This window comes from Hordeum vulgare, chromosome 3H (assembly GCF_904849725.1).
Source record: "Hordeum vulgare subsp. vulgare chromosome 3H, MorexV3_pseudomolecules_assembly, whole genome shotgun sequence".
Taxonomy (NCBI): Eukaryota; Viridiplantae; Streptophyta; class Magnoliopsida; order Poales; family Poaceae; genus Hordeum; species Hordeum vulgare.
In genome coordinates this window covers 138,470,630-138,542,718 of record NC_058520.1, presented here as the reverse complement: position 1 = coordinate 138,542,718, position 72,089 = coordinate 138,470,630, and the positions used below count along the sequence as shown (strand labels likewise).

General features: G+C 43.4%; 1 protein-coding gene across 2 annotated transcripts; it reads right to left on the bottom strand.

Moving 5' to 3' along the window:
• Positions 1–32,171: 32,171 nt before the first annotated feature.
• Positions 32,172–48,444, bottom strand: LOC123443267 (tRNase Z TRZ3, mitochondrial-like). Of its 2 annotated transcripts, XM_045119593.1 has the most exons (16): positions 48,037–48,444; positions 47,102–47,191; positions 46,519–46,563; positions 46,388–46,442; positions 46,217–46,260; positions 45,713–46,102; positions 45,180–45,445; positions 44,709–44,847; positions 44,570–44,620; positions 43,276–43,784; positions 42,589–43,192; positions 41,864–42,151; positions 38,091–38,843; positions 36,964–37,119; positions 35,866–36,768; positions 32,172–32,618 (listed from the first exon to the last, which is right to left on the bottom strand). In XM_045119593.1, the coding sequence occupies exons 1-16, from the start codon at positions 48,409–48,411 to the stop codon at positions 32,583–32,585; spliced, it is 4,704 nt and encodes a 1,567-aa protein (XP_044975528.1). In that variant the 5' UTR covers positions 48,412–48,444; the 3' UTR covers positions 32,172–32,582. The 2 variants fall into 2 exon arrangements, with proteins under 2 accessions (XP_044975528.1, XP_044975526.1); XM_045119591.1 differs by lacking the exons at positions 41,864–42,151; positions 42,589–43,192; positions 43,276–43,784; ... (7 more) ...; positions 47,102–47,191; positions 48,037–48,444 and adding an exon at positions 40,867–41,318.
• Positions 48,445–72,089: the final 23,645 nt, after the last annotated feature.

Genomic DNA, 72,089 nt, shown 5'->3' with positions numbered 1-72,089 from the left:
AGAGTTCTATGTGGAGGTTAGGTGTGTTTCCATGGGCTTGCATTAAAGGGAAGATCTCATACAACCCATGGAGTATGACGTCAAGTTGTGATCGTCATCAAGATTGCGATGTGCAAGTTCAAGTGGATCAGCACGAAGATAGCATGCTTGAAGCTTGCCGTCCATTGTGGTGGCAATGGACTTGTGAAGATATGCTGAAGAGTGGCTCACCCATAGTGAGTATGGGGGAGCAATCAACTAGTCTTCATCAAGCCAACGCAATCAAGAAAGGTGGTCCATCTTGAGGAAGCCAAGATCATCATCATCTAGCTCAAGAGAACGAGGTGCAAGGTATAGGTTTGCCCTTGATAGGTTTTCTGGTTAGGATAGATTGCTGTACTATCAAGGGGGGCTCTCAAGTGAGTAGCTTGATCGTATCGTTCGTTGAGAGCTCAAACCATTTGCATCCTTGCATCATACTTCTTGGTTCTTGTTTGGTGTTTCTCTTTGTGAGTTTTAGAGCTTATGGTCATCTTCGTGACAAGCTCGAGTTCGTCGAAAACGGAGTCCATATGCATCTACTATGATGTTTTCGATGTTGGAGTTTTTGCCGGTTCTTCATTCATAGAGATCTCACATCTCTATATCATTGGCATTTTCATATCTGCATGGCCACAAGATTTCCAGGAGCTTAGTACCGCCTGTTTGGATAGCTCTTGTCGTCTTGAATCCAACAAGCTTGGGTTCACTCGATCTGGAGCTCGTATGCGAAAGTTATGGCTGTTTCAGTGGCGAGCGGTAGTACCGCTGGACCTAGCGGTAGTACCGCTAGAGTTGGCGGTAGTACCGCTGGCTGGCGGTAGTACCGCCCCTGGTCAGCGGTAGTACCGCTCCAGGAGCTTAGTACCGCCTGCCTAGTGGTTGTTCGTGGACGGACCTTTTTGCGAAGACTTTCTTGGCGGTGGTAGTGCCTTTGCACTACCAGGGGCCCAGCGGTAGTACCGCTGCAGCCAGCGATAGTACCGCTGGAGCTCGGGCAGAAAGTGGGGGTAACGGTCTAATTCCTTCGCCCACTATATAAAGGGGGTCTTCTTCCCCCTTGGTTTTATCCATCCGTTGAGCTCTTGTTCTACCTCCATTGTTGACATTCTTAGAGCTTGCTTACTCTCAATCCCTCCAATGATTCTTGCTTGTTCTTGAGGGAGAAGAGAGAGGAGATCTAGATCCACATCTCCACCAATCCTTTCTCCTCTATGTGAGGGGAACCCCTTGGATCTTGATCTTGGAGTTCTTTGTGAGCTCCTTGTTCTTCCTCTCATATTTATCCATAGCTTTTGTTGTTGTGGAGGGATTTGAGTGTGAGGGACTTGACCACTTCGTGTGTTCTTGCCATTGCATTAGTTGCATCGGTTTGAGTTCTCCACGGTGATACGTGGAAGTGAGAAGTTGAGAAGCTTACTACCTTTGGTACTTAGTACCCTAGATATTGTTCTTTGTGGATGCTTTGGCATCCTAGAAGCTTGGTGGTGTCTCGGAGCTCAATCATTGTGGTGTGAAGCTCCGGCAAGCGTCGGGGCCTCCAATTAGGTTGTGGAGATAGCCCCGAGCAATTTGTACGGGTACCGGTAACCGCCCCCAAGGGTTGCCACGTGTACGGGTTTCGCAACTGCCCTCAAGGGTCCCTTAGTGGAATCACGGCATCTTGCATTGTGCGAGGGCGTGAGGAGATTACGGTGGCCTTAGTGGCATCTTGGGGAGCATTGTGCCTCCACACCGCTCTAACGGAGATTAGCATCCGCAAGGGTGTGAACTTCGGGATACATCATCGTCTCCCCGTGCCTCGGTTATCTCTTACCCGAACCCTTTACTTATGCACTTTACTTTGTGATAGACATATTGTTTATTGTAATATATCTTGCTATCACTTAGTTGTTTATCTTGCTTAGCATAAGTTGTTGGTGCACATAGGTGAGCCTAGTTGTTTGTAGGTTTTGTGCTTGACATATTAAACGTTAGTTTTATTCCGCATTTGTTCAAGCCTAAACCTTAATTATTTTAAAGCGCCTATTCACCCCCCTCTAGGCGGCATCCACGTTCTTTCACATGATTTGAATGGAACTAACCTGGACTAACGTTGTTTTCAACAGAATTGCCTTGGTGTTGTTTTTGTGCAGAAATGAAAGTTCTCATGAAAATTCATGGAGAATATTTCTGGAAAATATGAAAAATACCTGCGCAAAGATCCACCGGAGGGGATGGGCCAGTGGGCCACAAGCCGTGTAGCCGCCGCCCCCTGGTGGCGGCTACCAAGCTTGTGGGGCCCACGTGGCTCTGCCGCACCCAAACTCAGCTCTATAAATTCACTTTCGTCCTAGAAAAAATCAAGAGAGAAGATTTCATCGCGTTTGCGATATGGAGGTGCCACCACATCTTGTTCTTCATCTGGAGGGCAGATCTGGAGTCCGTTTTGGGCTCCGGAGAGGGGAAATCGTCGCCATCGTCATCATCAACCTTCTTCCCTCTCCAATTCCATGAAGCTCTTCATCGTTCGTGAGTAATCTATTCATAGGCTCGCTGGGCGGTGATGAGTAGGATGAGATCTATCATGTAATCGAGTTAGTTTTGACGGGGATTGATCCCTAGTATCCACTATGTTCTGAGATTGATGTTGCTACTACTTTGCCATGCTTAATGCTTATCACTAGGGCCCGAGTGCCATGATTTCAGATCTGAAATTATTATGTTGTCACCAATATATGTGTGTTTTAGATCCGATCTTGCAAGTTGTAGTTACCTACTATGTGTTATCATCCGGCAACCCCGGAGTGACAATAACCGGAACCACTCCCGGTGATGACCATAGTTTGAGGAGTTCATGTGTTCACCAAGTGCTAATGCATTGTTCTGGTTCTTTATTAAAAGGAGAACCTTAATATCCCGTAGTATCCTTTTGGACCCCACTGCCACGGGAGGGATGGACAATAGATGTCATGCAAGTTCTTTTCCCTAAGCACATATGACGACACACGGAATGCATGTCTACATCACATTTACGAACGGGAGCTAGCCACATATCTCTCCGTGTTATAACTATTGCATGATGAATGTCACCCAAACAAATCACCGACCCATTGCCTACGAGTTTGTCCCACTACTGTTGTTACTTGTTTTGCTCTGTTGCTGTTACTACTGTTGCTGGTGCTGTTATTTGCTTTGCTCTGCTGCTACTTGCTACTGTTGCTACTTGCTATTGCTGTCACTACTGCTGTTCCTTGCCATTGTTGTTACTCGTTACACTGCTGCTACCTGCTACAATACTTTTTCGCGCGACGTTGACGGGAAAGAATATTTCCCATCCACGGGCAACTTCTGGTGCCATTGATACGACAGTTAGGAATAGTCTGCCGTCAACAGATCGTTTCTCGCACCGTTGCTATCATACTACTTTGCTACTGATACTTTGCTTGCAGATACTAATCTTTCAGGTGTGGTTGAATCTGACACATTCAGGTGCTAATACTTGAGAGTATCCTTTCACTTCCTGTCGGGCGAACGAACAAATTTGGGTTGAATACTCTACCCTCGAAAACTGTCGTGAACCCACGCGCTGGTGGGCCATTGCAAGACAATTGCTAATTGTTGAGAAACTGGGAACAATTCTGGCTCTGTTGCCGTGGAGGCATCAAGTCACGAACACGTCAACAACATTTCTCTAGTGTCGTTGCCGGGGACTGCTAGCAGGGCACCCCTGTCGGGGTCGTCTCCTACCTTTGGCCAGAGAGTAGGAGGAGCATGCCGGCGTGCCTACCGACGTCCTCAGGCCCTAACGACGATAGGAATGGGTTCGACTCATCGCCGCCTACCTGCTGGTGGTCGACTCGACAGCGGAGGTGCTCTGGTTCACCGGCGACGAGGTAGCCGCGGCGGAGAGGTTTCGGGCGAAGGTGGAGTTGGTAGCTAGGGGCACGGAATTGATCGGGGAAGAGGGGGAACAAATTTGGGTTGAATACTCTACCCTCGAAAACTGCCGTGAACCCACGCGCTGGTGGGCCATTGCAAGACAATTGCTAATTGTTGAGAAAATGGGAGCAGTTCTGGCTCTGTTGCCGTGGAGGCATCAAGTCAGGAACACGTCAACAACATTTCTCTAGTGTCGTTGCCGGGGACTGCTAGCAGCATTTTTTCTGGCGCCGTTGCCGGGGAAGGGATTGCTATATTCTCTGAGTCACTTGGGATTTATATCTGCTGATCACTATGAAGAATCTGAAAGATCCAAAAACCAAATTTTGCCCTCAACTACGAGGGGAGGTAAGGAACTGTCATCTAGCTCTGCACTTGATTCACCTTCAGTTATGAGTAAGTTTGCGACACCACCTCCTGCTAGAGATGCTATGCCTGATACTGCTAGAGATGATATGCCTGATACTGCTAAAGATGTTATGCCTGATGATGCTATGCTTGATACTGCTTTGCCTGATGATGCTAGAGATGCTATTTTGCCTGATGATGCTATGCTTGATACTGCTAGAGATACTACTTTGCCTGATATGCCACTAGGGGTATTCCTTGATGCTCATATTGCTAGAGTTACTGCCAATGCTCGTGATGCTTCTGAAACTACCGATACTATTGAGATAGAACCTGCTTTTGCTCCTGCTAGATCTAGCTCTCCTAGATATGAATTGCCTGATATACCTGAGGGTTATGTTATGGAGGGAGAGATAGCTGAGGATTTTCTTGCGTGTAAGGATGCCTATGACGCTGAGAAATTACTTCTCAAGTGGAAGGAAAAATCTCCGAAAGCTAGGATGAAATACGACCCGAAGTTTGTCACTTCACCTATCTTTATCACCGATAAGGATTATGAATTCTCCGTCGATCCTGAGATGATCTCTCTAGTCGAATCTGATCCTTTCCACGGTTATGAGTCTGAGCCGATCGTAGCCCATCTTACCAAACTACACGATATAGCCACCCTTTTCACTAGTGAGGAGAAGATCCGCTACTACTATATCCTTAAGCTGTTTCCTTTCTCTCTAAAGGATGACGCTAAAGCCTGGTTCACTTCTCTTGCTCTTGGATGTGTGAGTAGTCCCCAGGATATGGTCTATTACTTCTGTGAGAAATATTTCCCTGCCCATAAGAAGCAAGCTGCCTTGCACGAAATATACAACTTTGCTCAACTCAAAGAAGAGAGTCTCCCACAAGCTTGGGGGAGGCTCATCTAGCTACATAATGCTTTGCTTGATCACCCTCTTAAGAAGAACGAGATACTTGATATCTTCTATAACGGACTTACCGACGCTTCTAGAGACCACCTAGATAGTTGTGCCGGTTGTGTTTCTAGGGAACAAACTATAGAACAAGCTGAGATTCTACTGAATAACATCTTGATCAGCGATAATGCTTGGACTATTCCTGAACCACCTCCTAAGCCAACTCTGAAGAAAAGAGGTATTCTATTCCTCAGTCTCGAAGATATGCAAGAAGCCAAGAAATCTATGCAAGAGAAAGGCATTAGATCTGAAGATGTCAAAAATCTACCACCTATCAAAGAAATCCATGGTCTCGATAACCCGATACAGGTAGTGGAAGTAAATTCTCTGCGTAGGTTTGATGAGAGTGATATTCCTTTTGACAAACCTGCTAGCCTATGCTTTGATGAATTTGACAACTTTGTTGCCAAACAACAGAGTTTCAATGATTATGTTAGCAGACATTTGGAACAAAGTACTTGTATGCTTAGTCATTTAAGTGCTTGTGTAGACAGAAATGTCAATGATCTGAAGCTTCTGAGTAAACATGGCTCTATGATTACTACTCAGGTAGAACAAGTACTTAAAGCTCAGAATGACTTGCTCAATGAATTAAATGACAACTCTGTCAGAGTCATTACTAGGAGAGGCAAAATGACTCAGGAACCTTTGTATCCTGAAGGCCATCCTAAGAGAATTGATCAAGGTTCTCAAGGAATTAATGCTGATACACCCAGTCATCCTAAGAAGAAGAAGGATGATAGAAACCTACATATCAGTTCACCAAATACTGTCACACTTGAAGAACCAAATGATATTTCTGCGTTTGATGCACAAACACAATCTGGTGATGAACCTGAACCTGGTGACAATATGGACAGCGATGTTCATAATGATGCTCAACCTAGCAATGATAAGGATGTGGAGATTGAACCTACGGTTAATCCTGATGACCCACAACCTAAGAGATACGATAAGAATGACTTTGCTGCTAGGAAGCATGGTAAAGAAAGGGAGCCATGGGTTCAGAAACCCATGCCCTTTCCTCCTAAGCCATCCAAGAAAAAGGATGATGAGGATTTTGAGCCCTTCATTGAGTTGATAAGACCCGTCTTTCTGCAGATGCGGTTAATTGATATGCTCAAAATGTCTCCATATGCCAAGTACATGAAAGATATCGTGACCAATAAACGGAAGATACCAGATCTTGAGATCTCCACCATGCTTGCCAATTACACTTTTAAAGGTGGAACTCCTACAAAACTTGGTGATCCCAGACTGCCCACTATACCTTGCTCCATTAAAGGAAACTACGTAAGAACTGCCTTATGTGACCTTGGAGCCGGTGTTAGTGTTATGCCGCTCTCTCTTTATCGTAGACTTGAACTGGATAAGTTGACACCCACTGAAATTTCTATGCAAATGGCCGACAAATCAACTGCTTTCCCTATCGGGATTTGCGAGGATGTGCCTGTTGTGGTTGCTAACACCACCATCTTAACAGACTTTGTTATCTTGGATATTCCCGAGGACGATGCCAAGTCTGTCATCCTCGGAAGACCCTTTTTAAACACTACAGGGGCTGTTATAGATTGCAACAAAGGCAATGTCACTTTCCATGTCAACGGTAATGAGCATACAGTGCACTTTCCGAAGAAACGATATCAAGTACATTGCATCAATGTTATCGAAAAAACTTCATCGATTCTTATTGGGAGCTTTGAGTGCCCTATTCCTCGTGTCAAGATGAAGTATGATTTGCTTGTTGGGGACATACATATCCCCATTGAGGTGACTTAGTGGCTATTCGACAATTCTCAGTTTCCTCTTGCGATTCGAAAAGGTTTTGTCATGAGGATTTGATCAACCCCATTGATGGATTTCTTTCGATGACCATGAAATGGATGAATCAAAGAGTCACATACCTCTGTTTTAAGCTTTCACTTTTTGTCGCTTAGAAGAAAAATGATAGATTTAGTTTAGTTTTTCCTGCTTTCTGTTTTAGCATCCCGGGTTTTATGAAGACTTTTATTACTTGGTGGAGAACGCATGTCTTACCGCGTTCGTTGAAGATAAGTGCCCACAATACCTCCTCCTCACCAATATTTTCGTTCAAAGCTTCAACTTTTATCCGAGGAAGAATCATCCCATGGTTGAGTTCATGTTATACGACATCCCCTAGTGCATGACACTACAGGATTTCTGCAATGTATGCAAATTACATTATGTTGGGGATATTCATGACCCTCGTCCACGGGACTTGGAGGATTTCATAGGTATTATTGCTGTTGGAGAGGAGAGAGGAGTGTCTCGCGCTAGAATTGCTAGCATACATTTTCCTGTGCTTCGGTACTTCTCATTATTTGTGGGAAAATGTTTGATTGGCCGTGGGGAGGCTGGATCACTTAGTTCTCCAGACCTTGCGGTTTTGCGTGAAGGCCTTTATAACGATAAGACTTATAGCCTAGGTGCTATAGTAGCTCAGCGGTTGAACACAAACCGTTCAAAGGGTGTCGTCTATGGAGGTATCTATGCTACCCGTCTTGCGAGACACTTTGAGATACCCGTTAGACTGGGGGAGGAAGGAGAGATGCTTCTTCCTGAGAAATATCTAGATTATGACAGCATGGTTCGCCATGATTTTCTGGATAGAGATGCTAGTAGACGGATGATTTATAACCTGGTATTTAGTCAGGGTACTCGAGAGACTATTACTTTGCCTGCTCCTTCTTTGTTCGATCTTCATGCAGGCAGGTACACTATTATGCCCTCGGACATCTACGCATATTGGGGCTTGGCCCAACCACACGTGCCCGTGGCCGAGCCGCCAGTCGAGTACCAGACGCCAGTTTATCAGTGGGAGCCAGAGGAGCTCACAGAACAGTGGCATCCACGGTCCGCTCCGGAGTATCCCGGAGCTGGTTATTTCCCGCCTTGGGAGTAGACCAAGCTAGGCCAAAAGCCTAAGCTTGGGGGAGTACGTGTTCTCACCGACCTTACATTCATGCTTATGCTTTCACTTTGTTAGTCGGTGTTTACACTTTGCCACTGTATTATCCATGCTAGTTTATTTTTGTTTTCTTGTTTTCTTGTTTTGTGTCCTTTTGAGAAAACCCAAAAATATTTGCCCTTCTTCTTTTGCATGTTGGGAGTTTTCCCGTGTAAATAGTTTTCTTTTTCTTTGGGTCAAGGTAGAAGATATTGGTTACAATGTTTAGTGGCTCTTGCATGCATACCTGTTTAGCTTTCAAAGAGCCATATTACTTTGTCTTCTCCTTTCCGTTTGCATGCAGATTCAGCTTAGTCCAATGCACGAGCACTCTTATTATTGTTCACATCGTTCGATCGTGCAAGTGAAAGGCAATAATGATGATATATGATGAAGTGACTTAGACTGGAAAAGCTGGTACGAACTCTATCTATTTTGTTTTTGTAAATATGACTACCTTGTCGTCCCGGATTCAGCTTTCTTGTGAGAGAACCATGTTTGCGATGACAACTTAGAGATCATAGTTTCTGATGCCATGCTTAATTAGCTGAGAGCTTATAATGGTTTGTCTTGAATGCCAACATAGATTTTGAGATGACTATGATGTAGTATGATAGGATGGTATTCTCCTTTGAATGATTCAAGTGGCTTGACTTGGCGCATGTTCATGCATGTAGTTGAAACAAAATCAACATAGCCTCTATGATGTTCGTATTTGTGGTGATTTATATCCTGTTCATGCTTGCACTTAATGTTAGTCAAACTCATTGCATCTTGATGACTGTTGTCGCTCTCTAGTTGGTCGCTTCCCAGTCTTTTGCAAGCCTTCACTTGTACTAAGCGGAATACTGCTTGTGCATCCACTACCATAAACTCAAAAGTTTTTCCATGAGAGTCCACCATATCTACCTATTTGCGGTATCTACCTGCCGTTCCAAGTAAATTTGCATGTGCCACTCTCTAAACCTTCAAGAAATAATCTGTTTTGCATGCCTGAACCGCTCATGTGGTGACAGGGGGCTATTGGTATCTTCCATGTTAGGCGTGTTATCCTTGACATGTGTTTATTCACTGTCATTCACGAGAAAGGGGCCGGTAATTGGAATGCCCAGTTCCACGCTTAAATCGAAAACATAACTGTAAAACAAGACTCCCCCCGTATTGATGTTAGTATGGACGGTACCTGAGGATTCGACTAGCCGTGGAGTGTGATTGATTGGTGGTGGGGGAGTTAAAACTTTACTTTTTTGTTTGGGAACCTCCCTATAGCATGAGTAGCGTGGAATATATTGATAACTCTTGGTCATTGCGTTGACAATGAAAGCATGCCACCCAAAATTATTATCTCTGTTTTCAAAGCTTGAGCTCTGGCACCTCTGCAAATCAATGCTTCCCTCTGTGAAGGGCCTGTCTATTTATTTTCCTGTTGAGTCATCCTCTTGTATAAGCACCAATTAGAGAGCACCTCTGTCATTTTTATGCTTTGCTTTTGATTGATATTGAGTATGACTATGACAGGATCTTCGTTGCTATGAATTACAATGTTTAGCCAGCCCTTGATCTTTGAAAGTGCTCTGCATTTATGTTTTGCGTTCTTAGAAAGAGCTAGCGAGATACCACCTATTCATATTTCTTCATGCTTGTTTTGATTGAATTTTTGGTATCTGAAACTCATTATTATTTGGTCGCTAGCTGATTATGCCATTGATATTAGTTTACCGTGAGACCTTTGTGTCACTTGCTTATGTGGTTAACTTGTGATCTTGCTAAAATTCTGGTTATGAGTTAGACATAGTTGCAACAACAATATCAAACAGAGTTTGTCAAAGTTTTTCTTTCTCTTTCAGTTTGTCAACTGAGTTGCTTGAGAACAGCAAGGTTTTAAGCTTGGGGGAGTTGATACGTCTCCATCGCATCTACTTTTCCAAACTCTTTTGACCTTGTTTTGGACTCTAATTTGCATGATTTGAATGGAACTAACCTGGACTGACGCTGTTTTCAGTAGAATTTCATTGGTGTTGTTTTTGTGCACAAATAAAAGTTCTCAGAACATCCTGGAAATTTACAGAGAATATTTTTGGAAAATATGAAAAATACCTGCGCAAAGATCCACCGGAGGGGATGGTACAGTTGGCCACAAGCCCTGTAGCCGCCCCCCCCCCCCGGTGGCGGCTACCAAGCTTGTGGGGCCCACGTGGCTCTGCCGCCACAAAACTCAGCTCTATAAATTCAATTTCGTCCCAGAAAAAATCAAGAGAGAAGATTTCATCGCGTTTGCCTAGCGGTTGTTCGTGGACGGACCTTTTTGCGAAGACTTTCTTGGCGGTGGTAGTGCCTTTGCACTACCAGGGGCCCAGCGGTAGTACCGCTGGAGTGCCAACGGTAGTACCGCTGCAGCCAGCGATAGTACCGCTGGAGCTCGGGCAGAAAGTGGGGGTAACGATCTAATTCCTTCCCCCACTATATAAAGGGGGTCTTCTTCCCCCTTGGTTTTATCCATCCGTTGAGCTCTTGTTCTACCTCCATTGTGGACATTCTTAGAGCTTGCTTACGCTCAATCCCTCCAATGATTCTTGCTTGTTCTTGAGGGAGAAGAGAGAGGAGATCTAGATCCACATCTCCACCAATCCTTTCTCCTCTATGTGAGGGGAACCCCTTGGATCTTGATCTTGGAGTTCTTTGTGAGCTCCTTGTTCTTCCTCTCATATTTATCCATAGCTTTTGTTGTTGTGGAGGGATTTGAGTGTGAGGGACTTGACCACTTCGTGTGTTCTTGCCATTGCATTAGTTGCATCGGTTTGAGTTATCCACGGTGATACGTGGAAGTGAGAAGTTGAGAAGCTTACTACCTTTGGTACTTAGTACCCTAGATATTGTTCTTCGTGGATGCTTTGGCATCCTAGAAGCTTGGTGGTGTCTCGGAGCTCAATCATTGTGGTGTGAAGCTCCGGCAAGCGTCGGGGCCTCCAATTAGGTTGTGGAGATAGCCCCGAGCAATTTGTACGGGTACCGGTAACCGCCCCCAAGGGTTGCCACGTGTACGGGTTTCGTAACTGCCCTCAAGGGTCCCTTAGTGGAATCACGGCATCTTGCATTGTGCGAGGGCGTGAGGAGATTACGGTGGCCTTAGTGGCATCTTGGGGAGCATTGTGCCTCCACACCGCTCTAACGGAGATTAGCATCCGCAAGGGTGTGAACTTCGGGATACATCATCGTCTCCCCGTGCCTCGGTTATCTCTTACCCGAACCCTTTACTTATGCACTTTACTTTGTGATAGACATATTGTTTATTGTAATATATCTTGCTATCACTTAGTTGTTTATCTTGCTTAGCATAAGTTGTTGGTGCACATAGGTGAGCCTAGTTGTTTGTAGGTTTTGTGCTTGACATATTAAACGTTAGTTTTATTCCGCATTTGTTCAAGCCTAAACCTTAATTATTTTAAAGCGCCTATTCACCCCCCTCTAGGCGGCATCCACGTTCTTTCACATGATTTGAATGGAACTAACCTGGACTAACGTTGTTTTCAACAGAATTGCCTTGGTGTTGTTTTTGTGCAGAAATGAAAGTTCTCATGAAAATTCATGGAGAATATTTCTGGAAAATATGAAAAATACCTGCGCAAAGATCCACCGGAGGGGATGGGCCAGTGGGCCACAAGCCGTGTAGCCGCCGCCCCCTGGTGGCGGCTACCAAGCTTGTGGGGCCCACGTGGCTCTGCCGCACCCAAACTCAGCTCTATAAATTCACTTTCGTCCCAGAAAAAATCAAGAGAGAAGATTTCATCGCGTTTGCGATACGGAGGTGCCACCACATCTTGTTCTTCATCTGGAGGGCAGATCTGGAGTCCGTTTTGGGCTCCGGAGAGGGGAAATCGTCGCCATCGTCGTCATCAACCTTCTTCCCTCTCCAATTCCATGAAGCTCTTCATCGTTCGTGAGTAATCTATTCATAGGCTCGCTGGGCGGTGATGAGTAGGATGAGATCTATCATGTAATCGAGTTAGTTTTGACGGGGATTGATCCCTAGTATCCACTATGTTCTGAGATTGATGTTGCTACTACTTTGCCATGCTTAATGCTTATCACTAGGGCCCGAGTGCCATGATTTCAGATCTGAAATTATTATGTTGTCACCAATATATGTGTGTTTTAGATCCGATCTTGCAAGTTGTAGTTACCTACTATGTGTTATCATCCGGCAACCCCGGAGTGACAATAACCGGAACCACTCCCGGTGATGACCATAGTTTGAGGAGTTCATGTGTTCACCAAGTGCTAATGCATTGTTCCGGTTCTTTATTAAAAGGAGAACCTTAATATCCCGTAGTATCCTTTTGGACCCCGCTGCCACGGGAGGGATGGACAATAGATGTCATGCAAGTTCTTTTCCCTAAGTACATATGACGACACACGGAATGCATGTCTACATCACATTGACGAACGGGAGCTAGCCACATATCTCTCCGTGTTATAACTATTGCATGATGAATGTCATACAAACAAATCACCGACCCATTGCCTACGAGTTTGTCCCACTACTGTTGTTACTTGTTTTGCTCTGTTGTTGTTACTACTGTTGCTAGTGCTGTTATTTGCTTTGCTCTGCTGCTACTTGCTACTGTTGCTACTTGCTATTGCTGTCACTACTGCTGTTCCTTGCCATTGTTGTTACTCGTTACACTGCTGCTACCTGCTACAATACTTTTTCGCGCGACGTTGACGGGAAAGAATATTTCCCATCCACGGGCAACTTCTGGTGCCATTGATACGGCAGTTAGGAATAGTCTGCCGTCAACAGACCCTTTCTCGCACCGTTGCTATCATACTACTTTGCTACTGATACTTTGCTTGCAGATACTAATCTTTCAGGTGTGTTTGAATCTGACACATTCAGGTGCTAATACTTGAGAGTATCCTTTCACTTCCTGTCGGGCGAACGAACAAATTTGGGTTGAATACTCTACCCTCGAAAACTGTCGTGAACCCACGCGCTGGTGGGCCATTGCAAGACAATTGCTAATTGTTGAGAAACTGGGAACAATTCTGGCTCTGTTGCCGTGGAGGCATCAAGTCACGAACACGTCAACAACATTTCTCTAGTGTCGTTGCCGGGGACTGCTAGCAGGGCACCCCTGTCGGGGTCGTCTCCTACCTTTGGCCAGAGAGTAGGAGGAGCATGCCGGCGTGCCTACCGACGTCCTCAGGCCCTAACGACGATAGGAATGGGTTCGACTCGTCGCCGCCTACCTGCTGGTGGTCGACTCGACAGCGGAGGTGCTCTGGTTCACCGGCGACGAGGTAGCCGCGGCGGAGAGGTTTCGGGCGAAGGTGGAGTTGGTAGCTAGGGGCACGGAATCGATCGGGGAACAGGGGGAAAGATTCCTGGTGTCACGGGGAGTGGTTTGGGGGGCAGAGGGACGCAGGAGACGACGTTTAGCCGTAGATCGACCGGACCTCCGAGGCGGAGGGGCCTTGGTCGATCTCGAGCACCGGGGCTCTGCTGGCTTACTTGGGTGGCTAGGGAGGTGACTGAGGTTGCTGCGATGAGGTTTGAGGGGTGCTGGAGCGAGGGGGAGGCTATATATAGGACCCTGACGGTGAGCCGACTCGGGAGCGCCAGTGATTCACCGTGGCGCGCATGGGGGTGCAGAGAGGAGTTGTGGTCGTAGCCATGGTCTCGGGACGTGGTTTTGGACTACCAGGACTCACTGTGGGGAAGGGAGAGAGAGGAGAGGCAAACACCCATGGCCGCACATCTCTGTCCGGTTCTGGTGCGTGCGGGCACACATCGCACCAGCTCTTAGCGCGGGAGAGGAGGGGCCCTCATGGTCGCCTGATGTAGAGGGGCTGTCGGGGAAGAGGTTAGACACTTCGGGGGAGGTTGGAACTGGCCGAGAGCATCGCCCCCACCTCGGTGGTTCTCTGTAGCGTGCCCAGAGCGTAGCTTTGGCATGCCACGGCATGCTGGCGCGTTGTGGGGTGCCTTGGACGTGTCTAGCATGTCCTGGGCACTGGCTGAGAGATGCCTAGCCATTGGAGGCCCGTGGGAGCTTCGGCTGGTCAAGGGGGACAAGGAAAACAGGTGTTGTCAGCCTTGAGCTGAAGCTTAGATTGGGTTTTTTGGCATTTCTACTTTGAACCAGAGAGGGGCGAGTTGACTGGGCTTGGCATTGATGCTGGCCACCTAATCTGAGAGTTTGGAAAAGGGTTGGGGTTTAGCTAAGGTTAGGAGGGGTTTTACTCATTTGTCAGAAGGTGTTCGATAGTGGTTTGGGGTGGTTGCACCCCACCACTGGCTCTGCAACTTAACAGGATTGAGTTTGGTGCTAAACCAAGGGGCTTCACCAAGTTTGAGCTCCATTGGACAAGTTTAGCTTTGTAAACTTGAAAACTTCAGCAAATGACCAGATTTGTTCCTTCCAAAGAGAGTGTGGGCAAATTAAGTCCCACAAATCCCATCTTTGGCATGAAGCCTTCATTTGAGGTATTAGGCACCGTTGCAAAGTTTCAAATCCATTGGACAAACTTTGCTATGTAGAGCTGCTCTAACTTTAATCTAGACAAAGGGGTTTTGGATTTATTTGGTGACCTTAACCACCTTGGATCAAGGTGAAACTTTATATTGGCACCAAATATGGCTTAGGGATACCACTGTAATTTTCTAGGAATTTATTGAGAATATTTCCTTTGGAAAGATTTCAAAAGGTCAAAACAGACAGAATGGGTTTTCAGGGTTTCACTCAATTAATAATAATATAAATAGGGGTTTAAAATCTTATATATGGAAAATATATGTCCTTCTGAGTTTCTCCGATTTTTCTCAGAATTTCCTAAGGCAGAAAAGTATTTTCCATATAGGAATATCATTCCTGGCCTTAGAAATGGACATGCAAATAAAATAGGAAAATAATTCAAAAATAATAATTATTTTATGATTTGGTGAACTAAAATAGTGTTAGAACCAAATCACCAACTTGGGGTGAGAACACTTCTTGCCATCAAGGACTTGTAGTGCAATCCCAAAGCAGGGTTTTACTTTAACCAAAAATAAAAAAAGGTTTTGAAAATAATTAAGTCATGAGGAATGTGGTTTGTGATATCACATGATCAAGCATACAAGCATACAATGGCATTCATGGCACTCACAACATTAGTTTTGAAAAAAAAAATAGTAAACTCAGATTTTTGAATTACAGAAAAAGTGGTAGTGAAAACAGGGTGTGACAGACTTATCCCCCTTACAAGAATCTCGTCCCCGAGATTCCTAAGCTAAGTGCTAAAAAGGTACGGAAACTCAGATCGGAGATAGTCTTCACGCTGCCATGTTGCTTCAGCTTCGGTGTGGTTGCTCCACTGAACCTTGAAATACTTGGTGGTGCGGCTTCTGGTGCAACGTTCTGCTTCATCCAGGATACGGATCAGCTTCTCACGGAAAGTGAGATCTGGCTGAAGGTCAATGGCTTGGTGGTCAATGTCCTTGTAAATATCGGGACGGTTTGGCGCTTGAAGACACTTCCGAAGTTGTGACACGTGGAAGATGTTGTGCACACACGAAAGTTTTGGAGGTTGCTCCAATTGGTAAGCAACTTCTCCACGCCTTGCCGTGCTCTTAAAAGGTCCAATGAACCTTGGACCAAGTTTTCCCTTTACATGGAAACACTTGGTTCCCTTGAGATGTGTGACGCAGAGGAACACTTAGTCTCCAGGAACGAACTCCACATCTCTGCGACGAGAATCCACATAGCTCTTCTGTCATGACTTGGATGCTTTTAGGTTTTCTCGAACAAGTTGCACCTTATCTTCTGCTTCTTGCAGAACTTCCGGCCCAAAAATCAATCCTTCACCGGTTTCGGACTAGTTGAGCGGGGTGCGGCACTTTCGTCCGTACAACACTTCAAATGGGGCCAGCTGGAGACTGGACTGGTAGCTGTTGTTGTATGAGAACTCAACGAACGACAGACAGTCTTCCCATTTGGCACCATGTGCCAAGACACAAGCACGGAGCATATCTTCGAGTATCTGGTTTACTCTCTCAGTTTGTCTGCCCGTTTGCGGGTGGAAAGCGGTGTTGAAAGAGAGTTTGGTTCTGAGGGCTTCTTGGAACTTCTTCTAGAATCTTGAGGTGAACTGCGTGCCTCAGTCAGATACAATCCCCTTGGGAACTCCGTGGAGACTTACTATACCATGGATGTAGATACTAGCCAATTGGCTTCCATCATAAGTGGTATTGACTCGAATGAAATGGCCCACCTTGGTCAGATGGTCGACAATGACCCATATGGAGTTATGCCCCTTGCTTGACCTGGGCAATCCAGTGATGAAGTCCATGCCGACCTTGTCCCACTTCCATTCTAGCACTTGAAGTGGTTGTAGCAATCCAGCAGGTCGTTGATGCTCAGCCTTGACTCACTGGCACACGTCGCACTTGGCGACATAAGATGCTATTTCCCTTTTCATGCCATGCCACCAGAATTTTTCTCGGAGATCTTGATACATCTTGGTACCACCGGGGTGAATAGAGTAGGGTGTATCATGTGCTTCCTGTAGGATCAAATCCTTGAGTTCTGCCTTGTTGGGTACGCATAAACGTTTCCCAAACCACACTACTCCTTGTCCATCCACTAAGAATTCTGGGGCCTTGGCTTCTTGGATCTTCTTCTTGATGCATTCAATCCTCTTGTGCCCCTTATGGGCTGCCTTGATATCGCCAGCCAGCGTTGGTTTGACTTCGAGGTTAGCCAGGAATCCTGATTTCACTAGCTCCAACCCGAAGTTCTCCATTTCCTCATATAGGGCGGGTAGCCTTTCCTTGAGCATGACGTTCAAGGTGCTGGTCTTCCTGCTTAAGGCATCAGCCACTACATTGGCCTTACCGGGATGATATTGAATGTTGAGGTCGTAGTCTCTGATTAACTCCAACCATCTTTGTTGCCTCATATTCAATTCCCTTTGAGTGAAGATATACTTCAGACTTTTGTGGTCGGTGTATATTTCACATCGCTTCCCTAGAAGGTAATGTCGCCATGTCCTTAGAGCATGCACTACAGCTGCTAATTCGAGATCATGGGTGGCATAATTCTCCTCATGCGGACGCAGTTCTGTGACAGATATGCCACGACTCTGCCGTCTTGCATTAGGACTCCATCGAGCCTGGTTCTGGAGGCATCACAATATACCACAAACTCCTTGCCGATATCTGGATTGGCCAATACCGGGGCGGTAGTCAATCTCTTCTTTAACTCCTGGAAGCTCGCTTCACACTCCGGCGTCCATTCAAACTTCTTGTCTTTCTTCAAGAGCCGAGTCATGGGTCGAGTGATGCGGGAGAATCCTTCTACGAACTTGCGGTAGTATCCCGGGAGCTCGAGGAAGCTCCTAACTTCCTTCACATCAATTGGTGACTCCCAGTTGGTTACCGTAGTAATCTTGGAGGGATCAATTGCCAATCCACTTGCTGTCATGGTACGACCCAAGAATCCAACTTCGTTCAGCTAGAATTGGCATTTGCTGAACTTGGCATACAGTTGGTGCTCTCGAAGCTTTTCCAACACTAACCTCAAGTGTTGCTCATGCTCTTCTTTGGACTTGGAGAAGATTAATATGTCATCAATAAATACGACGACAAACTTACGCAGGTATTCCATGAAGACCTTGTTCATGAGGTACATGAAGTAAGCTGGGGCTATAGTCAACCCGAAAGACATGACAATACACTCGTACAGACCGTACCGGGTCACGAATGCAGTCTTGGGTATGTCTTCAGGTCGGATCTTCAGTTGGTAATATCCAGATCGGAGATTGATCTTGGAGAATACCTTAGCTCCATTTAACTGGTCAAACAAGTCTTCAATCTTGGGGAGTGGATACTCATTCTTGATCGTGACTTCATTGAGAGAAGAGTAATCGACGCAGAGTCTGATAGTTCCATCCTTCTTAGACACGAACAGAATAGGTGATCCCCAAGGTGACACACTCGGACGAATGAACCCTTTCCTGAGTTGCTCATCCTGCTGGTTCTTCAGCTCTGCTAGCTCTTCGGATCCCATCCTGTAAGGTTTCTTATAGATAGGCCTTGACCCGGGCATGAGCTCAATGATGAACTCGATGTCTCGGTCGGAAGGCATCCCTGGTAGTTCATCAGGAAGGACGTCTGGGTACTCACAAACTATCGGCACTCGGTCCAGCTCTTCTCCTGACAGGCTGTTAACCTGCGGTACACGAGTGGTTACTGGCTCAGAGACATAGTTGACTTTGACCCCTTGGTCGCTTGTCATGGTAATATCCCTATTGGCACAGTCCAAGATGCTCTGGTGTTTGGCCAACCAATCCATGCCGAGAATTGCTTCTAGGCTTTGCGACTTAATGACAATGAGGTCTGCTGAGAAGCTTATCCCATTGATAACAATCCCGACTCCTCTACATCCTAGGTTGGTCCTTAACACTGCTCCCGGGGTTTGTATTGCCATCTGCCCGTTAAGCAGGGTAGGCTTCAAACCACATTTTCCGGAAAATCTTTGTGTAACAAAAGAATGTGAAGCACCACAATCAAACAATATTGTTGCTGGGGTGGAGTTGACGAGGAACGTACCCAGAATGCAATCCGGGTCTTCTTGTGCCTCTTCTGCGGATATATGGTTAATCCGCCCCCTGCTGTGATATTGTTGGTTGCGGGGAGCTTGGTTCCTGCCTGGTGCTCCTTGGCCTGGGTTTGGCGCATTGGGGCGCGGTGTGATACGTCCATTTTGCATCATGTTTTCATGTTGATATTTATCGCTTCTTTGGCTGTTATTTCACTTCACAGTACTATTCTTATGCCTTCTCTCTCTTATTTTGCAAGGTTTACATGAAGAGGGAGAATACCGGCAACTGGAATTCTGGCCTGAAAGTGGAGCAAAGTTGAGATACTTATTCTGCACAACTCCAAACGCCGTGAAAATAAACGGGGATTTTTTTCCCGATTTATCAAAAATACTGGGTCGAAGAAGTGCCAGAGGGGCACTAGGGGGTGCCCACAAGCCTACACAGCACGACCACCCCCAGGCCGCGCCATGGGGGCTTCTGGGCAGCCCACTGGCCCCCTCTTTTGCTATATGGAGAGTTTCGTCCAGGAAAAAAATCACAGAGGATCTTTTTCGTGGTTTCGCCACCGCCACGAGGCGGAACTTGAGCAGAACCAATCTAGAGCTCCGGCACGACGATCCTGTCGGGGAAACTTCCCTCCCAGAGGGGGAAATCGTCGCCATCGTCATCACCAACACTCCTCTCATTGGAGGGGACTCGTCACCATCAACATCTTCATCAGCACCATCTCATATCCAAACCCTAGTTCATCACGTATAACCAATCTCCGTCTCGCGACTCCGATTGGTACTTGTAAGGTTGCTAGTAGTGTTGATTACTCTTTGTAGTTGATGCTAGTTGGATTGTTTGGTGGAAGAGTTTATGTTCAGATCCTTGATGCTACTCATTACCTCTCTGGTCATGAATATTATTATGCTTTGTGAGTAGTTACTTTTGTTCCTGAGGACATGGGATAAGTCATGCTAATAGTAGTCATGTGAATTTGGTATTCGTTCGGTAATTTGATATGTTGTATGTTGTTTTTCCTCTAGTGGTGTTATTTGAATGTCGACTACATAACACTTCACCATTATTTGGGCCTAGAGGAAGGCATTGGGAAGTAGTAAGTAGATGATGGGTTGCTAGAGTGACAGAAGCTTAAACCCTAGTTTATGTGTTGCTTCATAAGGGGCTGATTTGGATCCACTAGTTTAATGCTATTATTAGACTTTGTCTTCATTCTTCTTTCGTAGTTGTGGATGCTTGCGAGAGGGGTTAATCATAAGTGGGATGCTTGTCCAAGTAAGGGCAGTACCCAAGCGCCGGTCCACCCACATATCAAACTATCAAAGTAACGAACGCGAATCGTATGAACATGATGAAACTAGCATGACAGAAATTCCCGTGTGTCCTCGGGAGCGTTTTTCCTCCTATAAGACTTTGTCCAGGCTTGTCCCTTGCTACAAAAGGGATTGGGCCACTTTTCTACACCGTTGCTACTTTTTTTACTTGTTGCTCGCTACGAATCATCTCACCACACAATCACTTGTTACCGACAATTTCAGTGCTTGCAGATATTTCCTTGCTGAAAACCACTTGTCAGATCCTTCTGCTCCTCGTTGGGTTCGACACTCTTACTTATCGAAAGGACTATGATTGATCCCCTATACTTGTGGCTCATCAAGACTCTTTTCTGGCGCCGTTACCGGGGAGTGAAGCGCCTTTGGTAAGTGGAACTTGGTAAGGAAACATTCATATAGTGTGCTGAAATTTATTGTCACTTGTCACTATGGATACTAATCCTTTGAGGTGCTTGTTTGGGGTATCTTCACCTCGAACGGAAGCACAAATAGTTGCTCCTCAACCTGCTGCACCTACTGCAAGTATTTTCTTTGAATTTCCTTCGGGTATGATTGAGAAACTGCTGGCTAATCCTTTTACAGGAGATGGAACATCACATCCAGACTTGCATCTAATCTATGTAGATGAAGTTTGTGGTTTATTTAAGCTTGCAGGTGTGCCCGAGGATGAGGTCAAGAAGAAGGTCTTTCCTTTATCTTTTAAGGATAAGGCATTGACATGGTATAGGCTATGTGATGATACTGGATCATGGGACTACAATCGGTTGAAATTGGAATTTCATCAAAAGTTTTATCCTATGCATTTAGTACATCGTGATCGAAATTATATTTACAATCTTTGGCCTCGTGACAGAAAAAGCATCGCTCAAGCTTGGGGGAGGCTTAAATCAATGCTATATTCATGCCCCAACCATGAGCTCTCGAGAGAAATTATCATTCAGAACTTCTATGCTCGGCTTTCTCGTGATGATCGCACCATGCTTGACACTTCTTGTACCGGTTCTTTTATGAAGAGATATATTGACTTCAAATGGAATTTATTGGAGAGAATTAAATGCAACTCTGAAGATTGGGAGCTTGAATAAGGTAAGGAGTCAGGTATGAATTTCAGATTTGATTGCGTTAAATCCTTTGTTGAGACAAATACCTTTAGTGATTTTAGCGCTAAGTATGGACTTGACCCTGAGATAGTAGCTTCATTGTGTGAATCCTTTGCTGCTCATATTGATCTCCCCAAAGAGAAGTGGTTTAAATATCATCCTCCTTTAGAAGTCAATGTAGTTAAACCCACTCCAGTTGAAGAGAAAGTCATTGCCTATAGTGATCCTGTTGTTCCCAATGCTTACATTGAGAAACCACCTTTCCATGTTAGGATAAAGGATCATTCTAAAGCTTCAACTGTGATACGTAGAGGCTATATTAGAACACCTACACCCCCTGAGCAAACTAGAGTTGAACCTAGCATTGCTATTATCAAAGATCTTCTGTCTGAAGAAGTTGAGGGACATAATATTCACTTCTGTGAAGATGCTGCTAGAATTGCTAAACCTCACGTTAGAGACAAACATAGGCCTGTTGTTGGCATGCCTGTGGTTTCTGTTAAGATAGGAGATCATTGTTACCATGGTTTATGTGACGTGGGTGCTAGTGTTAGTGCAATACCTCAATCCTTATATGATGAAATCAAAGATGAGATTGCACCTGTTGAGATAGAGCCTATTGATGTCACTATTCAGCTTGCCAATAGTGATACTATCTGCCATGTGGGAATTTTTAGGGATGTTGAAGTCTTGTGTGGTAAAACGAAGTATCCTGCTGATTTCCTCGTTCTTGCTACCGCACAAGATAGCTTTTGTCCCATCATATTTGGCAGCCCTTTTCTCAATACCGTCAATGCTCATATTGATTGTGAGAAGCAAACTGTCACTGTTGGCTTTGAAGGTGTGTCACATGAGTTCAATTTCTCTATGTTTGGTAGACGACCTCATGAAAAGGAGTTGCCTAGTAGGGATGAAACTATTGCCTTAGCCTCTATTGTCGTGCCTCCTACTTATCCCTTAGAGCAATACTTGCTTGAGCATGAAAATGATATGCATATGGATGAAAGGGATGAGATAGATAGAGTTGTCTTAGAACAATATCCTATCCTTAAGAATAACTTGCCTATTGAATTGCTTGGGGATCCACCCCCACCAAAGGGTGATCCTATGCTCGAGCTTAAACAGTTGCCTAATACTCTTAAGTATGCCTATCTTGATGAAAAGGAGATATATCCTGTTATAATTAGTGCTAGCCTCTCACAGCATGAAGAAAAGAAGTTACTAAAAACTCTGAGGAAGCACCGTGCTGCTATTGGATATACTCTTGATGATCTTAAGGGCATTAGTCCCACTCTATGTCAGCACAAGGTTAAAACTGATCCTGATTTCAAACCAGTTGCTGATCAGCAAAGGAGATTGAATCCGAAGATGAAAGAGGTAGTAAGAAAAGAGATACTAAAGCTCCTGGAAGCAGGTACCATCTATCCTGTTGCTCATAGCGATTGGGTGAGTCCGGTGCATTGCGTCCCTAAGAAGGGAGGCATCACCGTTGTCCCTAATGATAAGGATGAATTGATCCCATAGAGGATTATCACTGGCTATAGGATGGTGATCGATTTTAGGAAATTGAATAAAGCCACTAGGAAAGATCATTACCCTTTGCCTTTTATCGACCAAATGCTAGAAAGACTGTCTAAACACACACACTTCTGCTTTCTAGACGGTTATTCTGGTTTCTCCCAAATACCAGTTGCACAATCTGATCAGGAGAAGACCACTTTCACCTGCCCTTTCAGTACCTTTGCTTATAGATGTATGCCTTTTGGCTTATGTAATGCACCTGCCACTTTTCAAAGATGTATGATGGCTATATTCTCTGACTTTTGTGAAAATATTTTTGAGGTTTTCATGGATGACTTCTCTGTTTACGGGTCTTCCTTTGACAATTGCCTCAGCAACCTTGATCGAGTCTTACAGAGATGTAAAGACACCAATCTTGTCTTGAATTGGGAGAAGTGCCACTTTATGGTTAATGAAGGCATCGTCTTAGGACATAAAATTTCTGAAAGAGGTCTTGAAGTCGATAAGGCTAAGGTTGATGCAATCGAGAAAATGCCATACCCCACAGATATCAAAGGGATAAGAAGTTTCCTTGGGCATGCTGGTTTCTATAGAAGGTTCATCAAAGACTTCTCTAAGATTTCTAGGCCTCTTACCAATCTCTTGCAAAAGGATATTCCTTTTGTCTTTGATGATGATTGTGAGGAAGCCTTCGAAATACTTAAGAGGGCTTTGATAACTGCACCTATTGTTCAACCACCTGATTTGAACTTGCCTTTTGAGATCATGTGTGACGCTAGTGATTATGCTGTTGGTGTTGTTCTAGGGTAAAGAGTTGACAAGAAGTTGAATGTTATTCACTATGCTAGTAAAACTCTAGACAGTGCCCATAGAAACTACGCTACTACGGAGAAGGAATTTTTAGCTGTCGTGTTTGCATGTGAAAAGTTCAGGTCTTACATAGTTGATTCCAAAGTCACTATTCACACTAATCATGCTGCTATTAAGTACCTCATGGAGAAGAAAGACGCTAAACCTAGACTTATCAAATGGGTTCTCTTGCTACAAGAATTTGATTTGCACGTTGTCGACAGAAAGGGTGCTGATAAACCAGTAGCAGATAACTTGTCTAGGTTGGAGAACGTTCTTGATGACCCACAACCTATTGATGATAGCTTTCCCGATGAGCAATTGAATGTCATCAATGCTTCACGTAGTGCACCGTGGTATGTTGATAATGCAAACTATATCGTTGCCAAATATATATACCACCTAGTTTCACGTACCAGCAAAAGAAGAAATTCTTCTTTGACTTGAGACACTATTTCTGGGATGATCCTCACCTTTATAAGGAAGGAGTAGATGGTGTTATTAGATGTTGCATACATGAACATGAACAGGGACAGATCCTACAGAAGTGTCACTCCGAGGCCTACGGAGGACACCATGCGGGAGATAGAACTGCACACAATGTATTGCAATCAGGTTTCTATTGGCCCACTCTCTTCAAGGATGCCCGTAAGTTTGTCTTGTCTTGTGACGAATGTCAAAGAATATGTAATATTAGCAAACGTCAGGAAATGCCTATGAACTATTCACTTGTCATTGAACCATTTGATGTTTGGGGCTTTGATTATATGGAACTTTTCCAAAATCCAACGGGTATACTCACATCCTAGTTGTTGTTGATTACGTCACTAAGTGGGTAAAAGCTATCCCCACTAGTAGTGTTGATCACAACACCTCTATCAAGATGCTGAAAGAAGTTATCTTCCCTAGATTTGGAGTCCCTAGATATCTAATGACCGACGGTGGTTCACACTTCATTCATGGTGCTTTCTGTAAAACGCTTGCTAAGTACGATGTCAACCATATAGTTGTGTCTCCCTACCACCCTCAGTCCAGTGGTCAAGTAGAGCTAAGTAATAGAGAGATTAAACTGATTCTGCAAAAGACTGTCAACGGGTCTAGAAAGAATTGGTCTAAGAAGCTCGATGATGCACTGTGGGCTTATAGAACTGCCTATAAGAATTCCATGGGCATGTCTCCGTACAAAATGGTGTATGGGAAAGCATGTCACTTACCTCTTGAGCTTGGGCATAAAGCCTATTGGGCAATCAAAGAGCTCAACTTTGATTTCAAACTTGCCGGTGAGAAGAGGTTATTTGATATTAGTTCGCTTGATGAGTGGAGAACTCAGGCATATGAGAATGCCAAGCTGTTCAAAGAGAAGGTTAAGAGGTGGCATGATAAGAGGATACAAAAGCGTGAGTTCAATGTAGGTGATTATGTCTTGCTATATAACTCTCGTTTAAGATTCTTTGCAGGCAAGCTTCTCTCTAAATGGGAAGGTCCATATGTTGTTGAGGAAGTATATCGTTCCGGTGCTATCAAGATCAACAACACGGAAGGTAATTGTCCGAGAGTGGTAAATGGACAGAGAATCAAGCATTATATCTCACGTACTCCCATAAATGTTGAAAGCAATATCATCAATACCATAACTCCGGAAGAATACCTAAGGGATATTTATCAGCCTGTTTCAGACTCCGAAAATGAAGAGGTATGTGATTCGGTAAGAAAACAGAGTCCACAACTTTTAGAGTAGGAATTTTTCTTCGTTTTGGAATATTTGAAAAAATACAAAAATTGGAAGTAGTCCGAAAAGTGCGCGAGGAGGCGACAAGCCTGCACGGCGCGGGCCCACCCCCTGGCCACGCCGTGAGGGCTTGTGGCCACCTCGTGCGCCTCCCGAACTCCGTTTTCGTGCAGGGTACTCATTCTGGTCTGGAAAAAATCATTATATATACTTCCATTTGGTCTGACCCCTGCATCACGCAGATTTCCTCTGTTTTTCGTTTCGAGTCTGTTTTCTGCCGCAGATCTAGGTCAAGATGTCTTCTCAGGATTCATAGGGGGAGAGCTATGTGGTTGATTACCTTGCTAACCCCCAAGGTCTATGGGGACTTTGAACCATATGGCTGGACCATTGATGAGGAAGAAGACTATGATCCCAAGGGGAAGGAACAAACAAGTTCCGATGAAGAGGAGGCTCCTCTAACTCAACCTGTACGCACTCATGTGGAGTTCAAGAAGTCAAGCCTCCTTGGCTCAAGGAGGAAGCCTAAGACCTTGTTTATCCCTTCTCGTTTCTTGCAGGAGAGTAAGCAGGAATTATGCCAAAGGGTGTTGAAGCTTGAAGACGAAATTGATGATCTGAGGGAGCAGAATTTTATGCTCAAGTGGAAATTAAACAAGCTCAAGACCTCTTCAACAACTCCACCACCATCACCACCAAAGGAAGACAACTGAGCATTGGTATGGGCAATCCCCTTGGCTTTTGCCAAGCTTGGGGGAGTTGCCCCGGTATCGTATCACCATCACATCTTTTGCCTTTACCTTTGTTCTAGTTTTCCTTTTTAGTTTTCTCTTTCTCTAGTAGTTTAAAAGTCTTAGTGTTTTAGTTTTGAGTTTTGCTTTGTGTCACCCCCGTTGTATTCTTGCTCGTGAGCCATATAATGAAGAGTGTCTTAGTTGAAGTGCTTTGCCTCTTGCCATGATCATAAGAGTGAGAATAGAACAAAAGCATGAAAGATCATGTAATGATCTTATGGGAAGTGATGGCTTCACATATAAAAAGAATGAGGATTGAAACTTGTTGAGGGTAGGCAAACGTAGACCTTGGTCATTGTTGCAATTAATAGGAAGTGATAAAGAAGGAGAGGTTCACATATAAATATATCATCTCTGACACCATCTATGATTGTGAACACTCACTAAACTATTACATGCCTAGAAGTAGATGTTGGACAAGGAAGACAACGTAATGAATTGTGTTTGCTTGGCTCCGAACAGTGTTATATGTTTAGAGATCCCTTAGCATGTGACGGTTGCTTCCACCTCATATTAGCCAAAACCTCCCGCACTAAGTAGAGATACTACTTGTGCATCCATGAACCATCAAACCAGTTTTGCCATGAGTGTCCACCATACCTACCTATGGATTGAATAAGATCCCTCAAGTAAGTTGTCATCGGTGCAAGCAATAAAAATTGCTCTCTAATATGTATGATCTATTAGTGTGTGGAAAATAAGCTTTATATGAACCTGTGATGAGGAAGACATAAAGCGACAGACTGCATAATAAAGTTCTTTATCACAGGAGGCAATATAAAGTGACGTTCCTCCGCACTAAGAGGACACGCATCCAAACCTCAAAAGCGCATGACAACCTCTGCTTCCCTCTGCGAAGGGCCTATCTTGTACCTTTACTTTTGGTCCCTGGAAGAGTCATGGTGATCATCACCAATTCCTTATCTCGCCTTTATCTTGGCTAACATCATATGCTAGGGAAAGATCTATATTCATATGTCAACTTGGAGGTAGGCATTCATGAATTATTATTGTTGACATTACCCTTGAGGTAAGTAGTTGGGAGGCAAAACTATAAGCCCCTATCTTTCTCCGTGTCCAGCTGAAACTTTGATCTCATGAGTACCACGTGAGTTGTAGCAATTGTAGAGAACGAAAGAATATTGAGTATGTGGATTGGCTTTACAAGCTCTTATTTGACTCTTTCTGATGTTGTGATAAATTGCAATTGCTTCAATGACTAAAGTCTATCGGTTGTTACTTCTCGGTAAGGTTCTTGATCCATGCTTTACTTTGTGAAGGAATTATCAGTTTAGCATGAGAGATTATATGTTGGTATTGTTGTTCTGAGCTTGACCATGATGCATGCATGTTCGTATCTTCTTTTGTCGACACCTCTCTCCCTAAACATGTGGACATATTTATTGAGCTCGGCTTTCGCTTGACGACAAGCGAGGTCTAAGCTTGGGGGAGTTGATACGTCCATTTTGTATCATGTTTTCATGTTGATATTTATCGCTTCTTTGGCTGTTATTTCACTTCACGGTACTATTCTTATGCCTTTTCTCTCTTATTTTGCAAGGTTTACATGAAGAGGGAGAATACCGGCAACTGGAATTCTGGCCTGAAAGTGGAGCAAAGTTGAGATACCTATTCTGCGCAACTCCAAACGCCGTAAAAATGAACAACGAATTTTTTCCCGATTTATCAAAAATACTGGGCCGAAGAAGTGCCAGAGGGGCACCAGGGGGTGCCCACAAGCCTGCACGGCGCGGCCACCCCCCAGGCCACGCCATGGGGGCTTGTGGGCAGCCCACTGGCCCACTTGCTCCCCCCTTTTGCTATATGGAGGGTTTCTTCCAGGAAAAAATCAAGGAGGAGCTTTTTCGTGGTTTCGCCGCCGCCACGAGGCGGAAATTGAGCAGAACCAATCTAGAGCTCCGGTAGGACGATCCTGCCGGGGAAACTTCCCTCCCGGAGGGGGAAATCGTTGCCATCGTCATCACCAACACTCCTCTCATCGGAGGGGACTCGTCACCATCAACATATTCATCAGCACCATCTCATCTCCAAACCCTAGTTCATCACTTGTAACCAATCTCCGTCTCGCGACTCCGATTGGTACTTGTAAGGTTGCTAGTAGTGTTGATTACTCTTTGTAGTTGATGCTAGTTGGATTATTTGGTGGAAGAGTTTATGTTTAGATCCTTGATTCTACTCATTACCTCTCTGGTCATGAATATGATTATGCTTTGTGAGTAGTTACTTTTGTTCCTAAGGACATGGGATAAGTCATGCTAATAGTAGTCATGTGAATTTGGTATTCGTTCGGTAATTTGATATGTTGTATGTTGTTTTTCCTCTAGTGGTGTTATGTGAACGTCGACTACATAACACTTCACCATTATTTGGGCCTAGAGGAAGGCATTGGGAAGTAGTAAGTAGATGATGAGTTGCTAGAGTGACAGAATCTTAAACCCTAGTTTATGTGTTACTTCGTAAGGGGCTAATTTGGATCCAGTAGTTTAATGCTATGGTTAGACTTTGTCTTAATTCTTCTTTCGTAGTTGCGGATGCTTGCGAGAGGGGTTAATCATAAGTGGGATGCTTTTCCAAGTAAGGGCAGTACCCAAGCGTCGGTCCACCCACATATCAAACTATCAAAGTAATGAACGCAAATCATATGAACATGATGAAACTAGCATGACAGAAATTCCCGTGTGTCCTCGGGAGCGTTTTTCCTCCTATAAGACTTTGTCCAGGCTTGTCCCTTGCTACAAAAGGGATTGGGACACTTTGCTGCACCGTTGCTACTTTTGTTACTTATTGCTCGCTATGAATCGTCTCACCACACAATCACTTGTTACCGACAATTTCAGTGCTTACAGATATTTCCTTGCTGAAAACCACTTGTCAGATCCTTCTGCTCCTCGTTGGGTTCGACACTCTTACTTATCGAAAGGACTACGATTGATCCCCTATACTTGTGGGTCATCACTGGGCAGCAAAGACTCCACGTCGAGTCCCATATAGATGTTGGTGAGGAAGAACATGGCATACCCTCTGTATTGTGGCCGAATTTTGAGTCCCAAACAACGTGGTAAGGAGACTTTACCGTGAAAAATCCTGATTTTGTAAGACTCCATGCCAAGAAGTCTGACATTTCATAAACCAGGAGTGGAATTGCAAGGATTCTTTGAGCATCAATAGAGCAAAAAGTCTGATTCACCAGCGATGAGTCCGAGTATCCTGACACTCGATCAATGAGGACTGCAACCCAAGAGAGAAGATGATCCCCTCTACTAGAAATAACCTTTTGGGTTGGTGAAAGTGGGATCCATTGTTCCTCCAATATATTAATGTTATGACCATCGCCAACCCTCCAGATGTGACCGGGTTTCAGAGTTTCCACTCCTGCCATTATGCTTTGCTATGTAAGTGAAGCTTTCATTTTCACTCTTGTATTCATGAGATCATCATCGGGATAATATTTTTCTTTCAGAATCTTAGCACAAAGTGATTCGGGGTCATCGATAAGGCGCCAAGCTTGTTTTGCGAGTAAAGCCAGATTGAAGCAATGGATGTCTCTGAACCCCAATCCCCCTCTACTTTTCGGTATGCACATCTTCCACCAGGCAAACCAGTGCATTCTCTTATGCGATGCATCATCCCCCCACCAATAACTCGAGATCGCGTTTGTAATTCCTTTGCAGATTTTCTTAGGAATTTTGAAGATCGACATCGCGTAAGTTGGTATGGCTTGTGCAACCGCTTTGATAAGCACTTCTTTGCTTCCAGATGACAGATTTATTTCCTTCCATCCTGACAATCGCAAGATCAGTCAGTCAATTAAATATTGGAAGTTGTTCGATTTGTCCAGACCAAGGGTAGAGGGCAGTCCCAAGTACTTGTCACTCAGAGCCTCTGTCATGATATTTAGGATGGTACAGACGTGAGCCTTTGTGTTTACCTCCGTACTCGGACTGAAGAAGATACTAGATTTCTCCACACTCACTAGCTATCCAGAAGCGCCGCAATAAGCATCTAAAACAGCTTTCAAGCTGGACGCGTTGCATTTGCTTTTATAAAAATTAAAGAGTCATCAGCAAACAAGAGGTTTGAAACAGATGGGGTATTGCGGCAAACCTTGAACCCTTCTAGTTCACTTGATTGTTATGCATGGTGAAGGAGCGTTGTCAGTCCTTCAGTAACCAGTAGGAATAAATACGGAGATAAAGGATCCCCCTGGCGAAGACCTCGTGAAGGTTTGATAGTATCTGTTTCAGCTGAATTATACCTCACTCTGTATTCCACTGATGAAACACAACTCATGATCATTTTGATCCATTCAGACCTAAAGCCCAATTTGAGAAGTATAGCCTCCGTAAAAACCCATTCAACGCGATCATATGCTTTGTGCATGTCCAACTTTACCGCACACCATCCCTCCTTGCCTTGTTTCTTCGGTTTAATTGCATGCAGACACACGTAGGCTATCAGAACGTTATCGGTGATTAGCCTCCCAGGAACAAAGGCACTTTGTGTGGGGCTGATGATTTCTGGCAACCAGATTTCCAGTCTTGTGGCAATCATCTTGGAGATGACTTTATATACCACATTGCACAAGCAAATAGGCCTGAACTGTTTAATAGTCTCAGGCATGTTTATCTTGGGGATCATAACAATAGTAGTATCATTTCAAGCTGGTGGAATTGCTTGTGAGTTAATAGCCTCAAGCACTTCCCTAACCAGATCTTCCCCAGCATTGGCCAAAATCCCTTGTATAAAACTGCATGTAAACCGTCAGGTCCGGGTGCTTTGAAGTCACCAATTGAGAAAACGCTTTCTTAACCTCTTCTAAAGTCACCAAACGTTCACGTCCCTTGGTATTGTGTGCTTTCGACAATTCAGTTGTAGCAACAATTCAGTTATAGCAGAGCTTACATTCCTGTTAAGAGGAAGACGTCATTTGTACTCCCTCTATACCTAAATAATAGTACTACCTCCGTCCAAGTGTATAGGGCATGCGTGTAGTTCTAGGTTGTCAATTTAACTAGCTAAATATATATTATATATAATAAATAATATACCATTAGATTCATGTGGGAATGTAGTTTCTGAATATGTAATTTTTATCACATATAATATATATTTAGTTAGTTAAATTGACAATCTAGAACTACACGCATGCCCTATACACTTGGACGGAGGTAGTAGTTAGGAAGAACTAGTTTAGTTCAGAGAGAGTACATTCGTGGCTAGTAATAGTGAGTTTGCAATTTTGGACATGCAATGTATTTGTTGTACTACTCCATGGGATTGTAATATTTTTGAAATGTTTGTGGCCTCACTGGCAGAGCTAGGCAAGATACTTTGGGGGGGAGGAGGGCCGGACACAAAATATTGATGTTTAGAGGCAAAAGTCTATTTTTTTTCCTAATCAACCCTCTTTAGAAAAAGTTATTCATATACTTTTGCCAAGGCTGGGGTCGTAGCCCTTGCTGGACTCAATATAGCTCTATCCTCAAGATGAGCCATGGTCATCGCCCTCTGGGATCGGCATACACCTCCTTTAAGACATGTCGTTCCTCGACCGGATTGATGCAATGGTGCAATGTGCACTTTGTGCGATGTCGGCCATATCAAAGCTTACCTATGCAACATTGCCAAACAGCATAAGGCCTTGTTTGATGCGCAGGGTTTGAAAAGGTTTATAGGGGATCAAAAACCCCGCGATTCCCCGCATGTTCATTTGGTGGACAGGGTTTGTGATGAGCAAACTCCTTCAATCCTCTCTAATCCCCTCGATTTCTTGCTACCCACGCGCCTCAGAAACCTTGTCTCGTGGCTCAGGGATTTGGCAATTGAAGGAATTTAAAAGAATTGGGTGGAAGGAAAGGATTCACCCAATCCTTTGAAAACCCCCCTTCACAATCCTTCCCAACCCCTTCCTGCCAAACAAGGCCTAAGGAGGAACAGCGTAGCGAACTCAATAGCCTGGATTTTTGTAAGGGGAAATGGAAGAAGCTCCCACCTCTTCGAAAAATAAAGATTACTCTTCTAACATGAGACCTTTTTAAAATTAACAAACTTTACAGTTCCCATCAAAAGAACAAAAATGTATCCGTAAAGTAACAAAAGATAAAATCCCGCAGCATATTTGAATATACAATGTCTGACTCTTCAGAAGGACAAGAAATAGAAAGAAAAAAGGAAAACAAAATGGAGCTCACAATTTATTTTTAACTTAAACCAGCCTTCTCCTAAATACACAATACAACACAATACCCCATCTGTGAACCTTGTGCGAGAATCTTCAATCATTTGCTGAAGCATGCCAAACAAACCAGCCGTGTGACCCATGCAGCTAATCAGTCAATCATCGACGATATGTACGACAATTCCATGAAGCCTGACATTTCTGTTCTTGTCAAAATTCTGAACATGACATTCTTTTTAGGGTCTACTTCTTTGAACCACGAGCTGCTGCAAGGTGATCCTGAAAAACCAGCGAAACAACAACAGAGGGAGATGCTTTCAGCGTCACAACGGCAAATACGTTATTATGCAGTAATGTCAGGCAACAAATATTAAGGTGCCAAATTAGTCCATTAGATTTAACATGATGTACTGTATTTAGGTTTGAACTGGAGTATATCATTTAACATGGGCACTGGAATATGATGCAGCAAACATGCATGGGCAGAAGCTGCGAGCACCCTTATGATTGTGAACAGAATCAAACTGATCTACATAATGCACAATTCAACATTGGATACCCAAGACATATTCTTGTTGGCTCAACCAGCTGTTTCTTGTCACCTCATTAGCAACTTATGGTTCAACATGACAGTAAATATCTTATTTACTTGACTTATAAGATTATATATATGCCCGATTTTTTCCTGATCGACCATATTTTCATTCTTCTGTTCACATTTTTAACTCTGTACTTGCAATGTCCCAAGGCATAAGAGCTTCTGAAGGACAAACTTCAATATTTATTATTTATATATAGGCAAGGCTCAATCAAGTACTCCAATTCTGTAAAATGTTAAGGTGGTTTACTGAGAAACTAGCTGAGTGCAAAATGAGGGATATAAGAATGAACATCATCGTATCCTCTCTATACCATATTGCAATCCCACCAACATAAATGCAGGCATAAAAACACTCAAATCAATGATGCAATCTGGAGCATACTAAATTCCATTAAATTCATACAAGCTATAGAAACAACATACCAAAATTGCAAGTACATTTGCCATCCTAATTTTCAATACTATATTGCAAAAAGAGAAGAAATGTCTCAACAACGTGCAGGTTCAATTTAAGTTTACTACCAATTTACTACTTAGATAGAATGTGCAACAAAAACTAAATAGATATTGAATATTCTCTCTAATGGTAAAGGTAATATCCTAGAATGTGTCCAATGTATTACTTCAACTCAACTCAACAGTTAGATAAACCATTTGAAAATTATGTGAGTAGATGCATCATAAGATAATTGTGTTTGGTTTTATAAACATGTTATCCAAATCAATATATACCAATATAAAAACCTGAGTTGATTGGGATACTTTTGATCTAAGCCGCCCGAATATTTAATCCAATTTCATAAATTTCCATCCAACTGTTTTGCATATACCTTCCTTAATTGGTCCTGTAGTAATAGCTTCTTAATTGTACTTAGTGACTCATAATTAATTACTCCCTTGTATTAAAAATCTACGTTTTTATGCAATATTTCTTTAAGAAAAGTTTAGCTATTTTAGGGCTTGTTTAGGACTGCTCTGCTCTAGAAAATTCAGCTCCGCTCTAGAAAACGTAAGCCAAATGCGGTAGCTCCATGATATACCGCTCCACAAAAAACTAGAATCTGGGGTACAACTCCTTATTTTTTGTGAAGCTCTCTAGGAGGTGCTCCATAAAATTGTAGAAGCTGAAGTTGGAAGAAAATTACCCACCATTGCCACCAGTAAGTGGATACCCCTTCGTTTCTCCCCTCTCATCCAATCAAATAGATCCTTTCCACCAAATTTTCCATTCGTGAAGCTGGAGCTAGATGAAAGCCAAACATTCTTTTTGAAAAAGAGTTGCAACTTCTATATGAAACTGCTCCAAAGTGGATTTGATGGAGCGGAACTGATTTTGATGGAGCAGAGCGGTCCCAAACAGGCCCTTACTTTCTTCTACATCAATGATACTGAGGGGTAAATCATGCCACGAGAACTGTATTTTCTTGCATGTTCTAATTATGTTAGCGGAACATGGTTCGCAAATGCATATCCCTAGTTTTACTAACTGTTCGCAATTTAAGGCTGTGTTTGGTTGAGCTTTTGAAGCCAACTTCTAGCTTTTAGAAGCTAAAAGCTAACCAAAGGGTGAAAAGGAGAAGCTGCTTCTGCAAAAGTTACAGCTTCTCTGTAGTGTATTTCTCGCAGCCGGTGCACCCCCAACTCCAGCATGGTGTTTTTAGCTGTCCCCTTCAAACTGCAATGTATTTACCCACCATGCCACTCCCAAGTCATACCCCTTCTCTCTTTTTGTTCACATAGCATCAGAGGAAATGGACCAAACGCTCGCGTCTTGCTCGACCTGTGCGACTCGGGAGCCTACGGTTTGCCCGCCGGCCGCCGGCTGCCGCCGCTTCCGCCCCTGCTTCCGCAGCTCACTCCGTTCTCCCTCCTCCCTCTTCCCTCTGCCACCCTCATCCCGTGGCAGTGGCCGGCCAGTGGTCTGACGGCTTCAGCGGTGGCCGGCCGACGGTCCGACGGCTCCGGCGTCGGAGCACTGGTCCTCCTCCATACTCCTACCTCCCTCCTCCCTCCCTTTGCCCCCTATGGTGCAGGTCAGGCCGTCCCGTGCCTCCTGAATCTGGGGTCCATGAGGGACGGAGCAGGTCCGGCCGTCCGGCGACACCAGCGCTGGCGCCGGTGAACTGGGACTCCTTCCTCCTCTCCCCTCCCTCCACCCTCCATCACTCATCCCTATCCATCCTCTTCCAAAAATTTCTCTCCGTTCATGGATACTATTCACAGTAGGGTCAATATCTATTTATATGTAATATGCAACATGCAAGTATAATTGTTGAATTCATATGTGTTAGCTGTGAATCATCTAAATTGTCATATTTTTCCTTTGCAAAATGGTCATTCTATTGCCTATCAATGTTCTTCACACTATTTTACGGTCAAGTTGCACATAAAAATATTGACTCCCAGCTCAGGGTCATTACAGACAATTCAGTCAAATCTACAGTTTCACAGTTGTTTCAGCCAAACAGCTTCCAGCTTCCACAGCTAAAAGTTCACAGCAGTTTTTTCACAGCTCACAGCAGCTTTTACAGAATCTGTAGCCCAACCAAACACAACCTAAGTTGGATAAAATGATCACTTAATTATTCACACATGGCTTATTTAATTTCTACCGACTACCACTTCATTGCGTGCTAATGTCCAGCATGTTTTCCTTGAGGTAAGTTTGCGAGGGAAACACTTCTAACGAGTAAATTTGCATATATGCTTTTCCACATATATTGGTATATAAGTTCCTCATGCAATCAAGCAGCGTGCATTGCATGTGTAGTGATAAAAAAATGGTGGTCAAAGCTATGTTTGGGAGTTGGAACTCAGAAGACTGTCCATGTCCAAAGCATTGACTTTTCTTTACCACTGTAAATAGCAATTAATGTCTGCAAGAAATGAAGCGTGACAAATCAGGCACTAGATGGAAATGCATACCGAGACAAAATCAAAAGCTTTAGTTTCATCTTTCTTGGAATTGCTCATCACAGCCACTTGATGTGGAGGTTGATTACTTGAATTGAAAATATCTGGCATCCCAGATGCATTTCCGCCACTCATTGAATTGAAAGCCGGATGCCCAAGTCCAGCACTGAAATTTCCCAAGTTTTGTAGTAACTGCTGCTGCTGAGCAAGAAGAGCTTCCATAGCACCATAATTTAATTGTTGCCCAGGATATGATTGACCAAACATTTGTGGTGACAAGTTGTACTGCAAAGGAACCTGTTGATACAAGGAGCTTTGACCAAGGATACCGTTCAGTGCTGCACCACTTGCCACATGGCTAGTCTGACTGTTCATGTCAAAGAACTGTGAACCATTGAGATTACTGTTAGTTTCCGCTTTTACTCCAGGCTGAGCTTGAGCAGTGCCATTAAGGTTCAAACCAGCCATTAAATCATCTACAGTTCCTTTGTCATCAACCCTTTCTTGGAACAATGGCTCCGGGCTGCTGCCAAATATATCTTGCTCGATCAGAGAGTTATCATGCACAGAGGCTGAGGATTTTTCCTCTACTGTCATGCCTGAGAATAGGTCATTAGTCTCCTTAATCTCTTCCTCATGGAATGATACATCTGCAAATAGATCGCTTCCATTACCATTGCTAGCGGCACTGGTATTACCAATAGTTTCACCACCAAGCAAATCATCAACTGAAGAAACATAATTACTATTCCCCATTATCTGCTGGCTGCTTTCTTGAGCTGAACTGTGAGTTACTAGATCATCCTGATCCCCTGTATCAATCAAATCAGGCATCTGAACAGTAGTTGCTGCAGTTCTTGATTCTGGATGATGTTTGCTTCCGGTAGGTTGTTCGCCAACCAGCAGATTTAATACCTAAGACAATTGATACAACTTATTATATCTTTGGCAATGGCTGGTACAAAAAAAAGGCTTAGGTCATTCAAGATAAGAGAAAGATACACATACTGCAGATAGTGATTTACAGAAAACAGAGCATGAATATTTCCTTTCATTGATGGAATATGTACATTTTTTTATTAAGAGACTCAGCTTTGCAAGTTGACTCACTTTTGAAGCCTTTTCTCTGAGAGAAACTTGTGGCAGTTCACAACATCTGACAACAGAAGCACTGTTCTCACTGAAATATGAAGCAATGATGGAATAAGGATCAGTATCCTGTTTCCTTACCACCGCTTCCAGCACACAGATAGCCTTCATGCGAACCTGAGTAGTAAACAAATGTATTCAGTATTTATCAGAACTAGACGAAAAGCATCAAAATGCTGCGATCAATCAAGCTAAAAAATACACCCATGTGACCTAACCAATAGAATTAACAATGTGAATAAATGTTGTGCCAAATTTATTCAAATAAGATCAACAAACATCCAAAAACGAGAATGCTCGCTATCACTAACCCCTGCCAGATATAAATCCATTTTAATTCAACAAAAGTTGGTACATATTGACAAAGAAGTCCAAAAACGAGAATGCTCGCTATCACTAACCCCTGCCAGATATAAATCCATTTTAATTCAACAAAAGTTGGTACATATTGACAAAGAAGGCTAAACATCACAAATCCAGACACTTGAGAGACTGCTGCTAACTGCTTGACAGTAGTATCAGGACCAGTGTGGCCTGGTGGGTAAACACGCTCATGCATATCATGGACTGCAATATCACTGATACTTGTATGTGGTCCTTGGGCAAAGCCTTTTTTATGCAACTTATGTACAGCTTATGTGCATTTTTAATATACTGTATAGCTCTACATTATGGTAAGTACCATGGAAACTTCTAATTACATCTATCAATGTTGAGCAGTCTTTTTATAAATCAAACCTCCATATCATACAGTTCTGAACTTCTAATTATCTGCAAGCGGTACATGATTTAGTGATGGTAATAATGTAAATGTGGCAAGAAATGAATCGGTATGCATCACCGCCAAAAGAAGATACCAAATACTTTTCTTAACTATAATGTTTTTTCTTGATATCAAAGTGCCTATGTGTAGCCTAGAATAAACAAGACCAAATAAATTGATTTGTCTACAAAATATGCAGTTGCCACTGTCACTTGTCAGAGGAGCTAAGAGACATAATTCACAGTTATTTTTATATGCACAAAAGGAAATGATCTGAAGTCCAAAAGGTTAAAATAGACGCAAAAAAGGGTTATACTAAACTCACCTGCCACAATGGAGAGTTCAGTTTACTCTCAAGGGCACGGCTCAAAGCAACTGCATCCAGTTTGGAGGCTTCTGTTAGAAATATCTGCAGAGCATCTCGAGTAGGTTGCAACCGCACACCGCTTGCAGTAACAATTGTTTCCAAAAGTCTCTCCTCACGAGTCTTAATTCCTGGTTGACTTGAGTCAGTATCACCGGCTGATGCTGAACTTGAGGGACTTGGACCCCAAGAACCAGAACTCACATTCTTTGAAGCACCAGATGTAGCACGGCTCTCACCTTGAATTTCACTTGGATCGTACCTACCATATCTATCAGTTTCTGTGGTCAGAGACCTGCGAATTGGGCTCTTGTACATACCGCCATTATCATTTGGCATCATTGAATGTGTGGCAGCAAAGTTGCTCAAACCCTGTTTAATAGAAGCACCACCAATGCCCACTACTTCACTTAGTTCGCTGAGGAAAGATTTCTTGTCATCTCTTGATGGCTCATAATTAGTGTTTCCAAAGCCCTGTATGCGCTTGCCTAGACCTTCTGTCACAACAACTGCTTTAGGGTCCTCAGTAGAGAAAATAGCAGCAATAGCCTCGTTCGCAGTTTCACGGACAGCCTTATTAAGGGCATCCCCTTTTAAGGGGTCAGGGTGTCCTTTGTAGTGAACAAGCTGACGCATAGATGCTGAGTGCCGTTGCATTTCCCGCTTGAAATCAGTGCCAGACTTTCCAACAGCATATTTAATCAACCGCAAAGCCTGGAAAGCAGCTAAGGAGGTAAGAGATTATATTACTGAATGGGAGAAACTCAATCCCAGGGCTCCAGCAGATTATTAAACAAACTAATGTATCTGAACTTAGACATAAGGAAATGTAATTGCCAAAATTACACCACAGGTGTTCAGCATTTCCTCTGAAAATATACAGCAGGACACTCATGATTGAAAGATGACATTTTGGATTGAGGATTACAAAAGAAGTAATTTCATACAATTCAGTAAATACATTCTGGAGCATTCGGTACAAACGTTCAGCAAAGCAGTATTACATCCTTGAGCAGAATTTGGTTCACCTGTAGAGGAGCTACTCATAAGTTTAGTAGTATATTTTAGAAATCTTGATAAATATTTGATCTATCACTGGGTTTGGAGTTGAGCACTACCCCATGGCTAAAAAAGTATGCTTTAAATGCCATTAGCAATCACAGTTCTAGTGTACAATACCGTTTTGCAATCCTACTTCACTGTGTGACCTACAAAATATAGGGTTACATACACCTTCTATTCTGTCATTGCAATAATATTTGCTTAATCGGCAAGTGTTACTCTTCAGGAAAACCAACGTAATCGGCAAGTGTACTCTAAAACCCAGTATCAAGAGCGGATAAGTGCAAGCAAGTTGGATGAACGGAACATTGTCAGCTTTTATAAGAAGCAGAAGGGCAGTGATATCCATCATTAGGAGTTATACACTTGTATAAATCCACTAATCCGGTCAAGATAATTTGCACAGAAGGTAACAGCTCATCCGGTTTAGGGGTGGAGAGAGTTAGAAGGTATGCGGGGTGACAGTACCTCCAATGACAAATGAAGGCACTCTACTGGCAAATTTGGTCACAGCTAGTAGCAAAGAAAAGAAAGTGTAATTAACCTTTCCACTCACCCCTTCACATAGGCATTTTTATTCACCGATACACTTGGCCAAACTTTAGCTAGGCAAGTTTAAATTTTTGCGGCGGGTGTTTGGTTCTTTGCAACAGTTTTGGTGAGCCACATACACAGGTTCTTAGCCTTCAAGCCCGCCTGCCATGAACTCATTTTTCGAGAAAACGCAAAAGCCTTTGCGTTTCATTGCATTGAAAAGAGGGGGGGAACATCCTCCTAAGAGGCTAGTACAACGGTGTTACAATGGATCAATGAACGTCCCAGGAGGATGGCAGGGTGACCCTAAGCCCTATGGCCCCTGCCTTAGCCCAACTCTCATGCTTAATCAAAAAGCACATAAGGAGCGGCAACCAATTTGTTGGCCAGACATGGTGCGGATTGCCACACCCCGCTGCGAGTAGGTACCGCAACATGTGGTAGGCATCCATACCTATGGCTTTGGGATACACTACCCAAATTTCCTATATCCATTCTTTCAACACTCGAAATCGCCTATTTCCCTGTATCCCGCTATGACAAATAAACAGTGTAAATCCCTGGAACTACTACACCATTCAGATCAGAATGCTCTGTTGCACAATAAGCTAGACTAGATAGCGTTTCAGTTTTCGTCAGTGTTAGTTGTTTTCCTCAGTCAAGTTCAGTTAGCGCTTTAGTCGTCAGGTCAGTCCACCTCCCGCACGACGCGGTATGTGCGATCAGCGGAGGGATTGTAGGAGCCGCGGACTGCGTGCTCGATCGTGGGATGGCACGATCCAATAGGAGCGCCGGGATCGCGGCGTGGTTGTTTTCAGTTAAGCAAATAAAGGAAGAAGAACCCAAAAAGCAGCAGGCAGTTGCGCTGCACAAAATTCAGTCTTTCTCGTGTCCTTCTCTTCCTCGCCATTGACAGGAGCTTCGAGCTCAGAGAGAGAACATGCTCCAGGGATCACAAATTCATAGCCACGACCGCGAAATTAATCAGCAGGAAGACCAAAACAGTGGCCACTGCCAGTACTATACTGAGCATCTGAATGTTTGGGACGATGATCGTCGGCAACCAATCCTCGTCCCCCCGGCGTCAGGTCAACACAAGATGATCCCAAATCATCAGAGGCCATATAAGTAAGTAACGGACCTTCTGCTTGACGAGGGGGCTCTTGTTGTCGAGGCGCTTGAGGACGAAGTCGGCGACCTCCTTGACGATGCCGGCGTCGGAGGCGCGCAGCAGCTCGCAGATCTCCTCGAGCTTGTAGACGGGGGCGACCTTGTCGTCCTCGGCCGTGACGCCGTCCACCATCCGCGACCGCCAGTAGGACTCGACCGCCCGCCGGCTCTGATCCATGGCGCCCCTCCTCGTCGACCGAAACCCTAAGAGAGGGAGGCTACCGCCACGGCAGCGCGGCACCACCGGGGAGGTCGAGATCTGAGAGGGGGGCTGGCGGTGGACCGGGTGTACGGGGAAGGAGGAGGGGAGGGGGGGTTGGGGGTCGGGCGGCACGTGCGGCCGGAGGAGGGCGAGGAGGCGTGACCCACGCGGCGTGGGTGGAAGCTTCGAGTGGCGGGTCAGGTCGGGGAGTTTTAAGGCTTTAACCGTTTTGCTTTCTTCTCTGTCGCGGGAGGAAGAAGCACCAGCCACAGCCAGGAGAGATGTAGTGGAAAGTGTCCCCAAAAGTTTCATCAGTATATCAAGTGGTTGAGATGAGAGATGCTACACCGCTCCTGTCAGACAGGGGCAATATTCCAGTAGGAAACACTTTACATAGGAGTATATCCTAGCCTAGTCCAATTCTAGCTCATGTCAGCAACGAAAATAACTATGTAAAATAATGAATTTAACTTTTGGTAATAATATATCACAGACTTGCAGTACTTCGGATGACAATATACGTATCGCACAGATGGCGTGTCAAAACAAACTGATGGTATGACATCAAGAGCCCAACTGTATTCTATTCTATCTGACCTCACGGTCGGTGGCTTCATCAGCAAATGCATTATCAGGTCTACAACGGCTACAGATGAGAATCCTCGGGTTAAAAATCATGCCAATTGCCGAGCGATAAAAGAAATACAATGTGCATTGTTGTGTCTATATGCTACTATCTCCCTCGCTACACCACGGCCTCCAGGACCTCATCCGACTCTTCGACGACCATCTCGTCCTTGAAGAGGAGCTTCAGGTGAGGCAGAACCTTCGGCAGCACGGGCAAATCGGCAAGGTTTACACTCATCAGGTCGAAAGCGATGCAGGTCTTGTGCATGTCGTCCTCGTCAAAGACCGGGATTTTAGGATATCTCTGGCTAAAGTGGGTCAGGATGATGCGGTACGCTCCAGCCGATGTGCCTACCGCTATGGCTTCCTTCGTTGTGCTGTGGTTCTTTGCGATCGCTTCGTCCTTCATGCTGTCCTCAAACGTCGCCTGAAGCAAAACAAGAATCGAGACGGTTTATTAGACAGGCAACGTGGTCACAACCAAACGCATTTTAGCATGCTAAATAATTGGAAGAGAACAGTACTCAGCTAACAGTATCATACAATATCTGCAAGACCTAATTTAGTACTGGTGCTAGCGGTCAACATTTATTGGAGCGTCAAGAATGCCCCAGACTATGGTATGGACAGAGGTCAAGAGATATAGGAAAAAGAAGGGTAATTATTTTGGTGGAGAACACTACTCAGCCAACAGTACTATTATACGATATCCTCAGGATTTAATTTAGTGTTTGTGCTTGTGGTCCACATTAATGCCCAACAGTATGGACAAAGGTCAAGAAAAATAGGACAAAAAAGGTAATTATTCTATGCGCTCCCGTCGATATATGCAGTTGAACAAATTTATGCAATACTTCAGCTTACCTCATGTATCAGCACTGTGGCATCTCTGGACGCGTCTACAAGAGCTGGGCAGGGCCGAGTGTCACCTGAATATACAACCTTCCATCCTGGAATTGCCTTCCCAACACTATTCACCTTCTCCTTGGCTCTCAAAACAACTCCAAACGCCTGTGCACAATGTACAACGGGGACACTGTACAGAATCTCCAAACCCGACTCATGCAGAATTTCTTTCAAATTAGCGAGAGCTGTAGTATCTTTCGGACTCGAAGGCTTCTTGTTGTAGTTCTCCATTCTGCTTCCAGGGGCAAACATGGTGTTTTCAAGTTGAGTTGTTGCAGATTCGGTGGCATTGTCCCCAAGAAGTTCCTCGACACTAGGCTTCAAAGTTTGTCTGCAGTCTAGGAACTGCATATCAAGATCTTCAAGTGTAGAATATGCATTTAGAAATCTCAGGAGTTGTTTTGGTCCAATCACGAGCAAGGGTTTGTGAGGAACACCGTTTAGCAATTTTGACCTCAAGGCAAGAACTCTAGCAAGACCCGTGTGGTGATCAGCATGAATATGGGAAATCCAGATGCACCTCAAGTTTTTTACAGCTTCATCAGCACCACTTACACCAAACCTGTTACACACAAAAAAAGTATTATGAATATAACTAGCATAAAGTGCTTTGGAATCTTCTCATGAAGTCTTGTTGGAACAAACCTCCTTTTCAGCTGTCCTAACGTTCCTTCACCACAATCAAGAAGCATACCTCCCTGTGCAAACAGATTAATATATATGGAACTAACATTTCGATACTTTGAAGGCTGGGATGAACCCGTACCCAAAAATGTAATTTCCATATCTTCTCTCGTAGCATTCCCCACGCAGCAGGGGATCTCTGAATTGCCCTTCGGGCGCTTTCTTCGGCCACTTTCTCTCAAACTACCGTCATCTTGAAACTTAGCTGAATTCCCCTGTTCATCTAAAATATCAGGAAGACAGGAGTCTTTACTAATCCATGGCTCTTCAACCATCAGCATATGCTTGCCAGCTGGTGCCAATGCACTTTTTTGGTCTACGCTACTTTGCCAGAACTTGCTAATCTGCCCAGGAACTTCTTTAATCTCAGGAATCTCAGAAATAAGTTCATCAACAATTTCTTCATAACTACACAAGCTTGGAATAGAAGCTCTATCCAACCCCAGTTGAGCATATGGACGCAGACGAAACTGCAGGACAACAAAAGACAAACATTGGTACTCCTATTTTGCACTAACAAGAATAAGTTGAACCTGCAAAATGAAATACTCCCTTCGATCCAAACTAATTGACTTGTACTAAAGCTGCGTCAATTATTTGGATCAGAGGGAGTAGTATTTATTTTGCACTTAACCAACCAAGTTTTCCTTTCCAGACAATAGAAATACTTATTTACATACAGAGGGAAAACACCAGCAAACATTGTGATGCAGGGAGCAACCTCTTAAACGGAGAAGAAAAGGATTACTAATTATTACATTCATACATGGAACAATATTTTCATGCGTGCAAGAACTTAGGGCATCTCATCACAGCAACAACCAAAAATAGGACATCTACAATGCTGTGATGCCAACATTCTCTTAGAGGTACCACATAGGATCTTTGCTGAGTTCGAGGATAGAAATAAAAGGGAGAAGGTTGCCTTCTCTTGGCAAAGGGATGATCCCTTCACGCCTAAGACATCACTTTTTTTTTCGTTGTACATGATGTTTTCATGTCGCCGTGCGTTTTCCTATCTAATTAATTTCTAATCACCACATATTTTTATATTAATGCAAGCATTAAATTGCTAGAGAAGACACAAAGGGATAATCTGTTGTAAAATAAGTTTTTATTCTCTTCTCTAGATGACGACGAGGGTATAAGAGAAGACAGAAAGCCTTATTTACCATAAGAGATGCCTTATAATATAGAAATGCTCAAATATCAAGTAATTAGCACAGTGATATTGTGTACACTCTACTTAACATACCTTCAGCAAATTTGCTGCTGTCACACTTTCACAGGCTTGGAATGAAGTACTCTGAAAGGACAATAAGATGGTTTCTGTTTACAAGAAGCAAGCATTTCAACTCTCAACCTCTGGTGTTTCGTAAATCACTGAAGTTTACCTTATCCTTCTCCAAATCGGTACCATTTGCAGTCTCCACAGGCCAAAACCCAGAGGATGGGAAGAGCTGAGGGCATACAAAATTAAGACGTGAAGATATCCTTGCACTGCCTTTCAGGATGGGAACTTCCATGTTTTTACTGCAAATATCAAAAAGGAGAGAAATTGTCACCATAAAGTATGGCGTTGCCACTGATTTATATATCTATCTACTTGAGTCTGAAAGTAAAAATAAAGTCCAAGATCATACATATCCGTACAAGAATGTTACTCAGGTAGCAAGATATGAATAAACAATTAAACATTCACAAGATGGCAGTCACCAAAGGAGTCATATACGATGTAAGGAATTTGGGGGAAAAGGGATCACTAAATATAACAGATTATAAGAGGATGGTATCAAAGAAATAAAGAGAGAATAGAATGAATCAATAAGCATTTGCAATATGCAGTCTTTAAAACTGGCACTTACTTTTCGTGACCAGCCATGATATGCTGTGTGGTGCCAAAAGATTTCATCCAGTTCTGATAATCAACAGTGTTCGTCACAGAAGATGGACCTAAGTGGATTATGCAATTTACTTTCTTGGCATTCTCTGTTTGGCAGGAAGAATCTTCATAAAAGTGGCTAAGTGAGTGCAGCGAAAACAGTTCATGCATGTGATATTGTGTAGGGCAATCCACTAGAAGTACGATTGGTCCAGGAATTGATGGACCGAGAACATCACTTGGATGAACCTGTGAAAGAAATGTCCAACAAAAAGAAACTTTTAAAAGGAAACCCATCTAGTTATCTAACCAGTGCAAAAGCTCAACTTAAAATTTATAGCACAGAAGGTATGGCAAAAAAATGAAAATATTTTTTGCAACCAGAGATAGGTGGTCAGTGCCTCTGGTGGATAGAGACCCCTTTAAGCAACATATGTGCTAGTGAGAAAAGGCCATGAGCCTGTGAAAGTTCATGTTGAGAAAATTCAGTTCAAGAGCTTAGCAATCAGCACTAACCACTGTATCACCTTCATCAGAAGGCACAGAGTATCCAAGTTGAAGTTCACGATACTTTGGTCCAGGCATGAGATGAAGGGCAGCAGCTTTGGCAGTGTCAAATTTTCCTTTAATTTCTGCCAATTCACATGAGTAGACTATAGCAGTATCACCAGGCTTCGAGTTGATATCTGTCAAATTCCTGGCTTCATTATTGTACCTTGGTTTGACAAACATTGCTGATATACGAACTACTTCATCATCAATAACAACAGTAGCATTTGTAGATTGTGAAGAAGTTGCATTGTGTTCAACGCCAAAGCTGTGTGTATGAAGCATTGCCCTATTTGGGATAAAAGATTTCATCGCGCCCGCCAGAAAATCAAGGTCCGAAGGGCCCCATATGTTCACCTGTATTACAGTTAAGAGGAATAATATCAAAATCAATATGAAAAATAGGTTAATTGTACACGCGAGCATTGACAACTAGACAGTACTGGAAAGAACGCAACCAATAATTATTACCGACATGCCTTCATCTCCCATTCCAGCCAGAGTTAGCACCAGGCCTATATTAAGAAAAGAAAAATGGAAATAATGGAAATAACTATGTCAAGAAAATGTAGCATCATTACATCAAACAAACCTACTAATTCAGTACATGGACAAACACATGAAGGTATTAATTTCTAATACCTGGAAGGCCCCCTGCGGTTTCTGAGCACACGCGAGTGAAAAAGATGTGGTCAATCTGGGAAAGTACATAATATAACATGTTACTAATTCACATTCCCCATAGACATAAGAAACGAGAGGGAAACACGTACCTTTGACAACTTTATCTTGTGTTCAGTGCAGAAACGCTGAAGACCCTGTTAGATTGCAAGATATCGGCGACGTAAGTTCAAAAACAAGTTAAGAATCATATTTGTTAATTATATCATATTAATAAGCTAAGCAATGACAAAAATAAAGAGTTAAGAAGAAATAACTTGATTTCAGTCACCTATATATTCAGTCCTACATGGGGAAACTATACCTCATGCATTTTTCAGCATCCCAATCAACCGCTTAAGCAGATTAGCCACAAATGATTGTACCGCTCACAAAAGAATGGTGCATCTGATATATTACATCGAGCTTATGCATGTATCAACACTTACCACTTAAAAGTGACCTATTAGGACACACAGTATTCTAGCAATGAAGGATTAAAACTGCATAAGCTTTTCTAAAGTTTATGATGCAACATGCCTCCAAACTCCAACAGATGCGGCGATTATTAAACATACACCATAGTTCAAATGCTTCAGAAAATAAAACGGAGCAAGAGTTAATTTCCAGGTTCTTGTGTTAGCAGTTTAGCATGTTAAGATAGACACAAGGATATCTTGACACAGCACATCATACCTCGCCAGCATTAAATATATATCTTTGTTTGTCAAAGAAGAGTAAAATTGAAGGCGCGGTATCTTGAGTGTCCATTCCTGTACCGAGTATCTGCACAACAAGAATGGACAAAGGTCAGATCAGTAATAAAATAAATGACGATGTTGCTGCTTTTAAGTTCTGAATCAAATGTTGTGATGGTTTAGTGGTTGAAAACATCTACAATGTGTCTATGTGGAATTGACATCCTTCGATAATAACACAACTAAAAGATGAGACCACCGACACTTTGTTCCTAAATATTACCTACATCCGTATCTAGACAAATCTAAGACAAGTAATTCGGGACGGATGGAGTATTATAGAGGTATACCAACTGCGCAAAGTTTGGCAGTGATCCAACTACAGGGTTGGCAGGAAAAATATGGCATAATCTAAGTACACTTGTTGCAAAAACAGATAAAATGCTCAGTTTTCTCCAAAATAGCATCATAATTTTTGCATGATTATCACCATTACTCATTACAACCAATTGGGATCAACAAAAGATGTTTCTGAAACCAAAGGCAGACCCTCAAACTCCTTCTAAAGCAAGCATATTACATCTTCCAACAGCACATTCTCGCATACCACACTAGTAATATATGACTATGAGGACTGTATAAATTCCGCCATGATCTCACTAGGCACTGCATGTTCCCTGACACTGACATTATGTCATCCAGGAAGTATAGGAAATGCGCTTTGATTACACAGAGCAGTGTATGCTACACAGGGCACGCAGTGGATTGCAGACTGTTAAAATAATGTTCATTATTCATCTCGAAGTCTTAGGCAGAATGCCGAAGGACCACTGGGAAAATGATAAATGTCTACCTAAACTGAGCTGAATCGAGGCGAAACAAGCCCCTGCATCTACTGAATCCCTCGAAGTATAAGACGGTAATTTCGCAGACCTGCACGTAGGAGGTTGTGCTCACGGGGTTGGCCCTCCGGTTCTTGAGCCCCATGCTCCTGTCCTTCCTGACGTCCCTCCCCTCCGCACGCATCTTATTGAACGCCACCCCCGCGTCTTTGCCACCGCCACCGCCACCGCTAGCCATCCCCTCGGGTTCCTTCCTGGCCGTGCTGTTCCCGCGGCGGAGGTGGTGGCGGCTGGCCTTGCCGCGGTACGCGAGGGGGCGGATGCCGGTGGCGCGGGTGAAGGTGGGGCGGGCAGCGGAGACGGAAGAGAAGAAGAGGCGGCGCGAGAGGTAGAGGAGCGGGGCCGGAGCTAGGGTTTGGGAGAGAGGGAGGAGGCGGCGGAGAGGGGAAGGCACTTGCGGCGGCATGACGGAGGACTTTTTATTAGGGTCGGGTTTTATCTCGGTCTCGGGGGTTTTAGAGCGGATAGCCGAAGCCGATCACCGGAGCCGGGGTGCTCATCGGACATGCGGACGCGGACAACATTATGGCAAACATTTTCAAAAAAAATAAAGAAAAACATTGTGTGCTTTCCGCTCCTGGATTTACATGATGTGTCCATTATGTGATTGCCACATCCCTTCTTCTTAATTTTAAAAATAATTTAAAGATTTCTTTTGTGGGGAACTAATATGTACTCCCTTCATTTCTAAATATAAGATTTTTTTAAAGATTTCACTAGTAGACTACATACGTAGCAAAATAAATGAATCTACATTCTAAAGTAAGTCTATATAATACTTCATATGTAGTTTTTTTAGTGAAACGTCTAAAAAGACTTATATTTATGAACGAAAGGAGTAAATTAATAGTTGAAACAGTAATAGACAATTAGATTTTTTTTTAAGGTGGTAGACTTAGGACACCAAACTCTCATAACGAGATAAATTATAAATAAATTCAAAAGAAATTAAGTTCTCAACTATCATAACTACTTCTAGATAATAAACTGCCCTCATCTCCTTCCTCTTCAGTCATACTCAAGCAACTCAACCAATTTAGAAGATATTTTACAATATGTGATGACCACATCACCCCTTATTTTGAAACAGTAAGATGTAGTAGCTACCTATAGGCCATCACACTGATTTGGTTCTGTTATCCGACCGCGATATCTAATGCTCCTGATCCCCTGGTAACCCCAACGGGAACGGGTGAGCCTTTTTCACCGCCACGTCTCAGCAAGCATAGTAGTGGGTTGCGGCTCCGTAGAGCGTCCACCATGTCTTCCCCTTCACCGGGGGCCTTGCCTTGCGGTTCAATGCCGAAGGCGGTGACGTATGTTGTCTCTAGTGCCCCTTATCTTCATTCGAGTCCCCCTTACCCTATGCGGTGGCACTGCCATCGAAGACTATTGAAGACTAGAAGAAGATACTGCTCGCTCCGAGCTCCGAGCTATGCGCCATCGTCGTCGCCTCTTCCGACCACGAGCCCCTCCCCATCGACCCACCCCAAAGCGTACAGGTCTCAGCCCGGCGTAGTAGTCTTCAAAAACCATCCTTCGTCTCTTCCCCCTTCACCAGGGGGCTTGCCTTGTTGTTCAATGTACAATATTATTACCCGCACGGTCAAGATGATGAGGGCATATGGTGTCTCTAGGACCTCTTCCCTTCGTCACATCCCATCTTGCCCTATGCGGCAGCACTGCCATCAAAGACTGCTCAAGACAGATACGACTTGCTCCTCTTCCCAAGCTACGCACGATCGTCGTTGCTTCTTCCGACCAGGAGCCCCTCCCCCGTTGACTTGAAACTTTTTAACTCCAAGAGGGACCTGATCGCTTGCTCGCGGGCTCTTCATGTTCCCTCACATAGCCTTTTCTCTCATTCGTTTATGTGTGTGTAGGCACTACTTAAATTTTTACACTACATAAGCCAATTGTCTAAAGTTGTCTACCACCTACCTCACATGTAGATATGATATATAGATGCTAAAGTTGATAGCTTTTCCTTGCCATACAAACCGAAGATGGTAGGATAATGATTTGTCTGCTAGGATGTGGATGAGCTAATTGAACGTCCTAGACACCTACGACATGAAATTTTCATTCATTCACCGTTCCATGTGCGTCATCTTCATATGTAATTGTATAGTTTTGAATTTTTTTGCTCTTAAACCAGTCATTTAAATGTATTGTCCTTACCTTTTTCTAAATTACACATCTTGCTGGTATGCAAAAGCTTAATCATTAGATGATATGATAGTACTCCCTCCGTCCTAAAATAAGTGTCTCAAGTTTATACTAACTTTAGTACAAAGTTGAGTCACTTATTTTGGGACGGAGGAGTATTATTTAGGATATCTCAACAATTTTGTGAATATTTTGGTCTTTTAGTTTCTTACTTATTTCAATTTAAATACAAGGTTGCGGCATTTTTTCTACTTTCTAAGGCTGCTTCAAAGAAAGTTGTTAAACAAAGCAAAACATACCACATTAATTTTTGTTTCTAAGTAATGTTAACTAGCATTTTCTCGATGATCTTTGTCAACTATCATGGATATGGGTGTGACAGCCTGAGACCGACGCTCCAGAAGATTTCCCTTTTACTCTGTTCTCGTCATGTGATTAGATTGTCTGTCACATTCATCATCGCATCATGCGCATCATGTGCATTACATCGGCACTCCGTTGCCGCCAGATTTCAAACCTGCATCCGTTGTTAGTTGTCGGGTCCCTCCGTTTTCGCCGTTGTCCGTTTTGAGTGTGACCACACTCGCACGCGTCTGTGGCATCGTTAAATTCTTGTTTTTAAAAGTGTCCGGAAAATGTTCTCGGATTGAGTCGAAACTTGGCATGCGGTCTTATTTAGATATAGGTAGGCTACCTGCCAATTTTCGACGCAATCGGGGTTCGTTTGGTACTCGAACGGTCGATCGTAGCGTCACCATCATCGGTTTATCGTCTGACGTTTTGCAGTGTTTTAAATCGCATTGCCGCGCCGCACTAATTCCATCGCATCCCCGTCTAAGACACTCTACACGACCCAACGAGCCTAATCTAACTCTAGGACGTTTCCGGAGCCGTCCGATCGAGATCGAAGGGTCCGAAAACGCCCGAATCGGCAAACCCTAGCCATGTTTGTCTATATATAGACAGACATCCTCTCTCATCCTCGTTTTCCATGCCCCAGCCACCAAACCCACCACCTGGCCGCAACCTCTCTCCTCTCTCCAGCCGCCAGGCCCGCCCAAGCCCAGATCCGGCCCTCTCAGGCCCGGATCGAGCCACCACCGGCGCCCGCAGATCGAGCCCTGCAGCTTCCCCGAGACCCTCGGCATCGCGCACCTCCAGGAGCCGAACTCCTCCTCCGAGCTCCGTCGCCCTCGTGCATTAGCACCGCGGACGCGATCACACCTCTGGCCGGAGCGTGCTCCACCGCCAGCCCCCACTCCGGCCGCCGCCAGTCGCCGGCCCCTAGCAGATCGAGTCGCACGCACCCAGGCTGCCACAGTCGCTCCATGCCCCATCCTGCATTGCCGCCACCGGATGTGAGCAGCCGCCGGACCCCGCTGCTCTGGCCGGCCTTGGCTAGATCCGGCCTCCGCTGGAACCCCTCGGCACCCATCGCCCTGCCCCGCCGCTGGAGGCCACCCGCCGACGCTCTGCTTCCCAATCCATGCGAGATCGGGGACGAGCAACTCCTCTCTTGGGCCGCATCGGGGGCAAGGCCGAGCTGGCCCAACACCTCCAGCGTCGTGTGGGTCGCCTCCCTCCACCAGGCCCAGAGCCCAGCTGGCCAACTGATACGTCTCCAACGTATCTATAACTTTTGATGGTTCCATGCTATTATCTTGACAAACTTTGGATGCTTTGTATGCCTTTTATATCTTTTTTGGGACTAACTTATTAACTCAGTGTCAAGTGCCAGTTCCTGTTTTTTCCGTGTTTTTGACCCTTTTCAGAGGAGGATTTTAAACGGTGTCCAAACGGAATAAAACTTCCGAAAAGATTTTTTCCGGAACAGAAGATACACATGGGACTTGAGAACCAAGGCACATGCCACCAGGGGACTCCACAAGCCCCCTAGGTGTGGCCAGGGGGGGCGCACCTAGCAGGCTTGTGGCCCCCCTGTGGCTCATCTGCCCTACCTCTTCCGCCTATAAATTCCTGAAAAATCCATACTGCGAGAGAGATCCACGAAAATACTTTTCCGCCGCCGCAAGCTTGTGTCTCCGCAAGATCCCATCTGGGGCACGTTCTCGTGCCCTGCCGGAGGGGGGATTCGGATACGGAGGGCTTCTTCATCAACACCATGACCTCTCTGATGATGTGTGAGTAGTTCACCATAGACCTTCGGGTCCATAGCTAGTAGCTAGATGGTTTCTTCTCTCTCTTGGATCTTCAATACAAAGTTCTCCATGATCTTCATGGAGATCTATCCAATGTAATCTTCTTTGCAGTGTGTTTGTCGAGGTTCGATGAATTGTGGATTTATGATCAGATTATCTATGAATCTTATTTGAGTTTCTTCTGATCTCTTATATGCATGATTTCATATCCTTGTAATTCTCTTGGAGTTGTGGGTTTTGTTTGGCCAACTTGATCTACGATTCTTGCAATGGGAGAAGTGCTTGGTTTTGGGTTCATACCGTGCGGTGACCTCTCCCAGTGACAGAAGGGGCAGGGAGGCACGCATCATGTTGTTGCCATCAAGGGTAAAAAGATGGGGTTTACATCATTGGTTTGAGTTTATCCCTCTACATCATGTCATCTTGCTTAAGGCGTTACTCTATTCGGCATGAACTCAATGCATTAGATGCATGCTGGATAGCGGTCGATGTGTGGAGTAATAGTAGTAAATGCAGAAAGTATCGGTCTACTTATCTCGGACGTGATGCATATATGTATGATCATTGCCTTAGATATCGTCATGACTTTGCGCGGTTCTATCAATTGCTCGACAGTAATTTGCTCACCCCCGGTATTATTTGCTATTTTTAGAGAAGCCTCTAGTGAACACTATGGCCCCCGGGTCTACTTCACATCATATTTTCAGCCTTACACTTTTACTTCGTTGCACTTTCCGCCTTCAGATCTCACTTTGCAATTAATGACCCACAAGTATAGGGGATCAATTGTAGTCCTTTCGTTAAGTAAGAGTGTCGAACCCAACGAGGAGCAGAAGGATCTGACAAGTGGTTTTCAGCAAGGAAATATGTGCAAGCACTGAAATTGTCGGTAACAAGTGATTGTGTGGTGAGATGATTCGTAGCGAGCAATAAGTAACAAAAGTAGCAACGGTGCAGCAAAGTGTCCCAATCCCTTTTGTATCAAGGGACAAGCCTCGACAAAGTCTTATAGGAGGAAAAACGCTCCAGAGGACACACGTGAATTTTTGTCATGCTAGTTTCATCATGTTCATATGATTCGCGTTCGTTACTTTGATAGTTTGATATGTGGGTGGACCGGCGCTTGGGTACCGCCCTTACTTGGACAAGCATCCCACTTATGATTAACCCCTCTCGCAAGCATCCGCAACTACGAAAGAAGAATTAAGACAAAGTCTAACCATAGCATTAAACTAGTGGATCCAAATCAGCCCCTTACGAAGTAACGCATAAACTAGGGTTTAAGCTTCTGTCACTCTAGCAACCCATCATCTACTTGCTACTTCCCAATGCCTTCCTCTAGGCCCAAATAATGGTGAAGTGTTATGTAGTCGACGTTCACATAACACCACTAGAGGAAAAACAACATACAACATATCAAATTACCGAACGAATACCAAATTCACGTGACTACTATTAGCATGACTTATCCCATGCCCTCATGAACAAAAGTAACTAATCACAAAGCATAATCATATTCATGACCAGAGAGGTAATGAGTAGCATCAAGGATCTGAACATAAACTCTTCCACCAAATAATCCAACTAGCATCAACTACAAAGAGTAATCAACACTACTAGCAACCTTACAAGTACCAATCGGAGTCGGGAGATGGAGATTGGTGACAAGAGATGAACTAGGGTTTGGAGATGAGATGGTGCTGATGAAGATGTTGATGGTGACGAGTCCCCTCCGATGAGAGGAGTGTTGGTGATGACGATGGCGATGATTTCCCCCTCCGGGAGGGAAGTTTCCCCGGCAGGATCGTCCTACCGAAGCTCTAGATTGGTTCTGCTCAAGTTCCGCCTTGTGGCGGCGGTGAAACCAAGAAAAAGCTCCTCCTTGAATTTTTTTTCTTGACAAAACCCTCCATATAGCAAAAGAGGGTAGCAAGTGGGCCAGAGGGCTGCCCACAAGCCCTCATGGCGCGGCCTGGGGGGTGGCTGCGCCGTGCAGGCTTGTGGGCACCCCCTGGTGCCCCTGTGGCACTTCTTCGGCCCAGTATTTTTGGTAAATCAGGAAAAAAATTCCTCATTCATTTTTACAGCGTTTGGAGTTGCACAGAATAGGTATCTCAACTTTGCTCACGTTTCAGGCCAGAATTCTAGTTGCCGGCATTCTCCCTCTTCATGTAAACCTTGCAAAATAAGAGAGAAAAGGCATAAGAATTGTACCGTGAAGTGAAATAATAGACAAAGAAGCGATAAATATCAACATGAAAACATGATGCAAAATGGACGTATCAACTCCCCCAAGCTTAGACCTCGCTTGTCCTCAAGCGAAAGCCAAGCTCAATAAATATGTCCACATGTTTAGGGAGAGAGGTGTCGACAAAACAAGATACGAACATGCATGCATCAAGATCAAGATCAGAGCAGCAATACCAACATATATTCTCATGCTAAATTGATAATTTCTTGACAAAGTAAAGCATGGATCAAGAACCTTACCGAGAAGTAACAACCGATAGCCTTTAGTCATGGAAGCAATTGCAATTTATCACAACATTAGAAAGAGTCAAATAAGAGCTTGTAAAGCAAATCCACATACTCAATCAGTCTTTCGTTCTCTACAATTTCTACAACTCACGTGGTACTCATGAGATCAAAGTTTAAGTTGGACACAGAGAAAGATAGGGGTTACAGTTTTGCCTCCCAACTGCTTACCTCAAGGGTAATGTTAACAATAATAATTCATGGATACTTACCTCCAAGTTGACATATGAATATAGATCTTTCCCAAGCATATGACGTTAGCCAAGATAAAGGCGAAATAAGGAATTGGTGAAGATCACCATGACTCTTTCAAGGGCAAAAAGTAAAGGTACAAGATAGGCCCTTCGCAGAGGGAAGCAGAGGTTGTCATGCGCTTTTGAGGTTTGGATGCGTGTCCTCTTAGTGCGGAGGAACGTCACTTTATATTGCCTCATGTGATAAAGAACTTTATTATGCAGTCTGTCGCTTTTATGTCTTCCTCATGACAGGTTCGTACAAAGCTTATTTTCCACACACTAATAGATCATACATATTAGAGAGCAATTTTTATTGCTTGCACCGATGACAACTTACTTGAGGGATCTTATTCAATCCATAGGTAGGTATTGTGGACTCACATGGCAAAACTGGGTTGATGGTTTATGGATGCACAAGTAGTATCTCTACTTAGTGCGGGAGGTTTGGCTAATGTGAGTTGGAAGCAATCGTCACATGCTAAGGGATCTCTAATCATATAACATTGTTCGGAGCCAAGCAAACACAATTCATTATGTTGTCTTCCTTGTCCAACATCTACTTCTAGGCATGCAATAGTTTAGTGAGTGTTCACAATCACAGATGGTGTCAGAGATGATATATTTATATGTGAACCTCTCCTTCTTTATCACTTTCTATTAATTGCAACCATGACCAAGGTCTATGTTTGCCTACCCTCAACAAGCTTCAATCCTCATTCTTTTTTATATGTGAAGCCATCACTTCCCATAAGATCATTACATGATCTTTCATGCTTTTGTTCTATTCTCACTCTTATGATCATGGCAAGAGGCAAAGCACTTGAACTAAGACACTATTTATTATATGGCTCACGAGCTCGAATACATCGGGGGTGACACAAAGCAAAATTCAAGACTAAAACACTAAGACTTTTAAAACTACTTAGAGAAAAAGAAAACTAAAAAGGAACAAACTAAAACAAAGGTAAAGGCAAAAGATGTGATGGTGATACGATACCGGGGCAACTCCCCCAAGCTTGGAAAAAGCCAAGGGGTACTAATGCTCAGTTGTCTTCCTTTGGTGGTGATGGTGGAGGAGTTGTTGAAGAGGTCTTGAGCTTGTTTAATTTCCACTTGAGCATAAAATTCTGCTCCCTCAGATCATCGTTTTCCTCTTCAAGCTTCAACACCCTTTGGCATAATTCCTGCTTACTCTCTTGCAAGAAACAAGAAGGGATAAACAAGGTCTTAGGCTTCTTCCTTGAGCCAGGGAGGCTCAACTTCTTGAACTCCACATGCGTGTGTCCAGGTTGAGGTAGAGGAGCCTCCTCTTCATTGGAACTTGTTTGTTCCTTCTGCTTGGGATCATAGTCTTCTTCCTCATCAGTGGTCCAGCCATATGGATCAAAGTCCCCATAGACCTTGGGGTTAGCAAGGTAATCAGCCACATAGCTCTCCCCCTCTAATTCCTGAGAAGACATCTTGACCTAGATCTGCGGCGGAAAACATGCTCGAAACGAAAAACAGAAGAGATCTGCGTGATGCAGGGGTCAGACCAAACGAGAGTATATATAATGATTTTTCCAGACCAGAAGGAGTACCCTGCACGAAAACAGAGTCCGGGAGGCGCACGAGGTGGCCACAAGCCCTCACGGCGTGGCCAGGGGGTGGGCCCGCGCCGTGCAGGCTTGTCGCCTCCTCGCGCACTTTCCGGACTACTTCCAATTTTTGTATTTTTTCAAATATTCCAAAACGGAGAAAATTTCCTACTCGAAAAGTTTTGGACTCTATTTTCTTACCGAATCACATACCTCTTCATTTTCTGAGTCTGAAACAGGCTAATAAATGTCCCTTAGGTATTCTTCCGGAGTTATGGTATTGATGATATTGCTTTCAACATTTATGGGAGTACCTGAGATATAATGCTTGATTCTCTGCCCATTTACAACTCTCGGACAATTACCTTCCGTGTTGTTGATCTTGATAGCACCGGAATGATATACTTCCTCAACAACATAGGGACCTTCCCATTTAGAGAGAAGCTTGCCTGCAAAGAATCTTAAACGAGAGTTATATAGCAAGACATAATCACCTACATTGAACTCACGCTTTTGTATCCTCTTATCATGCCACCTCTTAACCTTCTCTTTGAACAGCTTGGCATTCTCATATGCCTGAGTTCTCCACCCATCAAGCAAACTAATGCCAAATAACCTCTTCTCACCGGCAAGTTTGAAATCAAAGTTGAGCTCTTTGATTGCCCAATAAGCTTTATGCTCTAGCTCAAGAGGTAAGTGACATGCTTTCCATACACCATTTTGTACGGAGACATGCCCATGGGATTCTTATAGGCACTTCTATAAGCCGACAGTGCATCATCGAGCTTCGTAGACCAATTCTTTCTAGACCCGTTGACAGTGTTTTGCAGAACCAGTTTAATCTCTCTATTGCTTGGCTCTACTTGACCACTGGACTAAGGGTGATAGGGAAACACAATTCTATGGTTGACATCGTACCTAGCAAGCGTTTTACGGAAAGCACCACGAATGAAGTGTGAACCACCGCCGGTCATTAGATATCTAGGGACTCCAAATCTAGGGAAGATAACTTCTTTAAGCATCTTGATAGAAGTGTTGTGATCAACACTACTAGTGGGGATAGCTTCTACCCACTTAGTGACGTAATCAACAGCAACTAAGATGTGAGTATACCCATTGGATTTTGGAAAAGGTCCCATATAATCAAAGCCCCAAACATCAAATGGTTCAATGACAAGTGAATAGTTCATAGGCATTTCCTGACGTTTGCTAATATTACTTATTCTTTGACATTCATCACAAGACAAGACAAACTTACGGGCATCCTTGAAGAGAGTGGGCCAATAGAAACCTGATTGCAATACCTTGTGTGCAGTTCTATCTCCCGCATGGTGTCCTCCATAGGCCTCGGAGTGACACTTCTGTAGGATCTGTCCCTATTCATGTTCAGGTACACAACGTCTAATAACACCATCTACTCCTTCCTTATAAAGGTGAGGATCATCCCAAAAGTAATGTCTCAAGTCAAAGAAGAATTTCTTCTTTTGCTGGTACGTGAAACTAGGTGGTATATATTTGGCAACGATATAGTTTGCATAATCAGCATACCACGGTGCACTATGTGAAGCATTGATGACACTCAATTGCTCATCGGGAAAGCTATCATCAATAGGTTGTGAGTCATCAAGAACGTTCTCCAACCTAGACAAGTTATCTGCTACTGGGTTATCAGCACCCTTTCTATCGACAACGTGCAAATCAAATTCTTGTAGCAAGAGAACCCATCTGATAAGTCTAGGTTTAGCGTCGTTCTTCTCCATGAGGTACTTAATAGCAACATGATCAGTGTGAATAGTGACTTTGGAATGAACTATGTAAGACCTGAACTTTTCACATGCAAACACGACTACTAAAAATTCCTTCTCCGTAGTGGCATAGTTTCTTTGGGCACTGTCTAGAGTTTTACTAGAGTAGTGAATAACATTCAAATTCTTATCAACTCTTTGCCCTAGAACAACACCAACAGCATAATCACTAGCGTCACACATGATCTCAAAAGGTAAGTTCCAATCAGTTGGTTGAACAATAGGTGCAGTTATCAAAGCCATCTTAAGTATTTCGAAGGCTTCCTCACAATCATCGTCAAAAACAATAGGAATATCCTTCTGCAAGAGATTGGTAAGAGGCCTAGAAATCTTAGAGAAGTCTTTAATGAACCTTCTATAGAAACCAGCATGACCAAGGAAACTTCTTATACCTTTGATATCTGTGGGGTATGGCATTTTCTCGATTGCATCAACCTTAGCCTTATCGACTTCAATACCTCTTTCAGAAATTTTATGTCCTAAGACGATGCCTTCATTAACCATAAAGTGGCACTTCTCCCAATTCAAGACAAGATTGGTGTCTTTACATCTCTGTAAGACTCGATCAAGGTCGCTGAGGCAATCATCAAAAGAAGACCCGTAAACGGAAAAGTCATCCATGAAAACCTCGACAATATTTTCACAAAAGTCAGAGAATATAGCCATCATACATCTTTGAAAGGTGGCAGGTGCATTACATAAGCCAAAAGGCATACGTCTATAAGCAAAGGTACCGAAAGGACAGGTGAAAGTGGTTTTCTCCTGATCAGATTGTGCAACTGGTATTTGGGAGAAACCAGAATATCCGTCTAGAAAGCAGAAGTGTGTGTGTTTAGATAGTCTTTCTAGCATTTGGTCGATAAAAGGCAAATGGTAATGATCTTTCCTAGTGGCTTTATTCAATTTCCTAAAATCGATCACCATCCTATAGCCAGTAATAATCCTCTGTGGGATCAATTCATCCTTATCATTAGGGACAACGGTAATGCCTCCCTTCTTAGGGACACAATGCACCCGACTCACCCAATCTATGTGAGCAACATGATAAATGATACCTGCTTCCAGGAGCTTTAGTATTTCTTTTCTCACTACTTCTTTCATCTTAGGATTTAATTTCCTTTGATGATCAGCAACTGGTTTAAAATCAGGATCAGTTTTAATCTTGTGCTGGCATAGGGTAGGACTAATGCCCTTAAGATCATCAAGAGTATATCCAATAGCAGCACAGTGCTTCCTCAAAGTTTTTAGTAACTTCTTTTCTTCCTGCTCTGAGAGGCTAGCACTAATAATAACAGGATATATCTCCTTTTCATCAAGATAGGCATACTTAAGAGTATCAGGCAACTGTTTAAGCTCGAACATAGGATCACCCTTTGGTGGGGGTGGATCCCCAAGCAGTTCAACAGGCAAGTTATTCTTAAGGATAGGATATTGTTCTAAGACAACTCTATCTATTTCATCCCTTTCATCCATATGCATATCATTTTCATGCTCAAGCAAGTATTGCTCTAAGGGATCAGTAGAAGGCACGACAATAGAGGCTAAGGCAATAGTTTCATCCCTACTAGGCAACTCCTTTTCATGAGGTTGTCTACCAAACTTGAAGAAATTGAACTCATGTGACACTACTTCAACGCCAACAATGACAGTTTGCTTCTCACAATCAATATGAGCATTGACAGTATTGAGAAAAGGTCTACCAAATATGATGGGACAAAAGCTATCTTGTGCAGTAGCAAGAACGAGGAAATCAACAGGATACTTCGTTTTACCACACAAGACTTCAACATCCCTAACAATTCCCACAGGGCAGATAGTATCTCTATTGGCAAGCTGAATAGTGACATCAATAGGCTCTATCTCAACAGGTCCAATCTCATCTTTGATTTCATCGTATAAGGATTGAGGTATTGCACTAACACTAGCACCCACATCACATAAACCATGATAACAATGATCTCCTATCTTAACAGAAACCACAGGCTTGCCAACAGCAGGCTATGTTTGTCTCTAACGTGAGGTTTAGCAATTCTAACAGCATCTTCACAGAAGTGAATATTATGTCCCTCAACATCGTCGGACACAAGATCTTTGATAATAGCAATGCTAGGTTCAACTCTAATTTGCTCAGGGGGTGTAGGTGTTCTAATATAGCCTCTACGTATCACAGTTGAAGCTTTAGAATGATCCTTTATCCTAACAGGAAAAGGTGGTTTCTCAATGTAAGCACTAGGAACAACAGGATCATTATAGGCAATGACTTTCTCTTCAACTGGAATGGGTTTAACTACATTGACTTCCAAAGGAGGATGATATTTAAACCACTTATCTTTGGGGAGATCAATATGAGCAGCAAATGATTCACACAATGAAGCTACCATCTCAGAGTCAAGTCCATACTTAGCGCTAAAATCACTAAAGGTATTTGTCTCAACAAAGGATTTAACGCAATCAAACGTGAAATTCATACCTGACTCCTTACCTTCTTCAAGCTCCCAATCTTCAGAGTTGCGTTTAATTCTCTCCAATAAATTCCATTTGAAGTCAATATCTCTCTTCATAAAAGAACCGGTACAAGAAGTGTCAAGCATGGTGCGATCATCATGAGAAAGCCGAGCATAGAAGTTCTGAATGATAATTTCTCTCGAGAGCTCATGATTGGGGCATGAATACAACATTGATTTAAGCCTCCCCCAAGCTTGAGCGATGCTTTCTCTGTCACGAGGCCAAAAATTATAAATATAATTCCGATCACGATGTACTAAATTCATAGGATAAAACTTTTGATGAAATTCCAATTTCAACCGATTGTAGTCCCATGATCGAGTATCATCACATAGCCTATACCATGTCAATGCCTTATCCTTCAAAGATAAAGGAAAGACCTTCTTCTTGACCTCATCCTCGGGCACACCTTCAAGCTTAAATAAACCACAAACTTCATCTACATAGATCAGATGCAAGTCTGGATGTGATGTTCCATCTCCTGTAAAAGGATTAGCCAGCAGTTTCTCAAGCATACCCGAAGGAAATTCAAAGCAAATATTTTCAGTAGGTGCAGCAGGTTGAGGAGCAATTCTTTGTGCTTCCGTTCGAGGTGAAGATACCCCGAACAAGCCCCTCAAAGGATTAGTATCCATAGTGACAAGTGACAATAAATTTCAGCACACTATATGAATGTTTCCTTACCAAGTTCCACTTACCAAAGGCGCTTCACTCCCCGGCAACGGCGCCAGAAAAGAGTCTTGATGACCCACAAGTATAGGGGATCAATTGTAGTCCTTTAGATAAGTAAGAGTGTCGAACCCAACGAGGAGCATAAGGATCTGACAAGTGGTTTTCAGCAAGGAAATATCTGCAAGCACTGAAATTGTCGGTAACATGTGATTGTGTGGTGAGATGATTCGTAGCGAGCAACAAGTAACAAAAGTAGAAACGGTGCAACAAAGTGGCCCAATCCCTTTTGTAGCAAGGGACAAGCCTGGACAAAGTCTTATAGGAGGAAAAACGCTCCTGAGGACACACGGTAATTTTTGTCATGCTAGTTTCATCATGTTCATATGATTCACGTTCGTTACTTTGATAGTTTGATTTGTGGGTGGACCGGCGCTTGGTTATTGCCCTTACTTGGACAAGCATCCCACTTATGATTAACCCCTCTCGCAAGCATCCGCAACTACCAAAGAAGAATTAAGACAAAGTCTAACCATAGCATTAAACTAGTGGATCCAAATCAGCCCCTTACGAAGTAACGCATAAACTAGGGTTTAAGATTCTGTCACTCTAGCAACCCATCATCTACTTACTACTTCCCAATGCCTTCCTCTAGGCCCAAATAATGGTGAAGTGTTATGTAGTCGACGTTCACATAACACCACTAGAGGAAAAACAACATACAACATATCAAATTACCGAACGAATACCAAATTCACGTGACTACTATTAGCATGACTTATCCCATGTCCTCAGGAACAAAAGTAACTACTCACAAAGCATAATCATATTCATGACCAGAGAGGTAATGAGTAGCATCAAGGATCTGAACATAAACTTTGCCACCAAATAATCCAACTAGCATCAACTACAAAGAGTAATCAACACTACTAGCAACCTTACAAGTACCAATCGGAGTCGGGAGACGGAGATTGGTTACAAGAGATGAACTAGGGTTTGGAGATGAGATGGTGCTGATGAAGATGTTGATGGTCACGAGTCCTCCGATGAGAGGAGTGTTGGTGATGACGATGGCGACGATTTCCCCCTCTGAGAGGGAAGTTTCCTCGGCAGGATCGTCCTGTCGGAGCTCTAGATTGGTTCTGCTCAAGTTCCGCCTCGTGGCGGCGGTGAAACCATGAAAAATCTCCTCCTTGATTTTTTTTTGGACAAACCCTCCATATAGCAAAAGAGGGGAGCGAGTGGGCCAGTGGGCTGCCCACAAGCCCTCATGGCGTGGCCTGGGGGGGTGGTCGCGCCGTGCAGGCTTGTGGGCACCCCCTCATGCCCCTCTGGCACTTCTTCGGCCTAGTATTTTTGATAAATTGGGAAAAAATTCCTCGTTGATTTTTACGGCATTTGGAGTTGCGCAGAATAGGTATCTCAACTTTTCTCCACTTTCAGGCCAGAATTCTAGTTGCCGGCATTCTCCCTCTTCGTGTAAACCTTGCGAAATAAGAGAGAAAAGGCATAAGAATTGTACCATGAAGTGAAATAACAGCCAAAGAAGCGATAAATATCAACATGAAAACATGATGCAAAATGGACGTATCAGCAATCAATCTTGAAGGGATTGACAACCCCTTTATAGCGTTGGGTGCACGGTCGTTTGTGTATGCGCAGGTACTCTGGACACTTGGCTCGATTCTCCTACTGGATTGATACCTTGGTTCTCAAACTGAGGGAAATACTTACTGCTCCTGTGCTGCATCACCCTTTCCTCTTCAAGGGAAAAACCAACGCAAGCTCAAGAGGCAGCAGAAGGATTTCTGGCGCCGTTGCCGGGGAGGATCAAGTCAAGAACTCATCCAAGTGTTGCAAACTCATCTCTTGCATTTACTTTTTTTGCCTCTCATTTTCCTCTCCCCCACTTCTTAAAAACAAAAATTTACAAAAATATTTGCCTTTTTCGTTTGCTTTTTTCGTTCGCCCTTTTCTCTCGCTTGCTTTCTGTTCTCTTGTGTGCTTGTTTGCTTGCTGAAGTCACCATGACTGAAAACACCAAACTTTGTGACTTCTTGAATACTAATAATGATTTTATTAGTACTCCGATTGCTCCTGCCACTAGTGCGGAATCATACGAAACTAATGCTGCCTTGCTGAATCTTGTTATGAAAGAGCAATTCTCCGGCCTTCCTAGTGAAGATGCCGCATCCCATCTTAATACCTTCATTGAGCTTTGCAATATGCAAAAGAAGAAAGATATGGATAATGATGTGATTAAATTGAAGCCTTTTCTGTTCTCGTTGCGAGATCGAGCAAACACTTGGTTTTCGTCTTTCCCCAAAAGTAGTATTGATTCTTGGAACAAGTGCAAAGATGCTTATATATCCAAGTATTTTCCGCCGGCTAAGATTATCTCTCTCCGTAATGATATCATGAATTTTAAGCAACTTGATCATGAACATGTTGCACAATCTCGGGAGAGAATGAAATTGATGATTAGAAATTGTCCCGCTCATGGCTTGAGTCTTTGATTGATTATACAAATTTTCTACGCTGGTTTGAATTTCGCTTCTAGAAATATCTTGGACTCCGCCTCAGGTGGAACGTTCATGTAAATCACATTAGGAGAAGCCACAAAACTCCTAGACAATATCATGACAAACTACTCTCAGTGGCACACTGAAAGGTCACCTACTAGTAAGAAGGTACACGCTATAGAAGAAATTAACTCATTGAGTGCTAAGATGGATGAGTTAATGAATTTGGTTGCTAGTAGAAGTGCTCCTTTAGATCCTAATGGCATGCCCTTGTATTCCTTGATTGAGAGTAGTAATGCGAGCTTGGACGTTAATTTTGTTGGTAGGAATAATTTTGGCAACAACAATGCTTTTAGAGGAAACTATGTTCCTAGGCCTTTTCCTAGTAACCCCTCTAATAACTTTGGCAACTCCTACAACAATACTCATGGAAATTACAATAGATTACCCTATGATCTAGAGAGTAATATCAAAGAGTTTATCAACTCGCAAAAGATTTTCAATGTGTCCATAGAGGAAAAATTACTCAAATTTGACGATTTGGATAGGAGCGTTGATAGAATGTCTAGTGATATTGATGATTTGAAAGTTAGATGTGCTCCTCCCAAGATCAATATGGATGAAACTTTGAAAGCTATGTGTGTTTCCATGAGTGAGAGCAAAGAAAGAACCGCCCAAATTCGTGCTAGACATGAATGGCTTATAAAGGCGTGTTCTCGTGATAAGAATCACGAAGATCTTAAAGTGCTTGGTGTGACTCCCATTGAATCTTTGTTTTCTAGTGTCAAACCTAATTATGATGGGGCTGGATATGAATCCACTTTGGTTGAAAAATGCCCCAATGATTCGGAGTCCATCTATCTTGATGCTAAAAGAATTAAAAGTGGAGTAGAAGATATAAAAACATTGAGTAGTAATGAAACTACTACTTTCGATTTCAAGGAATTCAATTACGATAGTTGCTCCTTGATTGAATGCATTTCCTTGATGCAATCCATGTAAACTCTCCATACACTTATAGCCAAAACAAGGCCTTTACCGATCATATTGTCGATGCTATGATAAAATCTCTTGAAGAGAAACTTGAGTTGGAAATTTCTATTCCTAGAAAGCTTCATGATGAGTGGGAACCTACTATCAAAATCAAAATCAAAAACTATGAATGCAATGCTTTGTGTGATTTGGGTGCTAGTGTTTCCGCGATTCCAAAGTCTTTATGTGATGTTCTAGGCTTTAATGAGATTGAGGAGTGTTCTCTTAATTTGCATCTTGCGGATTCTACTGTGAAGAAACCCATGGGAAGGATCAATGATGTTCTTATTATTGCAAATAGGAACTATGTACCCGTGGATTTCATTGTGCTTGATATTGATTGCAATCCTACATGCCCTATCATTCTTGGTAGACCTTTCCTAAGGACTATTGGTGGTATCATCGATATGAAGGAAGGGAACATTAGGTTTCAATTTCCTTTAAAGAATGGCATGGAGAATTTTCCTAGAAAGAAAATAAGATTGCCTTATGGATCCATGATGAGGGCTACTTATGGTTTGAGCATCAAAGACGACGATACGTGATTCTACCGCCTTATGCCTAGCTAAGGGCGTTAAACAATAGCGCTTGTTGGGAGGCAACCCAACGAATTTATCTTTTTCTTTATGTTTTGTTGCGTACACACCATCAAAATTCTGTTATGATTGTGTTTTTTGTGTTTATTTTTGTGTTTGAGCCAAGCAAAACCTTTATGACTAGTTTTGGTGATGGTTGTTTGATCCTGCTGGAAAAAGACAGAAACTTTTCGCTCACGAAAGTATTTTTCATGTTTATTTAGAAAGAGCTTTTGAGTTAATTCATTTTGCTGCTGGTTGATATGCCTTTTGCCGAGGCTGACGTAATTTTTCAGAATTTTTGAGGTACCATAAGTATACAAAGTATACAAATTGCTACAGACTGGTCTGTTTTTGACAGATTCTGTGAAACTATGGATAGTATCGGGGGGTACTAGCCATGGAAAAGTGGGAATACAGTAATCTAACACCAATATAAATAGAAATCAAGATTGCTACAGTACCTAAAGAGGTGGTAGTTTGTTTTCTTGTGCTAATGATATCACGAGTTTATGTTTAAGTTTTGTGTTGTGAAGTTTTCAAGTTTTGGGTGATGCTCTCATGGACAAAGGGATAAAGAGTGGAAATAGCTCAAGCTTGGGGATTCCCAAGGCATCCCAAGCCAAATTAAAGGACACCAAAAAGCCTAAGCTTGGGGATGCCCCGGGAAGGCATCCCCTCTTTCGTCTTCAATCCATCGGTAACATTACTTGGAGCTATATTTTTATTCACCACATGATATGTGTTTTGCTTGGAGCGTCTTGTATCGTAGGAGCCTTTTCTTTTTGTTGTGTCACAATCATCCTTGCTGCACACCTTTTGAGAGGGACATGCACTCATCGTGAATTTGCTAGAATGCTCATTGTGCTTCACTTATATCTTTTGAGCTAGACCATTTTGCTCTACGTGCTTCACTTAGATCTTTCAGAGCACGAGAGTGCGTGACTTGGTAGTTGGCTTGTGCTATGAAAGTATTCCCAAAGGTGATAGGTACCCAAAGAGGATACAATAAAACCTCCATCTTCATGTGCATTGAGTAGAAAGAGAAGTTTGATTCCTCTCAATTAGTTTTGAGACGTGGATTTGGTAATATTAAGAGTTATGTTAGTAGGGTGTTGTGAATCTAGAAATACTTGTGTTGAAGTTAGTGATTCTTGTAACATGCACGTATGGTGAACCTCTATGTTAGGAAGTCCGAGCATAATTGATCTATTGATTGTCATCCTTTGTGTTGCGGTCGGGATCGCACGATGGTTTACACCTACCAACCCTTCCCCTAGGAGTATGCGTTTAGCACTTTGTTTTGATTACTAATAAAAACTTTCACAATAAGTATGTGATTTCTTCATGACTAATGTGAGTCCATGGTATAGATGCACTTTCACCTTCCACCATTGCTAGCCTCTCTAGTACCACGCAATTTTTGCTGGTGCACAAACCCACCATATGCCTTCCTCAAAACAGCCACCATACCTACCTACTATGGCATTTTCATAGCCATTCCGAGATATATTGCCATGCAAATCCCACCGTTCTGTCTCATGACTTGTGCCGTCACTCTCATATTGCCATTGCATGATCGTAAGATAGCTAGGGAGATGTTTCAACGTCATACGCCAAGCTAGATCGTTGCACATCCCGGTACACTGCCGGAGGCATTTCCTATAGAGTCACCATTGTCCTAAAGCTTTGAGCTGTGAGTAAATAAAAGTGTGATGATCATCATTATTAGAGCATTGTCCCATGTGAGAAAATAAAAAAAAGAGGCCAAAGTTGCCCACACAAAAAAAAGAGATATGAAAAGAGGCCAAAGAGCCCAAACAAAAAATAATAAAAAATAAAGAGAGAAAAAGACAGAAGTGACAATGCTACTATCTTTTCCACACTTGTGCTTCATAATAGCACCATGTTCTTCATGATTGAGAGCCTCTCGTGTTGTCACCACCATATACTAGTGGGAATCTTTATTATATAACTTGGCTTGTATATTCCAATGATGGGCTTCCTCAAAATTGCCCCAGGTCTTCGTGAGCAAGCAAGTTAGATGCACACCCACTAGTTCTCCTTTTGAGCTTTCACATACTTATAGCTCTAGTGCATCCTTTGTATGGCAATCCCTACTCATTCACATTGATATCTATTAATGGGCATCCATAGCCCTTTAATACGCCGAGTCAATGTGACCATCTCCTCCTTTTTATCTCACAACCACCACCACACTCTATTCCACCATAGTGCTATATCCATGGCTCACACTCATGTATTGCATGAAAGTTGAAAAAGGTTTGAGAAAGTAAGAGTGCGAAAACAATTACTTGGCCAATACCGGGGTTGTGCATGATTTAAATTAGTTGTGTGGGGATGATGGAGCATAGCCAGACTATATGATTTTGTAGGGATAACTTTCTTTGGCCTTGTTATTTCGAAAGCTCATGATTACCTTGCTAGTTTGCTTGAAGTATTATTGTTTTCATGTCAATAGCAAACTACTGTTTTGAATCTTACGGATCTGAACATTCACGTCACATGAAAGAAGTTACAAAGGACAACTATGTGAGGTAGCATTCGACATCAAAAATTCAGACTTTATCACTTCCCTACTCGAGGACGAGCAGGAGTTAAGCTTGGGGATGCCTTCTACGTCTCCAACGTATCTATAATTTTTTATGGTTCCATGCTATTATCTTGTCAAACTTTGGATGTTTTGTATGCCTTTTACATCTTTTTTGAGACTAACTTATTAACTCAGTGCCAAGTGCCAATTCCTGTTTTTTCCGTGTTTTTGACCCTTTCAGAGGAGGATTTAAATGGTGTCCAAATGGAATAAAACTTCCGAAAAGATTTTTTCCGGAACAGAAGATACTCACGAGACTTGAGAATCAAGGCAGAGGTGTAATGCCCTAAGAGTGTAACTTGCCATATTTGGAACCTTCTGTATGTGGGTCCATCTTGTCATTGATATGAGAGACCATGCATGTGTTATTTCATGTGTCACCTTGTCTTGTTTTCCTTTGCATTCATGCATCCATTCATCCATGCCTATTTGTGTTTGTTGCCTTGTGATCATGTGTATGTGGTGTGATGACATGTGACGATGTTATGATGATATGTGAAATGATGTGGGTGTTGTTTGAAAGTAGGAAGCACTATGTGGATTGCAATAGGATTCAAAACTTCCCCCTTCTCTATTTATGTCAAGCTCAAGATTCTTTTGCTCCATCCCTGCTTCAAAAATGCCCATGCTTTAGTATTAATAGTGGTGGATGTGATGCTATCAATTTTCTGTTTTGAACCATGCTTTGGTGGTGCAAATATTCACAAAACAGATCTATTAAATTCTGTTTTGTAAATATTTAGTTGCTCCAAATATTCCTTTTCCATTTTATTTAAATGGGTCATAATTCCCTTATGACCAGGGGTATTTTGTTTTATTTTTAACTCCAACAGATTTGCCCATGTTTTATTTTCTTGTCCCTGTTTGTTTTAATAGGAAAACCCTAGTGGGTTTTTCCTTTTTCTTATCTGGCGCCACCTAGTGGGCTTTCTCCCACAAGCTGGCCCAGCTCCCTTCCCTCGCGCGCAACCCCTTCCTGTAGACGGCGTTCCCCTTCCTCCTCCTCCGTCAGTTTGTCAGAGACAGAGAGGCAGCGAGCAACGCCGTCACGGACGTCGAGGCGCGCGTCCCTTGCCTCCTCCTCCTCCATATATACCCCCTTGGCATCCGTGCAAGGCTATGGTTCCTCCCTTGCGCCGCCGCCTCTTTCCCCATCTCCTCCTCCCTCTCTGTCATCGGCTTCAAGTAAGGGAACGAGCTCCTCCGCCATGGCCGCAAGATGAGGAGGTCCTCGCCGTCACTGCCGTGGCTCTGCGTCCTCTCCGACCCCTCGGCGAGCACGCGGGACCTCCAAGGAACCCATTTCCGCAGCTAGGAGAAGCGGATCTGCACTGCTTCCCCTTCTTTGATGACGGCGGCTTCCTCCCCGACGATCTTCCCTGTCGTGGCTTCTTCCCCTTCTTCCTCTACCTCCTCTCGAGCAGGCACGACGCCCTCGTCCAGTGGGTGAGCCCAAGCCTTCTTTCACCCTTCTTGTCGGTAGATCCAACGCATAGGGCCGTAGCTTCGTCACCGTTCCCCTTTCTGTCACCGGCGCTGTCGCGCGTCGTGGAGCCGTAGTTGTAGGCATCCTCGAGGGGAGTTAGCTATAGAAATGGAACCGTGGGATCCTATTCTCCCTTCCATTGACGAGCGGCAGTCCAATTTGAAGTGTAACGCCGGCGAGGTGCTTCCCCTGTTCCGGCCACCGTCGGGCAGAGGAAATACCCGAGGGGATGGTCAATAGAGTTACCTCCCCTACTCTGTTAAGATCCAAGCGAGTAGCAGAGTGGTAGGTGCGTTTTGGTGCAGTGGGCGGTCGTGGGTTCGAAACCCCTTGGCGCACCCCTTTTGTTTTGTGTTATTTCGGCACAGTAGCGTCAGCAGATAGCATACCCTGCTTGTCTTCCCTGTTCTTTCGAGCAAAGGAGCAGTAGCAGGGTGGTTTGCCTGTGTGTTGATGACCAGGGGGTCTTGGGTTCGAATCCCCCCATTCCTTTTATTTCTTTTGCCATTTGTTCTCTGTTTTCCTTTGTTTGCTTGCATAGTGTTGTGGTATGCTTGGCCACCTCATGTGGTATTTATTTTTAGCTCACAACCAGCAGGCTGCCTAGTATTTTGCTAGTATGTGAAGTGATGATTGTGTAGGCTTTGTGTGCATGATGTATGTGTGAGCTAGATCATGTATATGTGTGTGTATGCACTAGGATGTATGTGTAGATGGATGTCACCATGTATGTGTGTGTGTGTTACTTATGTGCTTGAGTGATGAACCTGAGCACTAGCTTGTGCAAGTATGTAGTGTGTGTATGTGAGTGTGTGTAGGTCCCCCCCACATGCTTTGTGTGTGTAGGGGTTCATGTGATGTTGTGTGTGCTTGTGTGTGTGTGTGTCTCACACATGCCCAAGGCATGGAGTGCCTTGATAAGCACATATGTGCAAGTTATATGTGTAGGTGTAGGAGTGCATGTTGAGAGTGTAAGTAGTGTGTGTGATACCAACTAGCATGTGTAGGTGCTTGTTTTATGTTGTGTTTGATGTATGTGTGTGTGTGGTGGTGTTCTAAGGCACATGAACATGAGGTCTACCCCTCATGTGCACCATTGGATATGTGAGAGTGTGCAAGTGCATGTGTAGATGATGATCTAGTGAGTAGCATGTGATATACACTATTTATCTCTATGTGATTCCATGTATTTTTTCCTTCCAAGTTTGTGCCCATTTGTTCTATGCAAGTGCCTATGTATTATATATGTTTTGGGGGTAGAATCATCCCAGGAATCCAATGGTAGGTTCAGATTCCACTTTGGAACACTTTCTGGGAATGTCATATTTCTGTTTTGTTCAATGTTTAGAGGTTGGTTTCATGTGATGTGATGAGCCCAAGAGGATGAATCCTTGTTGTGGCAGTAGAGGGTGAATCCCTCTATAGCATGTTGGTTTTGTTTTATGCTTAGGAGTTCATATGTGCATGTTGTGCCTAGTCCAAGTAGGCATGTGGCTGAAAATTCCAGTTTAGTGAAAATCTGTTATTTTCACTAAGTCTGAAAAACTGCTGTTATTTTCTTCCCTTGTATTTGTGCTTGCAAAAGTTCATGTGTTGGGAATCATCCCCTGCAATCAACTGAGAAGTTGTAGCTTTTGTGTTTGTCTAGCTCTCTGTCAATTTTCATTCCATTTGGCTTCCTGTAGATATTGTTTTGGGTGCTGTCAAAATGCTTGAGAGCATAAACAACTAGTGAGAATCTGAGATTTTCACTAAGTCCCTGAAAACTGATATTTTTGTCCAAGTTAGAAGCTGTAGAACTTTCTGTGTGAAACTCCTTTGTATTATATCTTTGCTCATGCTTGTAGAGCTTTTGAATAGCTTTTTCCACATATCTTATTTGGCACATTTGTGTGGTTGTAGGTGCTTTGCATGTAGCTCTCAAACTGGTATGATGCTGTTTAGGACAGAATGCATAGTTTTGATGTTTTGGTGCTTGTGAGTGCATAATTGATGGTGTGGTGATATTCCTTGCACCACCCCATCCATACTTGTTTGTTTTGTGATTTGGCAACCTGGGAATACCAGAAGTATGCCATTAGAGTGTGCTGTGATGGATTTGACCCGTAGGACTCCATTTCTTGTTTCATAGTTTCCGGTTGATCCGTAGCTCTGTTCGTAACGTTCTTTATATGTTTTTTGCTTCGTTTTCGCGTGACGC

What these genes read in the sequence shown, in the direction of transcription:
- LOC123443267 (XM_045119593.1), bottom strand. Translation starts at nt 48,411, where the DNA reads ATGCCGCCGCAAGTGCCTTCCCCTCTCCGCCGCCTCCTCCCTCTCTCC. An exon ending in AACCGCAGGGGGCCTTCCAG is followed by an intron (nt 46,261 to 46,387) that starts GTATTAGAAATT and finishes TTCTTAATATAG; the next exon opens with GCCTGGTGCTAACTCTGGCT. An exon ending in TCAGAGAAAAGGCTTCAAAA is followed by an intron (nt 36,769 to 36,963) that starts GTGAGTCAACTT and finishes CAATTGTCTTAG; the next exon opens with GTATTAAATCTGCTGGTTGG.